Genomic DNA, 72089 nt, shown 5'->3' with positions numbered 1-72089 from the left:
AAAAAATCTATACAGTACACATGCATCTTTTGACTTTTTGTTAATTTTATATTAGGCTTTAAGGCAACGAAATCTTGTTCCATGAAACATTCAAAACCAATAGATCATGGTATCCATATGTTAGTGGTGTGCATTAATGCACATTCTTATTCCTTAGCCAGACTATGCTGGTTGAAAGCATCTGTGCAATGTGTATTTTGCATCCTATCATCCATGATGAAGAGCAAGTGACACTGGTAGTGACCTCAAGTGTTTGACCATAATATTTGTCAAATTTTCTTATAAGAAAGTGTGTTGTGACAATTTCCTTTTAAGAAACTAATGAGCCTCTTAAGTGTCTCGTATAGTTTTACTATATCCACAGTCCTAAAAGAAGATTTTAACTTATCAATGTTTTTGCATTGCTTCTCATTTTACATGCAAACAATCAATGATTGAAGAGCACTTAGCATTATTTTAAAGTGCATACTGATGAATAATGTGGTCTCTATCTAGGTGGTGGCTAACTTATCAAAAATCTATCCAAAAGATACAGAAGCACCAGCTGCAGGGGTGGATGATATGACAAAACTTGCCTACTTGCATGAGCCAGGGGTTCTACAAAATTTGTATACTAGATTTAGTCTTAATGAAATTTATGTGAGTTACTTTATTTTCCATGCTTAACAGTAATATATAGAGCTAAATCCTAATTGCAAGCAACTTAATAAATAACCATGCTGCTTTTGGTCAGCAAGTTTAATATCCTCTTTATTTCATGAATTGTTGCTTTTTCCACTTTACAAAGTTATCATTTTTGAATTGTGTAACAAAACAAAAGAGTGTGAATCTTATCTATAGCAATTTCTGTCTGATGTATCATGCCTCTTGTTAACAGACATACACTGGGAATATATGTATTGCTGTCAATCCTTTCAGAAGATTGCCACACTTGTATGATATCCATATGATGGAGCAATATAAAGGGGCAGCATTTGGAGAGCTAAGCCCTCATCTTTTTGCTGTGGCAGATGATTGCTACAGGTACCCACAAATTTTCAATTGATGAATTTGTCATCATGTTGGGGAGATTTTGAGATGGAGAGCAGCTTTTCAGAATGCAATCCTTCTTTTGTCTGCACATACAGTAAAATAAAACTGACCTATTCCATAGAGGGTTAATATTAGGTACTAATTTGAGTCTATCTATTTGCAAAAGGGCAATGATCAATGAAGGAAAAAGTCAGTCAATCCTAGTCAGTGGAGAAAGTGGAGCAGGTAAAACAGAAACAACAAAAATGCTTATGCGTTACCTTGCATTTATGGGTGGTAGATCTGGAACTGAGGGAAGGACAGTGGAGCAACAAGTTCTAGAAGTAAGAAACAATTTCCTTCATTCTGCTACATCTGTTAGCATGGAACACACCCCAGAAGCTTATGATGCACTTGTATTACTAAAATAATGTGTTATTGTTATGATTTCAGTCAAACCCTGTTCTAGAAGCTTTTGGTAACTCTAAAACTGTCAAAAACAACAATTCCAGGTGGAGTATATAACTTTTATCATGTCTTAGTCAATTCTTGTCTAGCTTATACAAGTATATAGATTATCAGATTATTGTTAAAGACTCAATGTGTAAGTACCGTTCACGATATTACTGTAAAATGCTTGGCTGATGTGAGCAAATCTGCATGCAGTCGTTTTGGTAAATTTGTAGAACTCCAATTTGACAAGAATGGTAAGATATCAGGAGCTGCCGTGAGGACCTATCTACTGGAAAGGTCTCGTGTTTGTCAGATATCTGATCCAGAAAGGAATTATCATTGTTTCTACATGCTTTGTGCTGCACCACCAGAGGTACATCTATTTACTTATGCCTAGTACTGGCATCACAAGTCATTATTATCTGTGATATTGACAATGGCCTTTCTTCTGACATGATATATATATATATATATATAGATAGATAGATGGATAGATAGATAGATACACACACACACACTCTACAATATGTCTGGTCAATAATAAGCTTGCAGCAGTGTTTTGCCTGCAATCTCAAAGTTTTGAATCTGATCAAAGTCCCTGTATTCTTAGGAAGTTGCAAGATACAAGTTAGGAGATCCTAGAACATTTCACTATCTCAATCAAAGCAATTGTTATGATGTGAGTACGATAAATGATGCTAGAGAGTATCTTGAGACTAGAAATGCAATGGATGTGGTGGGAATCAGTCCAGAAGAACAGGTATTCTTCATAGAAGCCCTTATTAGACCCTGTTCAAATTTATGTTTTTCTCTATAACAGTAGTTTCTTCCTTCAATGGATTGGGAAAATTTATCCTGTGCACACAAATTATATGGCAACTAATTAAGGGATTCTGAATCCTACAGGAGGCAATATTCCGGGTTGTTGCGGCTATTCTTCATCTTGGTAATATTGAGTTTATCAAAGGGAAGGAAGCAGACTCTTCCCAGCCAAAAGATGAGAAATCACATTTCCATATTCAAACAGCAGCTGAACTTCTCATGTAAGCTATGCTATTGAGGTGGACATATTTTATAGTTATTGATCATCTGGGTACATGTTTAGATAGGTACACATATTATTCTATGTTAAAGACAACTGATTCATTTTTGTAAAACAACATACAACTTGGTTCAGGTGTGATGCACAAGGCCTTCTGGATTCTCTCTGTAAACGAGTTATTGTAACACGTGATGGAAATATAATCAAAACACTTGATCCATCTGCTGCAACTTTAAACCGAGATGCCTTAGCTAAAACAGTATATTCCCGGTTATTTGACTGGTAAAAGTTTTTCCTCCCAAAAGAATAAAGTTACTGAACTGGCAATTGCATGTATATTTCTGTTCTCCAGTCAAGGTTAAACTCAGTAACATCTCTTCATGCAATTACAGGCTGGTAGATAAAATCAATGTTTCCATTGGGCAGGACCCAGATTCAGTATATTTGATTGGAGTTCTTGATATTTATGGATTTGAATGTTTCAAGGTCAACAGGTATGAAACAGTTTGAGCAAACATTAGTCAATTTTGTTTGCAAGAATTCAATCCTTTCTTTTAAGTCTTGTAAGAAATTGGGACTATATGAGAGCTCTACAAGAATTTATTGAAATACTTAACCTTTCTTTTTCTGCAACTACGGGTTTTGAATTCTGATACTCCTTGCCTCTAGGAGAAACGGATGAATATAGGGTAAACTATAATTTTTTCAGAATTGCTACATTAAAGTAATCAGCTATACATCAGCCATTATGAAAAATTAGTTTTTTGTAAATTGTCAGATGTTCCAGTCTGTATATGACTGTCTATAAGGAAAAATTTTCTTTTAATCAAATAGAATTAAACATTTTGGTGTGGTTGATATCCACATGCCTAATATTTGTTTCATTTACTTTTTCACCAACTCCTTATTTTGTTATGACAGTTTTGAGCAAATGTGTATCAATCTAACAAACGAGAAGCTGCAAAACCATTTCAATCAGGTTAGGAAGCCATCTTATATGTTTAAGTTCTTTTGTTTCCTGCAGCATAGTCTCCAGCAACTCTATGCTGCTCTCTGCAATTAGAATTTTCATTTCTGATATTATATTTGGTACTCTGATGCAGCATGTGTTTAAGATGGAGCAGGAAGAATACATCAGGGAAGAAATCAACTGGAGTAGTGTAGAATTTGTGGATAATCAAGATGTGTTGGATCTTATTGAGAAGGTTATTACTTTTTCCCCATTTCTATGATGTTAATCTAGTTTTTGACTTACCATATGACTTTTCTGCATATTGTGAATTGTTAGAGACGATGAATATTGTATATTAACTGACAAATGGGGTCATTTTTCGTTTAGATATATTAGTCAAGTTTCTATAGGAAGGCCAGCCCATTAAATACAAATTTTACAAAGCTATCTATCAGCATAGGAACTGCAGATAAAAACAGATACCAAGAGCTACATACAACGAGGCTAAAACTAACAAGACCATGATCAGCATACTGCTACAGTCATCAACTGCCAAACCCCAAAACAGAGCGCTAGCTATAAAATTTTTTTGCAAATCTACAACCACCCAGGAGAAAAAGACAATACCATGAATGCATAACACCTGTCACTGTACAACACTCCACTACTCCTTTCCTCCATGCATTGATTTTATAGTTTCCACCGCTTCCTCCACCCAAGGAGCATCATCATTTGTAACTTGATTCCTTCAATTATCAGCTAGCATGGGAATGCATGTACCATAACAAATTTATTGTCAACACTAAGATATATGTATAGAAAAACAACAAAAAGGGATATTGTAATAGTCCTTAACCTCCAAGTGATCATGGAATTGATAAACATACAGCCTGAATAACACTGTGGCATGTTACCCCATTAGGCTTGCAAAACCTACATCTCTTCATGTAAATTGTCCACCACATTTAGCAAAGCTCCCTTTTGTGAAGGGGATGATGCCAAACCAACTCCCTTAGCCTTGACCACTTACACCTCCTTCTCAACCCCTTCATTAATAACTGGCATCATCATCCCCATGCATTGACAGAGAGGGAAAATTATGAGAAGCTAGAGGTGAACTTCAACATTGGGGATATAGAGTGCTAAGTTGGCATGAAATCTTCTCTATCCAACTCGTAAAGACAGATTTGAAAAGCCCTAGCATAGCAAAGCCCCTACATGAAACATTGCATCGAACTATATTGTTTGAGATGCTTTCTCATGATAAAACCACCCCATCTTGATGTGTCGATCACAAACCTTCCTTGCATCTACAAGATTCCAAAAGATAGCAGCTATTTAAATACTACACTAAAGCCCTACAAACATCATCCTTCACGTTTTCAAATAACAACACCTCTACCACTTCATAATTTTGAGCCTAGGTGGTGCACCTTATTGCAAGACACAAAAGGCCTGCAAAAAGATCAATCATGACCAAACTTTCTGAGCATCACTTGTACTGAACTCAACCCTTCGCATTTCTTCAAGAGTGACCACTTTCTACTAATGATGGAAACTGGTAGGTATGTTAAATGAGGAAAGACAGCTTCTAGGTTTCTCACAAAGCATAAACCAATAAATATACTCCAACTGATTGTTAGAATGATGCACTGTAATTGCCATTACATTCCAACATCACCCTTCACCACCCATTCACTTAAAACAATATCTAACTATATTTACCCAACTACCATTGTAGCCCTTAGTATACTCAATAGAACTGCATAACTATCTATATAAATACTCTCCAAAAGCTACACTAGAACTCCTACACACAAGCCCTTCCTTTACCCTTAAAAGATAGGTTTGAATCTGGTCCAGGCTATGTATTTAAGCTGTGACTTTAAATTGTTTTTGTGTTTTCTGCACTTCTCCTCCACTATATAGTGAGCCACCATTCCACAATGAATAAAATTGACTGTGTCAAAGGATTGCCTTAAAAATAACACTCTCCAAAAGCTACACTAGCACTCTTCCCATACACACAGCACCTCCTTTACTCTTAAATGACAGATTTGAATCTGGTCCAGACCAATTTTTCAAGCTGACCTAAATTGTCATTACTGGTGTATTCTGTACTCCATCCACTAAATGGTCAGCCACAATGTTGAAATTCCTTTCACAATGAATAAACTGACTTTGCAAAGTATTGGCTTAGAAATACAGCCTCAACGTTTCAATCTAGCTTCCAGCTCAGCCTCTTTTACTTTACCCGTGCATTAATCACAATCACTGAATCCCATTCCACTGTCAAGTGCTTCCTATTTTGCAAATTCCCTGGTCCTAGCCCTGCTATAAATGCTTCCCATTCTGCCTCATTATTAATGCATATACCCAGAAATAGAGAGCGTCCGTAGACTAACTCTCCTTTCCAGTTATGTAGCACAGCCTCCTGCCAGCCCAGAACTTTCTCACTATGCCATCAAACTCAACTTGGAACCCCCTTCCAAGGGTAAGGACCAAGAGATAGTTTGCAGCTCTCTTAAATCATCTTCGTGTTACTAACCCATTATCCCTGACCCAATGGGATGATTAAGAGATGATGCCTATTATATTTGTTGTATGTTGAGAAAATTAATCTATTTTCTTATCGTGTTTAAGAATTTACTCTGTTTTATCTAGAAAAAGTAAAAGAATAGTAATATCTGAGGGATTATTTATGGGACTTGGGCACTATTTTGATGATTGATTATCTTGCTTGCTTGTTGCAGAAACCTTCAGGGATCATTGCACTTCTGGATGAAGCTTGGTATGTTTGTATTTTACATGTCTTCAAACTCTTTAATGGATTTTATTTTGTTATTGCTTTGGTAAAATTGCAGCTGTTATTCTAGCCATTTGGACCTGAGTCTATACCATTATTTCTGTTTGATTTTCCATATAAATCATTGGGAAATCTTATTAACAATCACATTAGAACTATCAGCATATTTGTGCTAATATTATATACAGAATATTGAAGACTATATTCTGTATTTCTATTACTAGGGAGGCTAGAGGTTAACATGTCCCAAAATTATCTGTTTTACTTGATCTTGCAGTATGTTTCCAAAGTCAACACATGAAACATTTGCCCAAAAGATGTATCAAACATACAAAAATCACAAGCGCTTTTCCAAGCCAAAACTCGCTCGCACTGAATTCACCATTAATCACTATGCTGGCGATGTAAGAATTTACTCTCCCTGGCCCAACAATGTAGCTTAAGTAGCAATTTTACTATCAACTAATTGTTTATATTCTTCATTTTACCTATTCTGTAGGTCACTTACCAGGCAGATCTTTTTCTTGAAAAGAACAAGGACTTTGTTGTTGCAGAGCATCAAGCTCTGTTGAATGCTTCCAAATGTTCCTTTGTTGCAGGTCTCTTTCCTCCTTTGCCTGAGGAGTCTTCAAAATCATCCAAGTTCTCTTCTATTGGAACACGTTTTAAGGTATATTAACACTGGAAACCATTTTGTATGCTGATGGTGTGATGTTCTATGTTTGTGCTATTCCATAGACTTTTACTGTGTATTTCTCTGCATATTCTATGTATTCAAAATATATATTGTGTGCTCCAATGCTTTTGAACTGTTTAATGCCATGAATTTCATCGTCATTTATTTTTCCTTTTAGGAAGTACAAACCCTACCTTTTAACATTACTGCATTGCATTTCATGTGGGCACACATGTTCATATTGAATACTGTTTTGTTTTTTGTTTATGACAGCAACAACTGCAATCTCTAATGGAAACTTTGAACTCAACGGAGCCCCACTATATCAGGTGTTTAAAACCCAATGGTGTCCTCAAGCCAGGCATTTTTGAGAATTTCAATGTCCTGCAACAGCTGCGTTGTGGTGTAAGTATTTTAAAGATAATTTTTGTCCAGGTTGAGCTAAAATGCACTTTGCATATTGGAAGAAAAATCAGACCCTAGTTCATGAAGTACATTTCATGAGATTCATATTTGCTGTAAGAAATTAATATTGACTTTGGCTACAATTTTTTTGGGGAAATTCAGGGTGTTCTGGAGACAATTAGGATAAGTTGTGCTGGATATCCTACTAAACGGACATTTGATGAATTCCTTGATCGTTTTGGCATGCTTGCTCCAGAAGTTTTGGAGGGGTAAGTTTTTATCTGTTTCACTATTTCATTAAAAATTATTCATAGGATCTCCTCCTTAGACATTTTCAGAGTGTTTGATTAGCTTTTAGCGCATGGCAGAAACAAATGAATTTCCTCTTTTGACATATCTATTTCATGTGCTGCAGCTATGATGAGAAAACGGCATGTGACAAGATTTGTGAAAAAATGGGTCTAAAAGGTTATCAGGTCTGTATGAAACATTTTCCATGTTCAAGACTGGCCACTATCATTAGCAGCTTGATTATATTACATTGGATGATTTGAAACTAATTTCTCTAGTAAAATCTGAAAGATTGGTGTTCAAGTCTCAACATCAAATTTGATAAGTGATTTTGCAGATAGGCAAAACAAAAGTTTTCCTTAGAGCTGGACAGATGGCTGAGTTAGATGCACGAAGAATTGAGGTATTGGGACAAGCTGCAAAACTCATCCAACGCCAAGTTCGAACACATCTTGCTCAAAAAGAATTTATTGCTATGCGCAAGGCTGCAATCCATTTGCAAGCATTATGGAGAGGTATCTTTTGTATTCCGAACTAATTGTTTGCTTTGGTGTTCGCAAGTGAAATGAGTTATCCACTTCCTTTTGTCAATATCTCTCTATTAGAAAAATATTATGTTTTATTTTCCTTTTACTCCTAGTCTATTCATTTTTTACTACTAATCTAGCATGAATTAGAAATCATTCCATCTAGTTTCTGCGAATCAACATTGCAGGCAAACTTGCTCGTAAACTTTATGAGCATTTGAGAAGAGAGTATGCAGCAGTGCAAATACAAAAACAGATGCGCAGATATCAGTCCAGAACAGTCTATGTTAAGCTCCGTCTGTCAGCTATACTTATTCAAACAGGATTTCGAGCAATGGCTGCTCGAAATGAGTTTCGATTTAGGCAACAAACTAAGGCTGCAATTATTATTCAGGTATGGAGGACATTGTTTAATAGGCAAGATGGTTCCAGTTGCAAAATGGTGTTGGTGCTTCAAATTAATCTAAGGCATTTGACCTGCAGAGAGGATATAGGATATACTGATAATGTCATGAATGCTTAAGTAAAGAGCCAGATTCTTTACGATCTTTCATAGCTTGAATTTTATGGACAAGCTTTTTGAATTTTGCTGGATTTGCATGGCTATGTTTTAACCAAAGGTTTTAAGGAACAATATAACTAGGGTAGCTAACTACTGAATAAATAGTCTGATTTTCTGGTTTGTCAAGCCTTAGCATCAGAGAAATGAACTAATGGTAATATTTTGCAGGCTAAATGGCGTGCACATAGAGCCCTTGAGTCATACAAGAAGATGAAGAGAGCAGCAATTGACTTGCAATGTGCCTGGAGGTCAAGGATTGCAAGAAAGGAGCTTAAAAAGCTCAAGATGGTGAGCTTCTAATTATATCTTTCTGTCTATTCTCTTATAAACTTATTCATGATTATTTCTAATCTGAAATTGTAGACACCGCATAGTTGTTGGGAATGGTTTGCTTCAATAGATTATTCATTTTATCTTCTTTTTCTTCATTTTTCATTAATAATCATTATTCAATAAGAGTATTCTAGGGTCATCATTGTTTTTCTAGGTCTTATGATATTTTAACTTTTCTCTTTCACATTCAGAATTTGTCCCACCTTGGACATTTTTCTCCATTATGCTTCTAAAATAATAAATATGCCGCAGTTACATTTCATTTCCCTAAGCATCAAAATTCTCTAAATGCAGGCTGCAAGGGAAACAGGGGCATTGAAAGAAGCAAAGGACAAATTGGAGAAGCGTGTTGAGGAGCTTACATGGCGCTTGGACTTGGAAAAACACATGAGGGTAATGTTAATTGATTTTTTGTCAGAAGCTCATTCTATTTTTTCTTTGTAAACACCATGAGAACAAAATTGGTTGAGGAAAGGCAAAAACTGTGTCACCATAATGATGTAGCTTGTATATAGTGCTTTCAGCTCAAGGAATTTTGCATAGAAATTTGAATAAGATAAAATAAAAATATCTCATGTGTAAAAGGAAGATCACTACATTTCTCTTGAACTCAGTCTAGAAAGTCTATCATATGTTATTTCTGGGCACTGTTCTAAATTGTAGATTAATTAATACTCATTTAAAATAAGTTGAATGTAACACCATAATCTGCCAGAAAACATTCTTGTTGCAATATCTCCAGTAAAGAATAACTATATTTAAATCATTCTTATACAGACTGACTTGGAAGAATCTAAAGCACAAGAGATTGCAAAACTTCAATCAACAATAGAGAAGATGCAAGCTCAAGTAGATGAAGCCAATGTCATGTTGGTGAAGGAACGTGAAGCAGCCAAAATAGCCATACAAGAGGCACTGCCTGTAATTAAGGAGGTAGCTGTTGTGGACACGGCTAAAGTCGAAAAGCTTACAAATGAAATTGAGGAACTCAAGGTGGGAACACTGGAATATTCATTTCATTTTTTCTTGGAAATTGTATCTGAATTTTGATGTTGTGTGAAGGATGTATGAAATTTGATACCCTTCAATGTTATCAAGAATGCAATATGACAAGGAAGATTTTACAGGCTTTAGTAGAATCATTAGAGATGAAGGCAGAGGAAGCTGAAAGAAAATATTTGGAAGTCCAACGAGAAAGTGAGGAAAGGTTTAAATTAATAGAAGATCAGAAGTCAAATATAGATCAACTTCAGGACTCCTTACAAAGGTTTATAAAAACCATCCATCCTGTACTCAGTTTGATCACATATGTATAGTTTTGATTTTGATGCTCTTAGATGAATGTAACATAGTGTAAGTTCACTTCATTTGTATTTGTGTATCCATGTTCTTTCTGATTAGACTAATGATTATTTACTAGTCTTCTTACCATTGTGTCAACTGTCATAAATGTTGTTTCTTTATCTCAGCCTCAAAGAAAATCTGTCAAACATGGAAGCAGAGAATCAAGTTCTTCGTCAGCAGGCCTTGAACATCTCAACGGCCCAAGATTTTTCAGAAGAGTTTAAAGTGTATGTTGTTACAATTCCTTTCATCTTAACACACTGATTTAGTTAGGTTGATTTCTCAATTCTTGAGTTTTTGGGATATGCTGCTTTGGTTCATTTTTATCTTTGTTGTTGACAGGTTGCACATATAGTCTATTCTTAAACCATGTCGCTCTATTTCCATTGACATTTCTTGATTTGTTTTTAATGTTTAGGCTTGAAGAAAAGGTGGCAAACTTAGAATCTGAGAATCAAGCTCTTCGTCAGCAGCAGACTGTAGTTTTGACAGTGGCTGAAGACCTTCCGGGACAGACAAAACCATCAATCATAGAGGTAATTCGTCCTTCTCTAAGAAACCTACAAATGATAACAGTTGAAAATTTAGATGTAATTTCTCTATTATACTTACTTTGTTTCTATGAAATACTTTTCTTGCAGAAGATTCCAGAGAATGCATCCCTAGTAAACGGGGAACCTATGGCTGTGGAAGTAAGTTTCTGGAACTAGTTTTAATCTCATAAATATTAGATTTTCTCTATCAGATTTTTGCAAGCTTTTCTTAATCCTCGGATTCTACCATCTTGTGACCTATGAAGTGATATATTTACAAGTACGATGTGCAGATTCTGCAGAATGTGCCATGTGTTGCTTCTGCTGTGAAGAAACCAGTTGAAAACGAGTTGACACGACAGAGATCTATTACCAATAAACAACAAGTATGTTACTCAGCTCTCATGGATGTCTGATCAGCATTGATAGCATATTCTAGAGACCATATCCATCAGACATAATGTTATGTAAGACTTTTACAAATAGTTTTAACACTTCGTATGCTTCTATTGTTTTTAGGAAAATCATGATGCACTTATCAAGTCTGTCTCCCAAGATGTTGGCTTTAGCCAGGGCAGACCTGTTGCAGCATGCATTATCTACAAATCTCTTCTTCAATGGAGATCCTTTGAAGCTGACAAAACCAGTGTGTTTGACCGAATCATCCATGTGATTAGTTGCACAATTGAGGTAATAAGAAATTTATTTTTGAAATGTAAAAAAATGTTAAAATTCTTTTTTTTGAATCTGTGAAATGGGACAGGTGCTCAACTCCTAAGACTTCTGCATCTACTTACTACTCGATTGTATGCAAAATAATCTAAAGCCAGTACTCAAATTTTATTGAAGCTTTAACTGGAAAGATGATAAAGGCATCCTCTTGAGATTGAAATTTATGTTTGCATTCCAGAAACAGAATAGTAAGGATGTATTGGCCTATTGGCTGTCAAATACATCCACTTTACTATTCCTCTTGCAGAGCACACTGAAAGCAAATGTTGCAGCTGGCATAGCTTCTCAACGTGGCAGATTATCATCTGTTTCTTTGTTTGGGAGGATGGCTCAAGTAAGTTGCAACTATTCCACACAAGCTTTTATCTGATATCCACGTAGTTAGTCTCTTGCATTTGATACATTATTTTAAGCAAATAGATGATTGATATCTAATATATTGTGCCCAGGGATTCCGATCATCCCAATCTGGCATGGGTATTTCCAGTGGAAATGGTGGGATAATAAGCAGGCTGGATGTTTTACGTCAAGTAGAAGCCAAGTACCCAGCACTGCTTTTCAAGCAACAGCTGACAGCTTATGTAGAAAAGATTTATGGCACGATTCGTGATAATCTGAAGAAGGAAATATCTCCCTTACTTAGCTTGTGCATACAGGTATACTGTCTGGTACACTAGCTTATCGTATTACCTTCTCAATCAGAATTGTGATTATATCCCAGCATGATGCAATGAACATCTTTTTATGTACTAGGCACCAAGAACTGCCAGAGCACGTCTTGTTAGAGGCTCTTCTCGATCTCTGAAAGCAAACGCAACAGTAAAACAAGCACTAAGCAGTCACTGGCAAAGCATTTTCAAAAGCCTAAGCGATGTCCTCCAAACTTTAAGACTAAATTATGTGAGTGCAAATTTAATTTAATTTTCAACTGCAAGCACAACTTGGGATTTTAAGCAAGCAACAGTTTTTTAACCTGTCTCTTTGCCTCTTCTCTTAGCTATTTGTTAGCAGTGCGGTGTTTTACCTTTTCTTAACTCTTATGTACTTTTTCGTGGGCAGATTCTAGGGTTTTCTTTTCCAAGAACTTTCCTTTGTTAATTGCTGCAACCCCTTGTCCCATTAACTCACTTTTGGTCATCAGTGGACAATAATACGAGTTTTTTTCCCTTCTTCTGTTGCAGGTACCTCCTGTTCTGGTTCGTAGCATCTTTACACAAGTATATGCTTTCATAAATGTGCAGCTTTTTAACAGGTAGAGCACTGTTTGCCTTTTTTTCACGGAGAACTTTGCAGCTCGATGCAGTGTTTATTATAATTTGGAGTGCTAATTTAGTACTCTGGTTCAATCCATGCAGTATTTAGAGATTGCCCTTTTCAAGTTGTCGACTACTTCTCCCAGACAGAATTTTCTTTACACGCAGAAAATATGAGAAGAAATTTAACTCTCATTGCCTCTTGGGGCTCCATCTAATAGTATTTTCCTTTTGAAATATAGTAGTAAGAACTGCAGTGCATGATGTATTGTTTTTTGGCAGCCTTCTGTTACGTCGTGAATGCTGCTCCTTCAGCAATGGTGAGTATGTTAAGGCAGGGTTGACAGAACTAGAACGCTGGTGCCGTGAAGCAACAGAAGAGGTTGGCTTATTGACGTTCCATTATGTAAAGTTGTATTTATTGTGGCCGCTTGGCAGTTGTGAAAGTTCATTGTGTTTATTTTTCAAACTTCCTCATAAATTTTGCTGATTGCAGTATGCTGGCTCAGCTTGGAATGAACTCAGACATATCAGGCAAGCTGTGGGGTTTCTTGTAAGTACACAGTGCTGTGTAACGCAGAAATAACGTAGAAACATTTTTCGTTGCTCTTTCAACTTTTGAAACTTGGATTACTCAAGTTATGTTTCATAAATTTGAGTAATATCAAATATTTTCCTGAATCTTCCAATTGATATTTGAAGGTTCTACAAAAGAAGTCACAAAATTCCTTGGAAGAAATTACCAATGATATTTGTCCGGTGAGAGAATTTTCATGTTTGACAATGATTACTAGTTCAGAGTCAGTATTTCTGCCATGTATCTGAAATATTATTTTCCCTGAATTATCCGAGTGGTTTGCAGGTTTTAAGCTTACAACAAATTTATCGTATCAGCACCATGTTCTGGGATGATAAATATGGCACACACAGTGTGTCTCCAGATGTAAGTCTCAAATTCACTTATTTTCTCTGGGTATAGACTTGATATATATCTGCCCACAAGGAAACTAGACTTCAAATGGCTTTCGCAACATAACAAGAGGCAATTCATTTTTCTCAGGTTCTTGCCAAGTTGAAGGTTATGATGACAGAAGATTCAAACAATATGCAAAGCAATTCTTTCTTGTTGGACGACGATTCCAGGTAAACTTTATTGTCTAACTCAAATTTAAATGATGATTTTGATCACTGATATATACAATTTTAGATGGATGACGATTAGAATAGTGGTGTATTTGATAAAAAGTTGCATATTGAATGAGACGGAAATCGCTATAACTTAATTTACCATTATGGTTGCAGCATTCCCTTTTCGGTGGATGATATATCAAAATCTGTGAAAGATATTGCCCTCTCGGATGTTGAACCACCTTCTCTACTCCGTCAGAATTCAGCATTTCACTTCTTGTTACCTCGTCCAGAGTGATTTCGATGAGTGCCACTTACGGATTACAACCTCTACTATTTATGACATGACTATTTTTTTCTCAACACAGACTGTCTAACATATTACAAAGAGTGCTTACCACCCACAATTTTTTTACACCGGAAGGAGATGTAATTCTATTGTTTTCTAGAACAATTATTTACATGCAATTGATGTTTGTTTGGCTGTGTCCTGCAAGTCAGGCCCGTGGAAGTTGTGTACATATGGAAGAGTAGCTTCTTTTGAAAAACCAAGTTTTTCGTGCCGTTAAGAGATACCTTACAAAATGGCGACATTCTTGTAGCAAAGCTAAAGAATGTTTTGCCAAGTGCGACTTGTTCTGCCATATGTCAGTGACCTGTTAATTCTTTGCTAGCTTGCAGTTCATGCTATATATTTGTTCTAATGCGCTTTGAGATTTATATGTGTGTATAATTTCTGCAGTTCAAGTTACTGGCTATGGGCATGGAAATCCCCAGCTTGAACAATTTTTTATGTATGTAGCATCTGAGGAAGACAATCCATTCTTGCCTGAAGGAAAGGAAGAAATGATATATGAGTGTTTTCATTTATAATTGTGTAATATTTGATCGAATCTTGGATTTCTATCTTATCACATCACTTGTTTTAAAGTTAGTTTCCTTTAAGTTATTATGTATTATAATTTATAAGTGATTCAAGTTTCCCAAAGGAAACACGATTAAGGTGAGAAATTGTAGTATAGTTTCTGGTGTAACTAAACAAATAATGTCCAAATGTAATATCCCTGACATAAAATAAATGTATTTAATTAAACTTTGTTAATGGGTTGATTGGACCCATTTCTAATTTAATTGTTTTCATAGATAAGTTTGACTTTTGGCTATCTTTATACACTCTCGAAAAGTTTTCCCGAAGGGTATATAAACATGACATTTAGGTAGTTGTAGGTATGTGATTTAGATTATTTCTTTGTACAGCGAATTCCTGTTGGGATTCTCTATTATTCATCATTTTGGAAAGAAAGATATTCCCTATTTGGCTTTCCGATTTCAATGGGATTCAACCCTCACCCTATTCCACTGTATTACTTTGCATGGAACTAGCAATTTCACGCACTATCTTTGTTGGCAAATACTTATATCTACATCAATCTATGATTTGGTTTTTCATATTTGTATTGGCATTATTTGGTGTCTCTAGCGAATGCAATCACTTGTACTGATAACTCTAAGCATGACCCAAATCATTGGCCAAGCAACCTGTAATACCTTTCATCCTTCACGATACTGTACCATCCCTACACACTCATGGAATACCATAGTTTTGGTATTTCAGATCATTGCTCAAACCAAGGTGAAGCATTCGTCAATCATCCTTGCATTTCAAATGGTCCTCCAACACACATCACACACCGTGTGACCCACTTAACTTCTGAATACATTCCATGTGTAAACTTGCATCATTGTTGCTTTCGTACGGCCTACCATAGGGCCTACCTATTTGATCTCTGCACTGTATGGACTGTCCACCATTGCTCCCACACAAACTATTGTATGGCACACACTCCTATCTACCCATCACCATCTTACATCACCCTCCCCTTCATCTTACAGTTGCCCCTTTAACCATATGACCTCCCTCCTTCCACTACCATACGACCTCCTGGCTGTCCCTCCCATATTCCCCAAACATCGTGCAACTCTATCCCTGATACCGTACGACCACTATTGAAGCCTCTTGCTACATGCCATCATCATCGATTAACATCCATCTAGTTCATTGTTGTTAGACACCAACATACCATTATTCTATTGTTGTTTCTAGTAAATGATTGGTAGTCATTCCTTGTAAAAGCATGTCAGTAATAAATGGAACATCACACCAAACAGATAGTGAAAATGGAAGGCAACGCAAGCATCAGAGGATACAAATCATACAAATGTTATACACCATGAGATTGATCCTAACTAGTCATGATACATGATGATTTCTATAAGAAAGCATTTGTAGTGGTATAGTTGGAGAAGTTTGTTGGAAGGAATATATCTATTGCAATTTCTTAATTTCACCATTGTCGTATGCTGAGGTAAATTTCATAATATCAACTTCCACTAATTACAACGAATGTAGAAAGATATGAAGTAGATTCTATGTATAATGCTCAAGTTGCTCCTTCAAACTTGTAAATTTCACAACATGATAGTGGGAAATCAAAAAATTGTTTATGTGTGCATTTCAACATCATGACAAAAGTAAATCTCAATTGTACATGAAATAATTAGGACTCTGGCCTCAGGCCTTCAATAGGAAACTTGGTTGTACTACTACTAAACTAGGCTACTTATCAAAGAATAAAGCTTCTATCTTATGTTAAAAGTGTTAAATAGTCAAAGCTAACTTCTATTTTTCAAGCTTGATTTTTTGCTTAGTGTGTGATGTTTAAGGTGGCCCTACTAAATGACTATAATGTGGATATTTTCAATAAGCCTTTTGTGTCTCACAATTAGTCATCTTTTAATTTGAAATTTCATTTAGTCCATTTTTTCCAATAAGATACGAATTAGAGTGATTGTCATCAACCTAATAATAGTCTGGGGCAATTGAAGTATTCTGAGACCTCTAGATATAGGTCTCACAATTAGTCATCTTCTAATTTGAAATTTCATTTAGTCCATTTTTTCCAATAAGATACGAATTAGAGTGATTGTCATCAACCTAATAATAGTATAGGGCAATTGACGTATTCTGAGACCTCTAGATATAGTGATGACTTTTCACTGATATGTCCCAAAAAGATCTTGAAATACTCATCGACTTGGGCAAGAAATCCTTTCTACTAGAGTTAAAATGTGACATTTTTATGATTTTATATATATATATATATATATATATATATATATATATATATATATATATATATATATATATATATATACACACACACATATGTATACACACACACACACACACACACACACACACACACATATATATATATATATTTCTTAATAGTTGTATAAGTGTAAAATGCACACACTAACATTTTTTTGTCTAGTTTTATACCACTTTGAACACACGTTTATGATCTAATTAAACGGGTTCTTCTAGATTTAGTTAGTTGAGGCACATGTTCATGATCTTACAATCTTTGTAGAATTATCTAAATTGGATGCATGTTCATTTATTTTTACAAGTTGTTCAACAATTAATTAATGTGCATACATGTTTATATTCTTAGATGAGTTTGTTATCTGCTAAAATTGCACCCTATTAAGTTTGCAGAAAACTTAACCTTTTGGAGAAACATGGAAACATTCCAAGGTTGTCAGTAAATTGTGGCTGGAATGAATCTCTGGATTCTAGGTCGGCTTCCTATCTAGTAAATCACTCTAAACTACCTGAAACTAATCCTTTTATGGAGGAAAAGGGAAGAAGGATAACAGGAAATAAAGATCTAAATCCTAAGGGTGATGCACTAGAAAAAGTATCTTTAAGATCTAACAGATAACCAGCACATCATAAAACAGTAACAGCAAAAACTCCTTTGCACAACTTAATAATTAGGATCCTTGAATCAATAACTGATATGAAGGCTAAAATAACAATTTCTAGAAGGAGAATAACTTACCCACAATCTAAAACTACCCTATAACACAACTTTCATTCTATAAAAGACTGAAACAATCCTGTGGAAGGCATCAACATGACACACAAACACAGAAAAAGAGAACACACAAGCTGAAATTCCTATCCAAAAGTGTTGCCAATCTATATATCTCTCTGAATAATGGGTTACAAAAGGTCTTTGTTCCTGTCAAGAAGTCTGAAAAACTTTCAAAACAAAAAGCTAGGCAGAGAAAAGAAGAACCTCCTACAAAATGAGCCTTCAACTCATACTTATGCACTCTCCATCCAACTACATTGTGAAAGCCATAAATGCTAGGTCAGATTCAACCTTTAAGGCCAAACTTGAGCCTTTGAAAAGACTTCAAAAGGTGATCAAAGAGCCTAAAAGTCCTGCCTCCTCAAATATCATCATAACTGCCCTTCATTAATGCAGTCATATCTCCTGGCAGACTCCCAAAAGTCTCCAAAAAGCAATAACTCTTTGCCCTTCAAGTCTTACCAACACATGACTCATGCTACTTTGCAAAAGATATCCCAAGATCCTTCTAATTATTTTTAAAAATAAAATAAATATCTTATTCTTACAATTAATATTAAATATTTTGTGATTTAATTATCTAGTCAATATTGATTAATATCAATTAGATAAATAAATCATAAATTGTTTAATATTTAAATCAATAATATTTATTGTAACATTTATAATTTATATTGCAATAAGTATTAATTGTGTTAATAATGTTATTGACTAATACGTTAAATCACTTAACATTATTACTCTAGTTAATAATTATTGAATTATAAGTTATAAACTTTATAATAAATATTAACAATAAAATTAAAGTAAAATATTTATTTTACCTAAAAAGAAATTAGGGAAGACACTTGGGGCTACTTTGACAAAAGCTTAGCAAAACTATATAAAAAAACAAGAAGGCTCACGCATAAAAAGACCACCCCTTGGAAAATGATAAGAAAAACAAATCCCCACAAATACGATGTGAATGAGAAAATCAAAGACATCATATGAATGCCCTAAAAGACATAATTCGCTTCATTCCATATTTTGCAACATGCGAGAGAGGAGCTCTCACCACCATGGAGGAAAAATGAGGGTTTTGGAAGAAACCAGAACCCCTCTGTGCATCTCTTCCCCCCTTCTATCTGCACCTTTGCTAGGCACATCCTTATGCATTCGATTTGCTGGGTCTTCTTATCGTGGCTGCTATTACTGAATCTGGAAGGTACTCTGAAATGCTGATATACGAGTTTTGCCTTTTTGTTGTGGAAGTCATGAGACATTATATGAAACTGCCATGCTCGCTGTTAGAAAGAGTTTTAACTTCAACAGTTCTAGCTTACATGGGTTTACATATTAAAACCTAAACATGGGTTTTGCTATAGATAATAGCATTTCACTTCTTCTTCTTTGTTGAACCTCTATACTATTGTATGAATACACTCCAGTTACAGAACTAGTAAGTTGTTTTGCCGCCATGAGACTTTTTGGGTACTCTGCTTGAATTCACCATGGGTTTTTTGCTAGATCTTATTTGCTAGAACCGTTGCATTCGGAAGCCTCTCATAGGTTTACTATGAGAGCTATGTTCAAAACTCGTATAGGGGTTCACTGGTTCATGCCCATATAACTATGCAATTTGACTTGATACATTTGATGTCTTTGAAGTTTGAGACAACAACTTGCATATTTGAACAACAATTATATGTGGGTATCGGCCTTTGTTGATACTTTTTTTGTTGAAGCTAGAACTTGTGTTTTGGGCTTTCACTATTAAGATCATTTATCCAAATAATCCTTCATCTTCTGAAGCTTTATCATTTGCTGGCATTTTTGATGTTGAGGATTTTATTCACTATTTTCCTGATGATTTTATGGCATTGAAGGTTGCAGTTGATGCTTGTTACAGAACTCAAAAATTTTGTTCCAATTGTTGTTTGACAAAATGTAGAAGAACTAAAATTGAAATCTTCATGAGTTTCTTAAACTAATTTGGTAGAGGTCATCACATCATTGATAGGATCCTTGTGCAATTGAAGCATGATACCTATTGTTGTATACCTTTGATATAAATGAAACTTGTGAGTCACCTGCACAAGAAAATCTCATAAAAACCATCGAGTCCTGAGTTTCACAAGAAATTTGATCTCCATCCCTTTTATAACTAATATTTTGTATATACCAAGTCATACAATCAGGATCAACACATTTTAACTGCTCAAATGTGCTTGCAATAGTTATATCAGCTTCCATGGGTTTATAAGAGATTGACCGCATTTTGCAATCTTTAGATTATTTATTACTTTTTGTTGTTATGAAACATATGATAGAAGCTTTTGTTGGATTGCACATGCCATTTTATTCCCGTGTAACCTCCTTGTGTACTTGATGTCACCACCATACAAATTTTTTGAAAGTGTGCTAGTGCTATTTGAAGCATTAGCTTTCTGACAATACCATTGATACTGTAGCCGATAAGAAGCCATATCTCCTGCAAAATACTGAATGTCCTTTAAAAGATGAGTTATTTCACATTGATATTTCAGTATCTCTTTGTGTATTTCATTGTTATGGCACCAATATCAAAGTAGGTTATCCTCTTGTTTCCTTTTAAAGTTTTAGTACAGACTAATGTAAATCTTGACAGACCAGAATAGAATTTTTTAAATTTTTTTTGCTTGCAAATCTTGAGAGTATCCTGCTACCTTCAAAGTATGAGATGAACATTTAAAAACCACTCTTTCTTGTCCCAATTTATGTTGTAGCAGTTCATCCTACATCTGCATTTTGAAATTTTGTCAGCATATTTTCCAGTAGCATGTTTTACATTTGCAATGAAAATTCTTAGTATAGCTTGAAGTATAGCTTGAAATATTTTTCATGGACTATCTCTCATGCTTTCTTGCAGTAGTACACATGTTTGCAATCTATGATGGAAATCATTATTTATTTGTTGTAATCTTGTAGCATAATATTCTGTGGGGTTCGAGCATGGGCTCGTGACACTCATAAATTATCTTTCTGTGATCTGCATCCATTCTTGATTATAATGAAAGGTTTCATACCAGAGTTAATATGTCTCTTTAACATTATATTTTTTGCTTTTTGTATTAAAGCACTTGGAATTCATTCTTTTTTTTTTACATGTATTCATAATAGGAAATATATAGCACGTGTGGGTACATAGTTGGTAATAGTCGGTCATTGCTTAGATCTTTAAAAGATCTAACCCCACTTTTTCTCATGCAGGGGAAAGAAGACTTAGAGCCGTCAGATCAAGGGTTGGACAAGGAGTGACAACAAGGAACAACTAACCAGTCAAAGGCTAAAAGGCAATGATTGGTTACCTCTAACTCTACCTCCATGTGCTATGTTTTTCTTATTTTCAATATGTATAGAAGCAGTAGTCAGACTCACGGCTTGTGTGAGTTTTTTCATTTCCAACACTTTATATTCATTTCATTCTATGTAAATATCAGTTGTATTTCAAGGAATGAAAAATACAAGGACATTTATATCTTTTTTGGTACATAATGAATAACACCTATGCATTTTTTATTACTTGTCCTCATACTAAAATTTTACAAGTGTGCAAAAATTTTAGTAACAATTTTGGTGACATCTGCTATATGTCTGCCTGCTAGACATCAAAACCAGTAACCTTACTAATTAGTCCATTGGGCTATAGAGTCAATTCGAGTATATGAGAATAAGTGATTGTTGTTTTTAGCTCAGTGTTATTGGTATTGCTTGCAGTGGTGAGGAAGAAATTCTTCATCATGAGTTATGTTCATGACACTGAGCTGAAAGGAATTATTGCATATTCTCATATGGCTAAACCATAAAACACAACATAGGTAGGAAAATTAGAGTGATGTTGGGTGTATGTAGGTTTTATAGCTAGGTATCCATGTTTAGATGTGTGCATTTGGATTTGTACATGGACTACCTAATGACCATCAGATTCGAGGATATTATTGCATGTGCATATATGTAAGCATGGGTATGTGGTTATGGTATCTACGTGCATGCAACATTATTCTTCTTTTCCTATTAGTGCAGCAACTTAGAAACTCTTTATTGAAAGCAGGGAAACACTAGGAACACCTACAAAAACTATGCATAATAGCATTTAGGGAAACAAAACTGCAAGAAATTAAATGTGTTGTAGCACTTAGTTGCTAGTTGCAAACAACTCTAGTATATACAAGGATAGATCCTACCTCAGAAAAAATGCTTGAGGTGAATCCCATTCACTAGGATTCACTCCATGTTGCCATCCAACCTTGACAGTCGAAAAGCATTATGATGTTTACATTCTGAGATAATATAACCTGCCCGCTCCAGAAGTTGTCAAACTTTGAATGTTTGCCTAGCCTACTTTTCAACACATCCCACTTTAGCACAACATCTCCTTCATTGAAAACCTTAGGAGTAGACCTCTTATCAAATGTTCTTTTAGTTTGTGGTTGTTGATACTCCAAAGTTTGCATAGCTTTTCTTCTAACTTCATCCAGCTCCATTAATTCAGCATACCTAACTACCATAGGGTCCTCTTCTTCAAACATTTGTAACTGATGCATAATATCAAGAGCTAGAAGCTCATCTGATAAAGGTAACCTTGCTTCTTTCCCATATACCAACATATATAGAGAATTACCAATTGACTGCTTAGGAGTTACATGGTCTACCCATAATGTAGTCTTTAAACAAGAATGCCAAACTCTCTGATTTTCTTCCATTGTCCTCTTAAGGATCCTTATGAAGTTCTTATTTGTACTTTCGGCCAAACCATTCCCTTGGGGGTAGTAGTTTGAAGATGTACTCAAGTAGATACCATGCTTGACAGCCCAATCAGTTATTTTAAAACCAACAAATGCAAGTGCATTGTTAGATACTATAGATTATGGGACACCAAATCTGGTAACTATATCCTCATAAAAACTTAGAACAACAAATTCATTTCAGTCCCTTAAAGCAACTGCCTCTGTCCACTTTGTAAAGTAATCTGTTGCTATAAGAACCCACCTATGACCAGCACTAAATGGTGGATTAATAGGTCCTATGAAATCAAGGCCCCACTTCATGAAAGGCTGGCTTATTTGAACTAGTTGTAAAGGCATAGCTGAGAGTTTCTCCTTGCCCACAAAGAGCGCACGCTTCACACACTTTTTAGACTAGGCATAACAGTCTTTAAACAATTCTTGCCAATAATAACTAGCACGCATGATTTTCCATGCAGTTGTTTGTGGGGCAAAATGACCTCCTAAATCTCCATCTTGAAACTCTTTTAAGATTCTTTCCACTTGATCAGAGTGAATACATTGCAATAATATCCCATTGGCATTCTTTCTAAATAAAACACCATTCAATAAAACATAAGGAGTAGCCTGCAAACAGAAATACCTTCTCTTAGCTTTGTCTAAATCCCATGGACATTCACCAGTTTGTAGAAAATGTGCCATTCGCTGCACCCAATTAGTGGCAAAATCTGAAACAGCTTGCTCACCATTTTGACTAACTAGAACAGTGACATGTTCATCTCCTTCTTTGTTGCTTACACCATTAGCCAACTACTCACATAACCCTTTTCCCCTAATCAGCTTAGTGACCTTAATCTCCACATCATATTCCATCAGCTTAGTCACCCAACCATCTCTCTTATCACTTAAATCCTTACTTAAAAGGAACTCTTTGACACTTAGATGAGTGACCATTAGGACGAGCTTATTATTTGACAACATGTGCTTAAACTTTTTAAAACTTCTTATTATAGTGAGCACATGCTTTTCCACAAATGAATACTTGAGCTCATAGTCCTTAAGACCTTGACTGAAGAATGCCACCGACTGCTCTAGGCCTTCATCATTGTGTTGCACTAACATTGCTGACATAGATTCAATATCCCCATAGGCGTATAAGACAAAATCCTTAGAAAAATCAAGATTTACAAGTGTAGGCACTGCTGCAAGTGCCTCCTTGATAAGCTCAAAACTCCGTTTCCCATCTTTAGTCCAGCTAAAAGGTGTATTTTTCCGTAACATGGTTGTTAGTGAGCTCAACAAGTCTGCAATATCTGGAATAACCCTTCTAAAAAAGTTTATTCAGCCAATAAAACTTTGTAATCCTTTCTTGTGTGCTAGCAAAGGAAGAGCCAAGATTGTTGTTATCCTTTCAGGATCTATGGTTATACCCTATTTAGACACCACATAACCAAGCAATCTACCTTCATGAACTACAAAAACACATTTCTTGGGATTAAGGGATATCCCAAACTCTCTACACCTTTCAAAAATATGCCTTAGGTGCTTTAGATGATCCTTTGCTTCCCTAAAAAAAATAGTGATGTTGTCTAGGTAAACCAAAACAATCCTATACATTAGCTTATCAAAAGCCATATCCATGGCTTTCTGAAAGGTTGCCCTAGCATTGGACAAACCAAAGGGCATCTTTTTGTATGCCATGGTACCCCACTTGGTGGTAAAAGTTGTCTTAAACTGGTCCTCTTCCTTTACTAAAATTTGATTATAACCTAAATATCCATCTAGCAAGGAAAACCTTTCTAATCTTGAGACTACTTGAAGGATCTGCTCCATAGAAGGCAAAGGATGTCGATCTTTCAACGAAGCTCTATTCAAGTCTTGAAAATTGACACATAGCCTTATTTCACCACTTTTTTTCCTTACGAGACCCAAGAAGTATGCTTACTAGGGAAAATAATACTACTTTCAATCAGTTTATTCAGTTCCTTTTGCATAAGCGGCTCCAACTTTGGATTCAAAGGCCTTCGTTTTTACCTTACTGGTTCAACATTTGGTTCAAGCTCGATAGTGTGTTGAGCAAGTTGGGGATTAAACCCCTTCAAATCCCCATATTCCCACGCAAAGACATCATTGAATTTTTGAAAAAGTTGGATAAATGAATGTTGCTCCTCTGCTACGCACACCTTACCCAGCTTTAACAACTTTTCTTTGAATACCTCAACTTCTTCATAATGTTCCTACTGAACCTACATGTTGGCCTTTGATTTTATAGTCTCATCATCAATGTTAAAAATGGATTCAAAGGTGACAAAACCCTTTGGCATCTTATTATTTTTTAGCTGAATAATCTTACTAGCATACTGATGCTGAAAATTCTTCTGGTTAGCTTGAGAAAACTTGGCTTCCTCTCTTAAAAAATTGACTATTTGCTGGTCACTTTCAAAAACTTGCCAGTCTGTATTATTATCAGGTATAGCAGGTATGATAACAACCTTGACATGCTGGCTGGTTCTTTCATTGCTAATTTCTTTTGGAATATCAAATTCGACACCAATAGTAGACAGTTTATCAGCATGCTTATTCTGATTTCTAGATATGGAAATTAGATTGAAAGCATCAAATCCCTCAAGAAGATCCCATACTCTGTGCTTGTAAGATTTAAGTAGCTCGTTCTTGGTAACATTTTGGTTTCTCACTTGATTAACGATCAACACATTGTCCCCATACACCTTTAAACAGCTAACCCCAATCCTTCTTGCCCATTCTAATCCATGGATCAAAGCCTCATACTCAGTCGTGTTATTTGAACAACTAAAATAGAAATGAAATGCTGAAAAGTACCTTTCATTTCTTGGGGAGATCAACATGCAACCTTCACCAGCTCCAACCTTGTTCCTTGCACCATCAAAAAATAGCTCCCAAACTTCATTATCTTGCTGTCCAAACTGCTTTTCTACACTTTTTTCTAGATTGGGAATGAAGGAATCAACTTCCTGTATTAAATACATGCCCAAACCAGCATGTCCTAGATTTTCACATGGACTTTCAGTTTGATTTCAAAAGGCCCATTCATCCAAAAGAATATCTGGTATTTCCTTAAATTGAGTGTTACCCTCTCAAACTTTAGGTTGTTCCTCTTACTCGCTCATGAGCAAGTTGGCATTTATGGGGCTTTGAGTATAAGGCTCAATATGAGCTTCGGCTATAGGCTCTGATCTTATAGTAACTTTGGTGCCATACCTTGTTCTAAACAACATTTGAGACCAATTGGATGACAAATAACCTCCAATTTTGGCAGTGAAATCCCTTGATAAACATATAGCAAAATAAGGAGGTAGCTCTATGACAAAAATATCTTGTGGGATAGATAAAATTTGGACAAGCTTGCAAGGTTAAATTGAGATTCTTAATGACCCCTATGGTATTAACAATAGTCCCATCTAGCTGTACAACTCCCTTTTCAAGCAGCTCATATTTGATATGCAACTTGTCTGCAATTTGTTTGGGCATCACCAAGCTACTTGCACCTAAATCAATCATACAATTTTGGACTAGGTGCTCTCCTATAACCAAAGATATGTAAAAGGGTGGGGGTTTGATTGCTAGGGGTTGTTGCTCATTTCCTTTTGCAATAGCATTAGTCATTACAAATTTAGCTTCTTCGCTTTTAGGTTTACTAGAAAGACTTAAACCTGATAAAGCTAATTGCAGAAGGTCCTTTTGACCTGGAACACCCAAAAAATCCAACATGGAAATAGATACATTTTCCTTCTTCATATGATCCAAAATATTAAAAGAAGTCATACCAACCTTAGATTGGGCTTTTGTAGCAGCAACATCAATGTTAACACTAGCTAGTTGTATCAAAATTGTAGGGTGTTCGTTACTAGTTGGAGCTGAACCCTTGGAAAAAATCTGCATACTCTCAGCACTAGATGAGCGTGCAGCTTGCTAACCACCTTCTATTGCTCTCTTTTTGCTTCTACTATTGTCTGCAACAGAGAGAACAACCTGATTCGTGCCACAAAAATCATAATCCTGCCAATTCATCAAAGTTGTCTTTGGGGGTCTGCCATCATGCTGCTGCAAAGTGGCTTCATTAGGGCCATTATCTTGTGAATTTGGAATATTTTGAACCATCAAGGCTTGATTTATGACCCCATTCGTGCAAGTGTTTTGATTATGCTATTGGTTACACAGAAAACACCACTCATAATCCTGAACTAGGTTGTTTTGAGTAGGAACCAACTCATTTGAGGTGCTAGTGACATTGGGGTTATAAGGTTGATAAGGTCTCATGTTAAGATTTGGTCTTTGGCCTTGGTTATTTGGCTGATAAGGTGGTCTATTGCCCTGATTTTGCTAATATTGGGATTGATAAGAGGGCTGGTAAGGCCTATATCCTTGACTTTACTGCTTTTTCATGTTCACAATTTCATTACTAAAAGTCTGCAAAATACCATTAATCTCTTGTAAATCTGCAAATTGAGCTAGAAGGGCACTGCTTTGCAACTTGGGTTATGTATTGGGTGCTGGCAATGTTGGCGCTGCTAGAATAATAGCTAAGGGGGTTGCTTTCAAAGGTATCATTGACTAAACTATAGGTGCTATTGGAAAAATTGGCATAGGTGGACTTGGGGCAATTTTTCCAGCCTGTATAAGGCTGTTTTTTGCTCTCACAGCTACGTCATAAGCATTCAAAAGTGTAACAACATGCATGGATTGTATCATAACTACTATATCACTATTAAAAGCCCTTAAATAATATAAAAAAACATGTTCAGCTGAGGGTCTTACCGTTTGTGGAATTCTATCCCACGTCCTTTGGAAACAAAAATTAAAATTTGTTACTTGCTCATGAGGGGCCCTTTTGATCATTGACAGTTGCTCTACCAAGGATAGATGGTCGGATTTGTCTTAAAAAAACTTGCAAAGTTCAATACCTAGTTGATCCCAATCAGCAATAGAATCCACCTGTAGCCTTCTAAACCAATGTAATGCTTTACCTTTAAATGACACAGCCAACAACCTAATAGCAACATTATCTTCTGTAACATGGTGTAGGGCACAAAGATTAGCCACATCTTTTATATGCTAAACTGGGGTGGTTTGATCCTCACCTGTAAAATATGGTAAACTTTTTAATGCAGCCACAGGAATGACATCATGTTGAGTTAGATTCAAAGGGCTACCCTGATTGAATGAGACGAAGGGCTGGTTCCTTTGTAATGCCATGGAAACCTACAAAAAATGGCTTCTTGGTGTAGTGAAAACTGGAATGACAGGACACACTCTAACTGCAGCAAGAGTAGACTTAGCTCTTCTTGTATAAACCACTATCCTTTTGGGCTTTTCAGTTACTCTTCCTCTTCTCCTAGGTGGAGATAGTTGTAAATATTCAAAATCTAAAGAGCTACCTCTTGTTTGCACTCTACTCATATGTTGCAATACATTGGTTCTACCTTCCCAAAGCTCAGAGTCACCAAGTGTGTAATTTTGAAACCTCCTCCAGGTTGAAAATACTACTGTACACACTAACAATAGAAAAAATATTGCACAAGATGACTAGAAAACTTGGTCACTGTTCCCACTAGGCATGCCAAAAACTGTTATCTACCAAAATTGCACCCTGTTAAGTTTGTAGAAAACTTAACCTTTTGGAGAAACATGGAAACATTTCAAGGTTGTGGGTAAATTGTGGCTGGAATGAATCTTTGGATTCTAGGTCAACTTCCTATCTGGTAAATCACTCTAAACTACCTGAAACTGATCCTTTTATGAAGGAAAAGGGAAGAGGACATATGCACCGAGTTGTGGTGCCAAAAAGGTGACAAGTATTTTTTTTTCCTATTTTAACCCAAGCCATAGCGCATGCGTGATATAGTGTGTACACGCTATTACCAAAACATAAAAAGTATATATGATGGGCTGCAAACCCGCAACCCATCATTTTCATCAGTATTTTGTTCTACTCCTACAGTGAGCAACGTGTATGCGAATTGAAAACTTAACATTTTCACCACCATTTGCCAAAATGCCTCCTCGTCGATGAAATCCAAGACCACAAACGCACCCACGATGACATTGTAAGTGATATAAACCTAAATTTGCATTGTTTGATATGTTTTTCATATTTTTTTGTAGGTTTTTATATTGTTTTGTAGGGTTTTTACAAATTTCATTTAGATTTGTTTATTTATTTGGATTTCAATTGATTTTTTATCAAGAAATGTCCATAATCAACCGAAAAATCCACAAGAACATCAAAACCCTCAAGAACCTCAAAACCAAAACCCTCCTCAAGAAGAACAACAAATTCCACAACCTGAACCAATTGCAAGACCTTTGCCAAGCACACAAGAAAATATAATAAATGAAATAGTGAAAGGAAAAATTGAATTAGAAAGACTCATTGCTCGGTTGAAAGAATCTGAAAAAACCAATCCAATGAGGGCTCAATTGGCATCATCCCTTGAATCCATTAACACCCAGATAGCCCCAGTTAGTGGTTAGTTAGATACTTGGCAGGTTAAGAGGGATGAACAAAAAATATTTTATGCAAATAAATTGTCGTATGAAGATGTTAAAAAAAAAGAAATACCAAAAGGTAGTATATGTGCATTATTTAGAAAACTCGGTGAGCAAAATACTGTTAGAGAGGGTACTAAACGATTCCCCATCCATTGGTGCATACACAATGCCATTAGAAATAATTTTTAGGATAGATGGTGGATGGTTTTTTGATGCCCCTCCTTGCAACAATCACGAGGTCCCCATGTATTTTTTGAAGAGATTATATTGTGAGTTTGTCCTTGGGGAGATCCCCAATTATTTTGATATATTAGACTCCCAGGGTAGAGGTGGGGGGTCATCATTTGAGAGGCTGGGAACACGTCATGACCCTAATGTAGTTAGGGCACCTATGGTCAAGCCACAACATGAGCATGTGACTATTCCTTCAGTTGTGTAGGAAAATGTAGAGGCCAGCACTCTAGGGACCATTAATGCTTTGATGCAGACCCTCATCCATTCCACGAGCCCATTAGTTGAGGGGGGGCCTTGTGTGCATCATGGTCACATGTGCACTTCATGTGGATCCCTATGCATATTTGGCACTCATGTTGGAGATGGTGCAAATGATGGGCTTGTCACCGATCAGTTCCTGAATGACACATTTGGCATTGACACGCAGGTAAATTACAATTATAATTTACTAATTTGATCACATTTCATATGTATAGTGAATGATTAATTAATTAGCATCTATTGACATTGTTCAAAATTCAGGGTCAGAGTGTTGCTAGGCCTAGCAGCGATCCTCCAAGCCCATTTTTTATCCCTTCCACGAGTCTTGAGGTATGTATCGATTTAATCATTTTAATTAATACATATATTTATTATGTAATCATATTAAGGATTGACAAAAAAAATTATGCATGTGCATCAGTTCTCCACAGGGACCTCAACCTTTACCATAGACTCGGAGCATAGACAACATACGAGCTTCACACAAGTACAGTTGTTTCATGTTAATTTAATTCATTTGATTATATTTATTTTATGTTTCATGTTAGATGTAACGTGTATTGTATGACATGTAGCTCATGATGTCGGACACACCTCCTCATCTACGACAGTCTATTGATAGTGGAGTGGGCGCAGTTGTGGCTAGCTCACAGCCACTGACGGAGGTATGAAAGAATTTTCTTCGTTTTAGTTGTTGTTTATAATAGTTAATCTCAAAATTTCTAATGTTAACCTTTGTTTATATATTACTATAGCTTGTATGGTTTTTACACAAGCAGTATGTATGTTAGGCCTACTGTTTTAATTATGGATTGAAATCTTGTTTTTGTTTTACTAAGTGGTAAAGGGTAGTTTTGTTTAATGGTTATCTGCTGATAGTAGGTCAGTTTGTTGTTAAAGGGTCAGCCCCCTAGTTTTGGCTACTTTTAATTCAAAAACTAGGAGTGAAGGTAGAAGTGGTAGTGAAAGAATTAGATAAAGAAGAACTAGGAGCACATATTGAAGTTAGAAGTAGAGAAGAAGTAGGAAAATCAAATAAAGGTATGAGGACTAAGAGTAGGAGATAATGAAATTAAAAGTAAAGATAGGAATAGAAGATTAGTTGTATTCCAAGTTGATTCCAACTAGGAGTAGGACCTACAAGATGGAAGTGATATGTTTTCTATGAATAATAGTCAAGTTTAAAGATATAATTGGTGATTAGATATACTCACCTTGGTCTAGTAGAGTCATAAGTGCAGGAGAATTTGTGTTTTAAATTAATATTATTCATAGGCCAAAGTCAAATGTTGAACTTGATAATAGAACTAGGCATATCCTTAGGATTCAAAGAAACTATAGTTTTTGGAATCAACACCATCAACTCTCCTTCACTATTTCTTTGGGATGAATGGAACTAGCATAACAAAATTCTACATTCTTTCATTCTCGTTCTCCTCCTCCTCTCATACAAAATAAACTTGGATAAGATAACTTACTAGACTTTTGGATTCATGGCCCTTCTCTCTTCTTTCCATACTCTTATAGCTATGCTAGTGGGATAAATCATTGAGTATTTTCTTATCTTTTATTTTTTCTCTTTCTTTTCTCAAGTGACCACTTGAGCTTTTGCTATAGCTTTTTGAACATGATGCTTGAGATTGAGACATTTTCTTGAGTGAGGTCTCTTCAACTAGTTGACTTGGAATCTTAGTAAGCTTTAGGATTTTGTTGTTCTTTTATGTATCCTTGCAAATGAATGTAATAGTTAATATTCTTGGTTTGGGAGCTTTTGTCCTTCAGCTTGCTGATATTTAATCTCCTTGTAGTTTTTTCTACTTTATTGTGTGCATGAGGTGGACACATGCTTCCAATAAAGTGGGGACTACATGTATCATTTGAAAAAGTAAGAACACTTATTTGGTATTAATTTTAGCCCCATTTTAATATACATTATGGGTTCCTACATTGATTTCACACTCTCCTAACACTCATTGGACCTTCAAATTATTATTTAAGTCCTATATTGATTCATTTTCTTTAAAAACTCAAGGTTACCCTTATCTATAAGTGTGCTTCTCTATTTCAACTTCAATCAAATAATTCCTTTCATTTATTGGACCTTATCTTACCATTTATGACATGTATTTTCTCTCTAAACCCAAAAATAAGTTGTTAGATCAAATTTCACACGCTCTAAATATCTTGGACCCACAATCAAAACTTGGGTTGGAATTGGTGGGTATAAGAAGACTTTGGTGATATTTACTTGGGTACAATATTTTTGTTGGTGATATGTGTATTTATAAGTGATTATATTTATTGAATTGTTGTAGGGTCTCGTCGCACCTGATCATCCACAAGCATTTGAGGTGAACTTACAAAGTGACTATTTGTTGGCGGTAAGAAAATAATTAATTTTGTGTGTACATATATTTGATTTCAACGTATAATAAACATTGATTCATATCTACTTTCTTTGTATCAGTTGGAGCTGGAGAAGAGCCTCAACAAGAGGTCGAGTGAGTGTGTCAGGAGGGCCCCGTCATCTCCATTGTCTCCCTCCATACAATGGAAAGGGACGTCAAGAGACTTGTTTCCTTCCCCTCATGGGAAGGAAAAGTTGTAGTTGATCTAGACATGTCTATATATATATATATATATATATATATATATATGTATACATATATATATATACATATATGTATACATATATATATATATACATATATGTATACATATATATATATATACATATATGTATACATATATATATATATACATATATGTATACATATATATATATATACATATATGTATACATATATATATATATACATATATGTATACATATATGTATATATATATATATGTATACATATATGTATATATATATATATATGTATACATATATGTATATATACATATATGTATATATATATATATGTATACATATATGTATATATATATATGTATACATATATGTATATATATATATGTATACATATATGTATATATATATATGTATATATATATATGTATATGTATATATATATATATATGTATATATATTTATGTATATGTATATGTATATGTATATATATATATATATATATGTATATGTATATATATATATATATATATATATGTATGTATACATATACATATATATATATATCTATATATATATATATATATGTATATGTATACATATACATATATATATATATATATATATATATATACATATACATATATATATATATATGTATATGTATACATATACATATATATATATATATATAGATATATATATATGTATATGTATACATATACATATATATATATATATAGATATATATATATATATATGTATACATATACATATGTATACATATACATATACATATATATATATATATATATATATATATATATATATATATATATATATAGGCATCAGTGGACATATTCGATACACATTTGATGTATGACATTTATTTGATGTATGACATTATTGGTTAACATATGATATGTTTGTTCATATACGACATATGATATGATATGTTTGTTCATGTTGTTCATGTATGACATTAAATTAGATATGTTCGTGTATGACATTAAATTAGATATGTGCATGTATGAAATTAAATTCAATACCTAATCTATTCAAAACTTTGATAGAATATTGATTAACAATAAACTTTATCATTGTTTAAGCATAAGTTAATCATTTGCAATATGTCATTGTCATATGATTTATGATCTTGTTCATGTTTAAAGCTTTCCTTCTCTATCATTTGTTTATCAAGTTTAATTCAATACCTAATTAGTTTGAATTTTTGATACAATATTGATTGGCAATAGACTTTATCAGGCAATATTCATGGACCTCTTGGAAATTGGTCACCTAAATGAGAACCTTGATATTTATTAGGAACTCCATTAAAGAAATTAGTAGTTTGAAATTACTCTATCCAACAAAATAGTGGTCTACAAATATTAGAGAGATAGACTTAATATTTACCAAGTGGCCATCCAATGCCAAGTGTTGTGGATGTATCTCCATTCAAAGTTCAATAACATGCTAAATAATAGACATTTTAGGAGTAAGAATAAGTTATCTAACCTTATTAACATTCTTTTGTATGAGTTCCAAGTAAGGTATCAAGAGTGCTTGAAATTCAAGACTTTGTCTTCTCATCTTGTCCATGTCTTTACTTAAATCAACCTAGATTAACTAAGGTACCTCAGTTAACTTAGAAACACTATTCTTTAAATCCTCATCAATATTTTTCAACTTTCTTTAAAATATATTGTGTCAAATGCAGTACATCACATAACTATTGGAGTAGGTGGATTATCTCCTTAAGAATATTTTCTAGCTCGGTTGTAATACCACCAAGTTCAACTTGTTGAGCAGTAATGGACTCATTTAGTTTCTCCCTAATCTTCTTCTCTATTATTTTCTCTTCTAATTGTATCAAATTTTCATTAAAATCAACATCAGGTGCATTTACCTATTTTACAAGTAAACTTAATTGATCAATCATTGGAGGTTTGTCATTGGCTGGTGCATCTAGAACAATTTGTAATAAGATGTCCTTTACATCTTATAATACTTGTTTGTACTTCACTTCCTATCTTTCTCTTTTGCATCTTTCCCCTTCACAATTCTCCATAATTTATTATAGCATCAGAATCCAATTTTGTATGATCATAGATTGAAAGTATGATAGCTTCATCTAATATTACCTGATCTCTTCTACTCTTTTTAATCTTTTTCTTGTCTTGTAATGTGATTGATCTTGTACTTGGTGATATAATTGGTTGCACTAAAGCCATCTCCTCCTTAGATTTCTTATTTTTCTCATCAATTAAAGGTTTGTCTTACTTTACCCACTTTTTGTTGTGCAAATATTAGGCTATTTAGCTAGTGTCCATATAACAACATTTGAAACAACAATTTTTTTTAGTTTTGGTTATGCGTATACAACAATGTTCATTATTATTTAAGGGAATAGTGATAGTTAGTAATCCATGTAACCCCAATAATGTTTCCTTTTATTCATTACGGTCCTATAATAGTTGATGATTTCTATAAGGATTTAACTAATTTTGACTTGGTTGTGCATAAGGTACCTATTAGTAAGTCATATTTTGCGAATAAGGACTCTAAGAAGAATTTTGATCCTTTGCAAAGCTATTCTCCACATCAAACTCCCATGCCTGATTCAATTCAAGTGTCTACTTGTAAGAGACAACAAAGAAAACCTAATGCTTAAAAGATTAAGGAGAAAACTGACCTTGGTATTCAAGCTACTCTGGATAAAAATTTGATAGATAGCAAAAGGAAAAGGAGTGCAAAAGGTACTCCTTAGAAGAATGAGGGACCTTTCATGAAATGACAAACAAAAGATATGCTCTCTAATCCAACTTGATGCGGATGGTGCTGATGGAATTTTGCTTAAAAAAACCAAATTGTCTCAATAATCATATTCTTCTATAATTGCAAAGTTGACTAAGTGGAACTCATTTCATGTTCATGTTGCAAGTGCTTCGGGTGGTTCATGTATTCTTTGGAACCATAAATCTTGCACTGTTATATATTCAGTCTTTTCCTAACTAGTGGCAAGTAGTTGTTACTAATTTTGGTATGTCATTCATAGTTAGGATTCTTCATAGGATATCGTCTAAGCGATGTGCCTGTTACAACCACCGCACCGACATGGTACTCTAAACCTTGACCATCTATAACCGAGTGATCCAATTTTTTTTTGGCTTCAACACAATGACACAAATAATAATTTGTCCCTTCTTCATTGTCTTCAGGTGTAATAATAGCAAAAACATGACCTGTAGTGACAAATGTACAATATGCGGTCATTAATTCAGAAAATACTCGGGCAAAAGTTATAAAGTTACATATTGAAATTACAAAGATATATATATATATATATACATACATATATATACATATATATATATATATACAGATACATATATATATATATATATATACATACATATATATATATACATATATATATATATACATACATATATATATATACATACATATATATATATATACATACATATATATATATATATACATACATACATATATATATATATACATACATATATATATATACATACACATATATATATATACATACATATATATATATATACATACATATATATATATACATACATATATATATATATATATATATATATATATATATATATATATATATATATATATATATATATATATATTACTAGGTTGCACTAGATCTGACAAGTGGTCAAAGTCAATAGATGAATCCATCTCTACCATTTCCAATGCTTGTGGGGGACGATAGGTGTCAATTAGGTCCAACACCCGTATATCCCATTTGTCCACCCATTTAGTTGACTCAAAGTCATCCCAAGTTTCCTCTGCACATGATGGACAATAGCATGTCATTTTTTGTGTGTGGATACTCCATGAACCTGCATCAGAGCTTCTAAAAGAGTGTAACTCACTAGATCCTGTTAGTGCGCAATAATCCTGATATAGTGCAATGTTAGTATTATCTATCAACCAAAAAAATATACAAATTGTAGACTCACCTTCCTTACCTAGACCCATTGTAGTGTTACACCATTGGACGATGGATTTTGCATCTATCAATATTGCTCCATCTTTGTACTTTATTTCTTGACGAGCCAAGGCTCTTTTAATGCATACGCCTACACCATCATACTCTCCCTTACCATGACCAGCCTCTGTGAAATTTCACATATATTGAATTCTACACAACCTGTGCATCTTGCTCAACCAATAGAACATTTGTGCATTCTTGAATTGAGATGCACAATTGTTTGACCAAATAATGTGTTGACGATATGATATGCCCCTGTTAGCCAAATCTCCATAAAATAGTTGAAAACAACCATGTATGAACTCCATAGAATGTGATCGATCATCACTGATGTAAAAATGGTACTCCCTCGAAATCTTCCTATCATCCTCTGTACTTGTAGGTGAATGCATGAATGTTATGTGAACAAATATGGAAACCTGTTGAGATGTATAATACTTTGCTTGCACCTCATTTTGTAGTTGTAGTGTGTAGTTCTCTACAAAATCTACAACCCAAACAATGGTATCCAATGGAAACGTATCCTTGCACAACTTGAATTGCAAATCCAACCATTGAGCTCTATGGGTATGCCTTGCATACTTGTAAATAATCTTTTCACGAAAAATCTTCATGAACTCATACACTGGAATCTTTTCAATGACTAGATCACATCTTTTACCATATTTCCCATGTTTTAGAGCATATGTCACTGTCTTGAATTTTTCGTAATCTACTATTTCATTTCCAATTGCATGCGTACTATCCATATGTTGACAAGTTGATAAAAGTTGCAAAGAACCACAAAATAAGCACGTACCATCCAAGTATGATGTCTTGTAAAAATTTTGGCTATCCCCTATTTCACATAAAATGTTGGATATGAATTCCCTTGAAGATCTTGGTGGCTCTTTTATGTCACAATCCTGCAAAACAAACTGAGAATGCAAAACTACGCATATATGCCTAAAAAATCAAAATGGTTGGAAAATTCAATATGTATCCTACAAGAGCAAGTTGTGTGTGTGTGATTTATCTTCACATAAAAAGGTTTACCCATCTCAAAAAATCTTTGACTTATTCAAATTTGAGGATACATACCAATAAATTTTGCAAAAAATTGTGTCTAAGTTGAGTCCAAAAAATGTTTCACATGTGGCTCACAATTTCGGCTACCAATCCTCCTTCTTACAACATCTCTTTGATTAGGAGAAACACGTGTATTATTTTTCCAAAAATCTTCGATCAATGACTTCAAGGCTTCACTAATTTCTTTATCCTTTCGCAGTAGTCTACTGCTAAATCTCCATAACTCATTTTTTGTTGGATCTTCTAATCTCTCACGCCTTAGCATGGCTCTCCTTAGGGTACCTCTACCAATTTTTAATGTTTTGCTCGTCTTTCTCATGAGTCAAGCTTTTTTCATTTGGCTACTTACTATTGTTGATGTGAGTACTCGTCTTGTGATATTACTATCTTTGGTGCGTGATTCAAAACCCACTTTGTCATAAGCACTCATTAGATTCTTTACAATATTTCTTTCATTTGAATCGTCCATCATTCTTAGCCCAAGAATCTTCATGATAGGCCTAAATTTCAAATTTCTCATCATTTCAACAAATAATTGGCATTGACCTGTAATAATTAATTTTTCAAAAAATAATCTCCAGATACTATTAACTTTTCTTTGACAAGTACGCTTGCTAATCTTGTCAAGCATTGACTTCAAAATGTTAGTATCAATATCAATCAAATATTTTGGTCTTCTAAAATGAATTCTAGAAGGTGTTCTAATCTCTTCAATTCTCTCAACATTTTGAACATCAATATAAGGTTGAGTGTATTGCATACCTTGAACCGAAGATGATGTGCCTTGGCAATAAGATGTAAAAGATGGAATATTACCTACTTGATGTGTTGATGTTGTGCTTTCAACATGACATGATGGAGTGTGTATATCGTCGTATCTACAAATCAATGTCTCTTCTACATGAGATGATGATATGCCTTCAACATTGGAAGATGGTACTCCAACATTGGAAGATGGTGTAGCAGACAATATGACTCCAACATTGGAGGATGGTGTAGCTTCACAATTCAATTGTCTTCTTGAGCGTAACAATCTCATTCGTTCTCTTTGTCTTTCTAATTCTTCCTTTTTTGTTTCTTTGTATTGGTGGTTCTTGATCCTCTTCAAAAGTCAATTCTTCATTATTGCTTTGTAATTTTTTTTGTTCATGTAGTAATTTCATTTTATCTCTTGTAATTGCCAAATCGCTCTCCCTATCTTCATTTGTTTTAATCTTTGGTTTCTTCCTTGGCATGATGATGATTTCTACATCTCAAATTATTCAAACATCCGAATTACTTAAAATTTGTAAATTACAAATTATTCAATTACATATAAAAATTATAATTATTTGAATGAATACACAATATATATCAAACGACTTGTCAAATTTCTAACCATTTCGAAATAACATTTCATTCAAACATACAATTTTCAATGAATTCATTATATATTAAATAATGTGTCAAATTATAATCAAATTTGTATCTATATATTGACAAACAATATTTAAAATGGATTGCACTAACCTTTTCTATACAAGGAATATTCAAAAAGTCTTCAAATCACGTATCCAATGATTGAATTTGGTGTTTGCTAACTTCCAAAAGTGTTGAAATAGTGTTTGCTATGTTGAAACCCGTGATTTTTGTCAGAATAACAGAGTGCATAACAGACCAAAAGCAAGAAATGGATGAAATGGGCCCCAAGGTTGGCTTTTTTACCATTTTTAGGTGATTTGAGATAGTGCGTACGCACTATAAAGCACGTACACACTATGTGTGAAATCACATCACTCCCTATCCTCCCTACACCCCATCCTCCCTACTATGTATCCTTCCTACTCTCTCTCCCATCCCCTCCCTCTCTCTCTTCCTACTCTCTCTCCCCTCTCCCATCCTTTACTCTCTCTCACTCTCCCTCTCCCACCACCTACTCTCTCCACCTCTCTCACCCTCTCTCCTCTCCCATCCCCAACTCTTTAGATCTCTCACACACACTCTTATCCCTCCTATCTCTCTCCCTCTCCCTCTCCTACTGCCTACTCTCTCTCTCCTCTCCCATCCCCTACTTTGTCTCTCTTACACACATTCCCATTCCCCCTATCTCTCCCCCTCTCCTACTACCTACTATCTCTCTCTCTCTCAAGTTCTCTCTCTCCCATCTTGTGCGAGCTCTCTCTACCACCACCTACTCACTCTCACACTCTCTCCCATTCCCTACTCTGTCTCTCTTACACACACACTCCTATTCCCCCTCTCTCTCTCCCTCTCCTACTCCCTCTCCCACCACCTACTTTCTCTCCCCCATCCCCTGCTCTCTCTCTCCTCTCCCATCCCCTACTCTCTCACACTCACACTCTCTTCCATCCCCTACTTTGTCTCTTTCACACACACACACTCCCATCCCCCCTCTCTCTCTCCCTCTCCCACCGCCTACTTTCTCTCCCCCATCCCCTACTCTCTCACACTCACACTCTCTTCCATCCCCTACTCTATCTCTCTCACACACACACTCCCATCCCCCTCCTCTCCCATCCCCTACTCTCTCACACTCACACTCTCTTCCATCCCCTACTCTATCTCTCTCTCAGACACTCACATCCCCCCCCTCTCTCTCCCTCTCCCACCACCTACTTTCTCTCCCCCATCCCCTGCTCTCTCTCTCCTCTCCCATCCCGTACTCTCTCACACTCACACTCTCTCCCATACCCTACTCTATCTCTCTCTCTCACACACTCCCATCCCCCCTCTCTCTTTCCCTCTCCCACCGCCTACTTTCTCTCCCCCATTGTTGTACTCTCTCTCTGCCACCCCCTACTCTCACACTCTCTACCATCCCCTACTCTCTCTCTTTCAGAGATAAAGACACTCTTATCCCCCCACTCTTCTTCTCTCCCATCCGCTACTCTCTACATTTGTCACACACACTCCCATCCCCCCTATCTCTCTCCCTCTCCCTCTCCCACTCCCTCTCCTACCGCCTACTATCTCTCTCTCTCTCAAGTTCTCTTTCTTCCTCTCTACTCCCTCTCTCTCTCTCTCTCTCTCATCCCTTACTATCACTCTCTCTCTCCCATTCCCTACTCTCTCTCACACTCTCCCATCCTGTAATCTCACTCTCTCTCTCTCTCTCTCTCATCATGTATGAGCTCTCTTTGCCACCACCTACTCTCTCTCACACTCTCACACTCTCTCCTATCCCTTACTCTATCTCTCTTACATGCACACTCCCATCCTCCCTCTCTCTCTCCTCTCCCATTCCCTACTCTCTAGATTTGTCACACATGCCCATCCCCCCTCTCTCTCCCTCTCCCACTCCCTCTTGCACCGCCTACTATTTCTCTCTCTCTCCCTCTCTACTTTCTCTCTCCCATCCCCTACTCTCACTCTCTCTCTTCCATCCCCTACTCTCTCTCACACTCTCTCCTATCCCCTATCTCTCTCTCTCTCTCTCTCTCTCTCTCTCTCTCTCTCTCTCTCTCTCTCTCTCTCTCTCTCTCTCTCTTGCCCCCATCCCATACAAGCTCTCTTTGCCACCTCCTACTTTCTCTCAAACTCTCACACTCTCTCCCATCCCTTACTCTATATCTCTTATAAATAAATACACATTCCCATTCCTCTCTCTCTCTCTCTCTCTCTCTCTCGCAGTCCCTGTCCCACTACCTACTCTCTCCCATCCCCTACTCTATATCTCTTACATGCTTCCATTCCACCTCTCTATCCCTCCCACTCCCTCTCCCACCGCCTTCTCTCTCTCTCTCTCTCTCTCTCTCTCTCTCTCTCTCTCTCCCTTCTCTCATTCTCTACTCTCTCTCTCTCTCTCTTTCACACACACACACACACCCATCCCCCCTCTCTCCTCTTCCATCCCCTACTTTTTCTCTCACTCGCTCTCCCTCTCCCACTTCCTTCTCTCTCTCTCTCTCTCTCTCTCTCTCTCTCTCTCTCTCTCTCTCTCTCTCTTACATTTTCACACTCTGTCCTATCCCCTACTCTCTCTCTCTTTCTCTCTTACACACATTTATATCCCCCCTTTCTCTCCCTCTCCCACTCCCTCTCCCATCACCTACTCTCTCTTCCATCCCCTACTCTCTCTCGAGCTACTTTGTCTTCCCCCTTTCCCATTCCATACTCTCTCTCTTTCAACACATGCACTCCCATCCTCCTCTCTCTCACTCTTCCTCTCCCACTCTGTCTCCCATTGCCTACTCTCTCTCTCCCCCATCCCCTACTCTTAATCTCTCTCTCCCAACCTGTACTCTCTCTCACACTTCCTCTCTCTTGCATCTTGTACTCTCTCTGCCACCCCTACTCTCTCTCCCATCCTATACTCTCTTTGCCACCCCTACTCTTTCTCACTTTCTCTCTCCCCTCTCCCATCCCCTACTTTCTCTCTATCTCTCTCACACACACACATGGCCATTCCCTTATCCCCCCCCCCCCAACCTAGTTCTCTTATGCAATTTAGGTCTTAATAGTGCGTGCGCACTATAGCATGTGCACGCTATAGGGTGCATGCGCTATTGAAAACTTATTTAAACCCAAGCCTAAGGCTTGGTTTTGCCTTGGAGATCCAACCCAAAGGTTTGGAGTTTATGAACAGGTATGAGACGTGTTTTCCAACAAACATACCAAAAATGATTATTTTTTCTTATGTGCTCCCCTTCAAGATTCCTCGTGGTTGGGTATCGATAAGATCAGGTTACATAGCATTATAGGTCTTTGTGTTAGCTATCTAACCATATAATTTATTTTTAATTTGAACTATTTCAAACCTTTCATCTATAATTTCTTTTGAATGTATGTTCATTTTTTGTCAAAAACCACCATGTACTAATTGGGCTATAGATTTTAGCTCATTCATTGAATTTTGCAACAACTTAGGTTTTTAGAAACTAGACTCCATTCTACACACTTTGAAAAAAAAAAGTTTTGATTTTAGATTAGTTTTCAATTATTTCTAGGGGGAGCACACAAATATTTCACGTTTTTGGGATGTGTCTAGTTAAAAAATTCATTAAAAAAAAAAACACATTATAAAATTACCCGAAAAATTTGGGATAAACTAAATAGTGTTAAGTAACTTTTGAACAGAGCAATTAAAGAATTTCAAAAGAAAAGTTAAAATTTTAGGGGGGCCACACTTTGTACTGTGTTATGTTTTTTTGGAATAAACAGTACCACTTTTTGTGGCCCCCTTTTTTGAGGACCTAAAACAAAACCATTTTGAAAAAAAGTTAGTAGTTTAGAAACTAGATTCAAAGGACTACGAATTTTGTTTTTTTCATATCTTAAAATTTTGAGCGTAACTATCTTCAAATTCTTGTTGAAGTTCAAAATTTGTAGATTTTAGGAAAAAGGTGTCCACTTATACCCCACTTTTGGCACCACAACTTTGTGCACTTACCCAAGGAGGATAATAGGAAATAAAGATCTAAATCCAAAGGGTGATGCACCAGAAAAAGTATCTTTAAGATCTAATAGATAACCAGCACATCATAAAATAGTAATAGCAAAAACTCCTTTGCACGACTTAATAATCAGGATCCTTGCATCAATAACTAATAAGAAGGCTAAAATAACAATTTCTAAAAGGAGAATAACTTACTCACAATCCAAAACTGCCCTATAACACAACTTTCATTCTACAAAAGACTGAAACAATCCTGTAGAAGGCATCAACATGACACACAAACACAGAAAAAGAGAAGACACAAGCTAAAATTCCTATCCAAAAGTGCTGCTAATCCGTATATCTCTCTGAATAATGGGTTACAAAATGTCTCTGTTCATATCAAGAAGTCTGAAAAACTTTCAAAACAAAAAGCCAGGTAGAGAAAAGAAGAACCTCCTACAAAATTAGCCTTCAACTCATACTTATGCACTCTCCATCCAACTACATTTTCAAATCCATAAATGTTGGGTCGGATTCAGCCCTTAAGGCCAAACTTGAGCCTTTGAAAAGACTTCAAAATGTGATCAAAGAGCCTAAAAGTCCTGCCTCCTCAAATATCATCATAACTGCCCTTCATTAATGTAATCATATCTCCTGGTAGACTCCCAAAAGTCTCCAAAAAGCAATAACTCTCTACCCTTCAAGTCTTACCAACACATGACTCATGCTACTTTGCAAAAGATATCCCAAGATCCTTCTAATTATTTTTAAAAATAAAATAAATATCTTATTCTTATCATTAATATTAAATATTTAGTGATTTAATTATCTAGTCAATATTGATTAATAACAATTAGATAAATAAATCATAAATTATTTAATATTTAAATTAATAATATTTAATGTAACATTTATAATTTATATTGTAATAAGTATTAATTGTGTTAATAATGTTATTGACTAATACATTAAATCACTTAACATTATTAATCTAGTTAATATTTATTGAATTATAAGTTATAAATTTTATAATAAATATTAAAAATAAAATAAAAATAAAATATTTATTTTACCTAAAAAGAAATTAGAGAAGACACTTGGGGCTACTTTGACAAAATCTTAGCAAAGCTATATAAAAAAAACAAGAAGGCTCACGCATAAAAAGACCACCCCTTGGAAAATGATAAGAAAAACAAATCCCCACAAATACGATGAGAATTAGAAAATCAAAGGCATCATATGAATGCCCTAAAATACATAATTTTCTTCATTCCATATTTTGCAACATGCGAGAGAGGAGCTCTCACCACCATGGAGGAAAAATGAGGGTTTTAGAAGAAACCAGAACCCCTATGTGCGTCTCTTCCCCCCTTGTATCTACACCTTTGTTGGGTACGTCCTTATGCATTCGATTTGTTGGGTCTTCTAATCATGGCTGCTGTTACCGAATCTGGAAGGTACGTTGCCCCTATACATTTCAATTTTGAAATGTTGATATACAGGTTTTGCCTTTTTTTGTGGAAGTCATGAGACATTATATGAAACCGCCATGCTCGCTGTTGGAAAGAGTTTTAACTTCAGCATTTCTAGCTTACATGGGTTTACATATTAAAACTCGAACATGGGTTTTGCTGTAGATAATAGCATTTCACTTCTTCTTCTTTGCTAAACCTCTATACTATTGTATGAATACACTCCAGTTACAGAACTAGTAAGTTGTTTTGCCACCATGAGAATTTTTGAGTACTTTGCTTGAATTCACCATGGGTTTTTTGTTAGATCTTATTTGCTGGAACCATTGCATTGAGAAGCGTCTCATAGGTTTACTATGAGAGCTATGTTCAAAACCCATATAGGGTTTCACTGGTTCATGCCCATATAACTATGCAATTTGACTTGATACATTTGATGTCTTTGAAGTTTGAGACAACAACTTGCATATATGAACAACAAGTATATGTGGGTGTTGGCTTTTGTTGATACTTGTTTTGTTGAAGCTGGAACTTGTGTTTTGGGCTTTCACTATTAAGATTATTTGTCCAAATAATCCTTCATCTGCTGAAGCTTTATCATTCATTGGCATTTTTTATGTTGAGGGTTTTATTCACTGTTTGATTTTATGGCATTAAAGGCTACAACTGATGCTTGTTACACAACTCAGAAATTTTGTTCCAATTGTTGTTTGACAAAATGTAGAAGAACTAAAATTGAAATCTTCACAAGTTTCTTAAACTAATTTGGTAGAGGCCATCACATCATTGGTAGGATCCTTGAGCAATTGAAGCATGATACCTGTTGCTATATACCTTTGATATAAATGAAACTTGTGAGTCACCTGCACAAGAAAATCTCACAAAAACCATTGAGTGCTGAGTTTCACAAGAAAGTTGATCTCCATCCCTTTTATAACTAATCTTTTGTATATACCAAGTCATACAATTAGGATCAACATGTTTTAACTGCTCAGATGTGCCTGCAACAATTATATTAGTTTTCATGGGTTTATAAGAGATTGACCGCATTTTGCAATCTTTATATTATTTATTACTTTCTGTAGTTATGAAAGGGTGATTCCACAATAATGGGTTCCACTTTTTGACCAATTTTGACACTGAAATCAATTTTTTTGAAACAAACCTTAGATTCGAGTGACTATATCTCTAAAACTATGAATAATTTCAAGATGATGTAAACTAGTGATTTCTAGTGCTCTGTTCCTACTTTCTAATCATATATTTTATTTTATTTTTTAAAAATATTTAAGTCAATTTTTTCTTCTCCTCCAAAAAGTGGTACATATTAAAATTCAATATTTTTAAAGAGTGACAGTCCATTTGACACACATAAATTTTTTTTCTAGAAAAGATAATGAGGTAATTCTTTCGGCGTTGGATTTGTAACATTAATATCTAGAGGATGCATTTGGTTTGATTCAATTTGGTTGAATATTGTATAGTTTATGAAGTTTTGAAGTGACACCAATCGTAATTCAGACATACGTTCCTTTTGATACAGATAACTTGAACTCAATTTATCATAAATATTTTTTTTTTTTGAATAGAAAGTTATCTCAATTACCCTTTTCGTAGATATTTTTCAAAAAAAATTTGACCTAATTTACTAATTTTCTCGAAGTGTCAAAGTCAGTTGATGTTCAATCGGTAATGAACCTATAATGAGTTAAACTCATATTTGAAAGTCTTAATGAATATAATATGTATTACAATTATAGTCATTGGAAAGCTTGCTTCGAGTAGCACAAATTGGTATTATTTATTTTGCAGTAGGAGATCATTAATTTTTAATTTTTGGCATCAAAAGAGCCCTTTTTTTTTTTTTTCAAAAAAGAGGGTGAAAATTTTCTAAAATCACATGTTCGCACGAACACTGTGTTCGCGTGAACATATTAAAGGTGTTCACACGAACATATGTTTGTGCAAAGATATTAAAGGTGTTCGCACGAACATATGCTCACGCGAACATGTGGGGCTAAGTTTACCATGCAAACAAATAGTAAAATGGAGAAAATGGTGTACATATTAAACATGCCCTATATATATCAAATGTGTTCATGTGAACATATATTATAATTGTGTTCGCACGAACATAACTTGAATGTTTGCGCGAACATATGGTAAATCTGATATGTAGATTTTGCCATTTTTTTAAATTTCCTTTGTCCCACAAAAGTGGAACCCATTATTGTGGGTTCACTCGAAACATATGTTAGAAGCTTTTGTTAGATTGCACATGCCATTTTATTCCCGTGTAACCTCCTTGTGTACTTGATGTCACCACCATACAAATTTTTTGAAAGTGTGTTGGTGCTGTTTGAAGCAGTAGCTTTTTGACAATACCATTGATACTGTAGCCAATAAGAAGCCATATCTCCTGCAAAATACTGAATGTCCTTTAAAAGATGAGTTATTTCATGCTGATATTTTAGTATCTCTTTGTGTATTTCATTGTTATGGCACCAATATCAAAGCGAGTTATCCTCTTGTTTCCTTTTACAGTTTAAGTATAGACTGATGTAAATCTTTATAGACCTAAATAGAAATTTTTTTATTTTTATTTTTTATTGCAAATCTTTAGAGTATCCTGTTGCCTTCAAAGTATGAGATGAAAATTTAAAAACCACTCTTTCTTGTCCCAATTTATGCTGTAGTAGTTCATCCTACATCTGCATTTTGAGATTTTGTCAACATATTTTCCAGTAGCATGTTTTACATTTGCAATGAAAGTTCTTAGTATAGCTTGAAGTATAGCTTGAAATATTTTTCCTGGGCTATTTGTCATGCTTTCTTGCAGTAGTACACATGTTTGCAATCTGCGATGGCAATCATTATTTATTTGCTATAATCCCGTAGCATAATATTCTGTGGGGTTCGAGCATGAGCTCGTGACACTCATAAATTATCTTTCTGTGATCTGCATCCATTCTTGATTATAATGAAAGGTTTCATACCAGAGTTAACATGTCCCTTTAACATTATATTTTCTGCTTTTTGTATTAAAGCACTTGGAATTCATTCTTTTGTTTTTACATGTATTCAGAATAGGAAATATATAGCATGTGTGGGTACATAGTTGGTAATGGCCGATCATTGCTTAGATCTTTAAAAGATCTAACACCACTTTTTCTCATGCAAGGTAAAGAAGACTCAGAGCCATCAGATCGAGGGTTGGACAAGGAGCGACAACAAGGAACAACTAACTAGTCAAAGGCTAAAAGGCAATGATTGGTTACCTCTGACTCTACCTCCCTGTGCTATGTTTTTCTTATTTTCAATATGTATAGAAGCAGTAGTCAGACTCACGGCTTGTGTAAGGTTTTTCATTTCCAACACTTTATATTCATTTCATTCTATGTAAATATCAGTTGTATTTCAAGGAATGAAAAATACAAGGAAATTTATATCTTTTATGGTACATAATGAATAACACCTATGCATTTTTTATTACTTGTCCTCATACTAAAATTTTACAAGTGTGCAAAATTTTTAGTGACAGAGTCATAAAAAGGTTGGGCTATTTTCTTAAGGTACATATTTTCCTAAATCATTAGACATTGCATCACATGCATTGAGGACATGTTGGCATATATATGTAACAATTTACAAGTTTAGAGAAAGATACTTCAATTACATCAACACTTGACATCAAATCCAAAATTTATTTTGTACTTATCATCTATCTTTCCAAACCCTAGCTAAGCAATCTTCACATTATATCTAAGCATCATTCTTTTTCCATTCCACTAATGATAGGTACATCAAATAGAAAGGGAGAAATAACTATTTCATTGAAAAGTACTAACTATACACATCAATCAAATAAATGAATTTAAAATATTTGAATAACAAACTAAATAAATATTTGAACTATACGTAATTAGAATAAGAGTTAAAATGACATATACTACTCACTATTTCAACCATAGAAGTTAACAACATTATGAAAAATAGGTTTTAATGATTACAAAGGGAGGTGGCCCTTAATCTATAGGGGACAGGTCGCTCTATATCCAAGTTGTGTCAAATGTACTAATGTTTGGTTTGAGTGTCAAGTTCTATGTTTCCTTATATATTTCTTCGTGTCTCTTTTCTACTTTCAGTTGAAGGTAAAGTGGATTTTGAAGGGACTCAAAACCATGTTTACAAAATGCTACTTAACAAACAAACATAGCTAACCAATAACTAGAAAAGATCAAGCAACAACTAAAAGTAAACAACTAGAAAAACCTATTACATCTTCTTAAGTATCTCATTAGTGTCCAACTCCTACTAATAGAAGCTCATGTCGATATCAATGAAAACTTGCAAATATCACTTTTCTTCTTTAAAAGACTTCAAGTTGCTACATGTTTGCAAACTAGGCCTCTTCTTAATTAAGAGACTAACCTATTTACCCTTACTCTTCTTCACATCAACATTCTTGTCACCAAAACTAGAAGATCCTTTTTTGTTTATATTTGCAATTATCACTTCAGTGGTCTTCTATCTATGTAGATGTTAATATTTATCTATTCCAATGATTATTGTGATGTTGTAGATTGAACTAATAGTATCTATAGAGATTAGTATGTGAATTATGTTTCAAGATGAGATCGATATTACTAAGGTGTTGTATGAAGCTTTAGACTGAACATTATAATGTGATACTTCTAAGCTTTAAATATGTATGAGCTATGTGTTTTAATTGATAAATGAAATAGTGAATTATTATGCCTTAATAATATAAAAGTACTGTGTTACGATACTATAGTTCTAGGTTGAGATGAGTTCACTGATTGTGTGGGAATGTGATCTAATCATAATGTTGCATGTGTTCTCTAGGATACATCTGCATACCCAGGTTGTAGAAAATTAATGGAATTAGATGATTATGATGATGGAAATGAAGTGCAGTTTTATAGCTTAGGTGTTTTAATGGAAACTAATATCAGATGATATGTTCATATTTTGATGCCTTGTGATTCGAGACTTGATACATTATTTGATTGTTTAAACATTGATTTATACTATTGATGTTATGTAGTATTTTACCTTATGACGATGTTATTTATGATACATTGATGATCATGTTTATATACATTAAGCTATTTTATTGTGGTAATATTAAATTGATTAGATTCAAAATGATTTGATGAATCATGTTTAAAAAGTTTAAGATTGAAATCAATGGATTATATCATGACGTTTGAATTACACAAGTGTTTTATATGAATATTGCTCAGAAAAGATAAGTTCATTGAAGTGACATTATGGATGTTAAATGGTTAATTCAATTAGGCAATTTTAATTTGATGTGTGTGTGTGTGATTTTTCATCGGATTAATGATATTCTAGTTGAGTGTGTAGGAAAACTAGCCATAGTACTAATTAGAGAACCAAGATCCAAACCTATGTGCAGATCATAAGCTAAGGTTGAATCTAATGAAGAGATTTGAACTTCATTGTTATGTAATTTAATTCATAATCATAATGTGAATATATGATTAGGCCAATTCATTCTATAATTAGTGACATGTCACTTGTATTATGTAATGTGATTTGACAGTGTCACTTGACACTTGTAATGTATATGTGTAAATGACATGTCAACTAGTGCTTGACAATGAGAGCCTTATCCTTAAACTGAACTTAATTAGGAGCCTTAGATAATCACATTTGTTTAGAGGTATCATGAGAAGTCTTGCAAAATCAATAATTGAATTCAAAGTTTTAGGTCACTTTTACAGGTGGAAAAGTGGTCCTAACAGCTTAATTTAGTGGAATTTAAGTGGTCATGTGGCAAGGGTATGAGTTAGGGACCTAGTTATCACCACTAGAAGGCTCAGGCAACTTTAAAGACCCTCCAAACAACTCATTGGAGTAGTCCTATGTCCTTACCCTTACCCATACTCTTGTCTAAATTGGCATTAATGACAGGAGACACACGTGATGGCCAAGAACTTAGGGACTGTTGGTTCCCAAAATTACAAATTGGAAATTCAAGAGCTTGCCACTCCTTTGATAGGATTCTACAATTAGTTCTGGCCAACGAATGAGAATCACCTTGATTCCCTTGTTCTTTAGGCTCCACTACACCTAGGCAGGTAGACCTCCTCCTCAAACCTGATCACTTGGTTCAGAGCTTTTCTAAAATGAATTTAAGCTTTGTGAGTTCTTTGGTTGGCAAAGTCATCAAACTCAATCAAAATAAAACTCAATGTTGAGTGTTTGAACTGAATGAATTGTATAAGGTTTTTTTTTTAAATTTAATAATAGATTTGAGGTTCTAAGAAGGAAGTTATAGATTTTTTGACTTCAAATATAAATCCAATAAACCAGTGATTTAACTTATTTGGGCAACAGAGTCCACTACAATGAAGATTATAACGTACAACTTTATATTGTTCTACGCACATAAACTATAAACAGTTTAATAATCAAGATGCAACAAATTAAATGTGTGTGTGTGTGTGTGTGTGTGTGTGTGTGTGTGTGTGCAATTCTAAACTACTCTAGATTGTGCTTTAACTTCTAAGGTTGGGGAGACAGATTGGACACAAATTTAGAAACAATAAAATATTTCACAATCTCTATGATGATCAAGTTTAAAATGTCATAGATGACCACATCCACTTATTAGACATAAATTGTCTATGGAATTTTATAAACAAAATTATAAAGGATGAATCAACTACAATTTAAATCTTCATACCTTTACTAACTAGCAGTCACGTGCTTTTGTACATGTAATGAGTGCGCCAATAGGAGATGAGATTTAAGAGAAAAATGTAGAAAGAACATTAAATAATGTAAATATAAGTTTTTTTAAAACAAAAATAAAAAAATAAAAAAGTTAAAAATTAAAACATAGATATAAAATTTACAATATTTAGGAAATTTGAATATTGTTTTAAAAACATGTTCAATAATTTCAATATTTTACAATTAAATTTAATTTATCAAATATGAAAAAAAAATCATTTAAAAAAAAACCATAAAAAATTTTATTACAAAAAATTAATAAGAGAAATAATATGAAAAATAGCGACATCTCTAACAAATATTCTATTAACTAAATAAATTATAGAAACTTAAAAAATAATATTTAAAGGAAAAACTAAACTAATATAATAAAATAATTTAAAGTAATTTAAAAACTAAAACCTAAATCAATTTAAAAAAACCATAAGTTTAATAAATAGAGATCACAACATAATTGGAGATCACAAGTAATTATTTTTTAAATAAATAAGAAAAGAAAAACAATAGTTAAAAGTGGATATATAAATTATAATCTTATGTAAATAAATTAGATTATTAATAATTTTTAATTTAAATAACATAATATTTACTAAAATCTTTTAAATAGATTAATAAATATTATTTATTTAAATTAAATTTATCAAATATGAAAAAAAAAAAATCATTTTAAAAAATCATAAAAAATTCTATTATGAAAAATTAATAAGAGAAATACAAAAAAAAATGTCTAATACTAAATAAATTATAGAAATGAAAAATTAAACTAATATAAAAAATAAATTAAAATAATTAAAATACTAAAATCTAAATCAATTTTAAAAATCAAAAGGTAATTGAATAGATCACAACATGAGCTAATGTGAAGATCACAACTCATAAATAGAAAAAAAAAAACAATAGTTAAAAGTGGAGATAGCAACTAATGAATACCAAAACAAGAGTTTAAAATGGAAGGAGGTAAAAAATGGCCACTAAGTAATTAACAGACTTGTAGGATTTTCAATTTTCTGACCAAACTCTTGCAATTTTTGGTCTTAATTTTGACAAAAATAAACAATTTTTTTTTTATCAAATAAAATATATGAATTTATATTATAAAATCATATTTAAAAACTCCTTATCCCTCCATACAAATGAATATATGAATATTTACTCGTTTTCAAATGTGTCCTTTTGCTCAACACTTGGACTTTATTTATATATCAACATTTAAAAAGAATGTGACCTTTAAAATTAAAAAAGTTATACTCCCTCAAATATTAACTACATATTTTCAATTGAATTGCAACAATAACAATTATAATCCCACCCATTGGTAATATAATTTTGATTATATGTTTGCAGTGTTTAATTGTCTTTAGACTTAGTTGCAAAAGCGTAAATATTTGTTTGCCTCAACTAATCTTTTGTAAATATTTTATCAAATTCCTCGACTGGTAAGCGATAGTTTTTAGTTGAGTTTCTCCAATATAAATTTGTGCCAAATGTTGTCATCTCTCAAAGCAAGCATCGAGTTGATTGTCATTAACATGGATGAGAGATAGCAAATAGATTCAGGCTCCAATGGATCACCGTGTTACCAAAATTGCTCCTGACACCGTAGGAAGATTTACAGATACATTTGATGGGTGCAATCTTATTGAATAAGCGGCTATGTACCCTCTTCCTTCATACATTTTCACTATTCTTTTGATTTTTATTTGTGACAAAATCTGCACATATAGCCATCTGTTCGTTAGTTGTGGTAACTGTGCTAAACATTTTGGTTGCCCTTTATATTGCAATTTCAAAATAGCGAAGTCCCTATCATTAATTGGTGTACGTATAAAACTCTTGAGAAATCAAAAACTGACAAAAAAGCAGTGACACATATGAGTACAGATTAAATATTCTATGATTCGCAGGTGTGTGTAAATCAAGAGCCATGTAGTTTAGCTTAGGGTCTGTTTGGTTGTAAGCATAGGAATAGAAAATTAGAATGCGTATGTGGAATAGGAATGGAAAATTAGAATAGGAATGGAAAAGAGTAATCCCATTCTTGTTTGGTTCATCTAATATTTGACTGGGAATATGTTACTCTCCTGTTTGGTTGAGAGAAATTGGAATATGTTCATCAGAATCATCATCTGTGCAATTCTCAACAAAGCCGTAATCTTAATCTTCCTGCTCTAAATAATCTTCTTCATCGTCTTCATCCATTGCAAAACTTTCGCTATCATACACTTCAGAGCCATCATTTGCATCGTGCATATTGTCCTCAGAATCCATCTCTTAATCCTAACAAGAAAATTTAACGAGGCTTATTTCCCCTTGTTCCTAACGAACAAATTTCGCAGAATGAAAACGCTAACAAACAAATTTGTTGTTTTTCTTCTCACATATTCTCCGATCGTCACACAAAACTATACCAATGTGAAGCCAAAAATCCTCAGAAAGCAACTCGAAATCAAAAAGTTACAGTATGTACAGCACCAATCTAATAGGCGTAAGAAAAAATGATTAGTCTTTATCAATTTGAGACTTATATGAGATGGCCATGAGGATTTTGAGGCCGATCGACAACAACTTTTTGTTTTTTTTAATCCTCTGACCAGGGTTTGAAGAGCAAAATTTTACAGCCTAATAAAATCTCGTCAAAATGCCTTTATGTCCTCATGCGCTCACCCACAGACCCGAAAATTTCATAAAATTGGCATAGTAGGATTGAGAATAGGAATGGCCTATTCTAATAACAGGTGTTTTTTTGGCATAGACTTATGCTCATTTTAGGGGTCAAATTGGAATACGAAACCCTATTCTCTATTCCAATTTGGTCAACCAAACAGAGAAAACCAAACATATTCTGGAATGTCTATTCCTATTCCAGCAACCAAACGGGCCTGACCCACACTCATAAGCTGTTCCCTCGGTCAACTTTGCTTTCTCACACTCTGTCTCACTTTGAGCAACATCTTCAATAGGGGAGAGGACCCAGTAGTTGTGCACCCTAACTTCCGACCTCTCAAAAATTATCATAACGATGATAAAATTTGCTATTTAAAAATAAAAAAAATTCTTCCCCTAGTTAACAACTTATAACTAAGGTTTGGACAATTCTCATATTTCTAATGTCCTACCTATCATAATCAATTACAACCCCCCATCTTTAGTTTATCACGCCCCAATAGTTGAACATTATAACATGTTAAATTTTAATGTATGTGATTTATATGAACAGACAATATTTATTAATTACACAAATGACGTTATATAGTAAATATCTAAAAACTTATTGAGTAACCATTAAAATCAAAACATGGAACACATTTTGCCCTAACCCTAAATCTGTTTCTAATTGATAAGCAAACATTTGTCGCTTCCTGTGCCATAACAATGCATTGTTGCATCTGTTCTTGCCGCCACTAGTCTACTAGTGGTCTTCTGAAACCCATCTGGAGCGCTGGTGTTGTTTATATGGAGAAACAGGGGAGTTGAGGGAAGGAGGAGGAAAGTGAAGAAGAAGGGAGGGCCCTGTGATTGTGCGAGCGGGTCCTGCGGAGCTGGCAACAAGGAAGAGGGCGTTGGGAGCGTGATATTGGAGCAGCGCATATCATATGACTGGTTCAAGCTCCATCTCCCAAGCAGTTGAATGTCATGTAAATTTCTGTAGCTGTTGAAGTATTTTACAAATTTTCCACATTGTGGGTGTTTGGGTTGCCGTTGTATTCTCTATTTGGCTTCTCAAGGCAACTTCTTCTGTGCCTCAAGATGTTGATAGAGAGGCTCACTGGAAGCATTTTGATGCATTAGTCAATACAATGTCTTTTGGTTTTGTAGCCACTGCCATCCTGGTTTCAATGTTTCTGGTCATGGCAATATTTTAAGGTTTTTTAAGACCAAGACCCTCTTTTTCATCAGTTGAAAGCACCGATGACAGAGCTTTACTTCGAGCCTAGATGCAGTTACTTCGAGCCCAGATGCATCCCCAATTCCCTTTGTGAAAATAGAATTTGAAAAACGTGGAAAGCAATAAGCACTGAAATTAGCACAAAGTAGCGAAAAATTCAACCCTTTGGAAAATTATTATGCCAGAAAGTAGCAGAAAAGTTATGTCGTAGATGCAACAATGAAGTAAATTCCACTTCATTTTGCGATCCTGATTTGATATGAAATGACGAAATGTTTTTTCCTGAAAAAAGAGAACCCAATTCATAATTGATATTCCTCGTGAGCTGATTCATCAAAGTAACCAGATGCCTCTAAATTTAACAGAGACGATTAATCAATACCAATGAGATCTTACCTCGATTCACTGCAAGGAATAACCATTTGGGCCTCAATGCACAAGAATATGACACGAAATAAACTTTAGAAAGTAAATGTTGCTTTAGGGGAGTCGTTCCTCTGCTGTAGTTCATCCTTCTCCGCCAAATGGATCTGCAATCACAAAATAAAAATATCGATTAAGGCATCACCGAATACATAACGATTAAGTGATGGAAATTACTGGCACGCCAAAAAAACTATCATCAACAATCATAGATGTATAATATCCTGCCACCATTTTGTATATTCCCACCAAACTGTTTCGTACGAGAAGAGAAACAAAATAGGGATGGAAGTAAAGTCAAACTACATACAGTGATGAGAATAAGCACAAACCAAAAGCAGAACAAAAAGAATAAAACTCAAAACCCTGATAACAATGTATCTGTGCTTACAAATCGAAATAAACACAGATTAAAAAGAGGAAAAAAGCCTAAGCTTAAAACCCTACTAAAAATTAAAGACATGGCCAATTCCAAATAACCAAACTGGGAGGCATTTTGTAAAGCTAAGCAAAGCACTGGACTTAAAAACTGCTTCATACGAGCCATTGCAAAGAGATATTCTTATGCTCGCTATCAAAGCCAAAATACCCTACCAAAGCCTTAAAAAACGAAATACCTCAGATTTTTAGATGCACAATTAGTACATGATTTTTAGATCTGCAATGTGTTCCACAAGAGAAGCAGCTAAAGAAAATTTTAAGTCAGACTGAATCATCTTTAATTGCTCATCCTTGTCCTTCTTCAACACAAGATCTGCTTTAAGAAGTTGGTCTTCTTTGGCTTTCATGAGGCCCTTGAGCTGTGAAATTTCTTGATGCAATCCCTCCAGATTCTCTTTTGCAACTGCAAGACATGTCTATTTATTTCACATATATATTGATTCTCTTTTGCAACTACAAGACATGTCTATTTATTTCACATATATATTCATTCATATAGTAACTTGAAAAACACATAAAATATGCACAAGTGCTATTACAAATTACAGATCTTATTTCACTAACATGGTATCAGAGCAGGTTCGATTCCCTGAGATACAAAATATCTTTGACACCATTAACAAAGGGGTATGAGCAGTATTTTTCAGATGATATTCTCATTTCAGTGTGCGGAAGCCATGGCTCATTATCAATTTTCTACACTGCATCTGAACTTTGAATACACCAGTAATATCCTCTAAATGTGTACGTTTTCAAAAAATCTGGGAGTCAATTTGAAGATTCTCTATTGAATGAATTTGTCAGACACAAACATTTCTTTGTTTTGTGTTATAACCTTCTCTCTATTTGACACTTTTATGTTTGATTTGTGGTCTAAGCATGCATTTGAGATTATGGTAACCTTGGCTCAATTTTTTTTTTTTTTTTTTTAAACATATGAAATTTGTAAGGGTGATGCGTATATATGGAAATATCTTGTGCGACTTTGCTACTTAAAGCTCCTTACAGATATAAACCATGTGTGTGAGCTTGCTGTGTTTGTGAAGAGGAGGGAGCTGAAGTTTAAAATTCTGATAATTGTATTTTAGAAATTGGTTCCAAATTGCCGATAAATTTGTCTAAGGCACAAGTTTTACACTCGCATTCTTTCATCTTCCCGAGTACATAAGAAACACACGGCGCAACACTTCATATTTTCTTTGCGACTGTAGTTTGATGGATGGACATATAATGGTTGGAATAGATGAAGTTGCAGAGATTTTGAGAGGCATTTATTTTTATCCTTATCGGGTGGAGGAAAAATGATACTAAGTCAGTTGGAGTCATGTTATCACAATACCCAGATTGAAATAGAACTGTCTACTGTGCCTTAAGTTTAATCAACTAGGAAGATCATAAAACTTGGTCATGATAAGTGTACAAATGTGTACAAGTGTATCAGTTGAAAAAGTTTTAGCACTGCTAGGGTAGATGTTTATGACTGGAAAGAAAACATCCATAAGCAGACATCCATTTGCAGTGAAAAGTATTAAAGATAGTGATCCACCACAAAGACGAGTATATGTTGCAGAAAATAGGTGGGCAGGTGTCGTAAACACAAGGAAATGATGCATCACACACTAAGGAAGAAATTAAGCCTGGAAAAGTAAGTCAAATTTTGAGGAAATGATGCATCACACAGTAAGGAAGAAATTAAGCCCGGAAAAGTAAGTCAAATTTTGACTATTTAACACTTTTGCACTAGGAATCAAGCTTTAGTGTGTGATGTTTAAGCCGTTCGGAAAATGATGGACATGGGATTCATGTACAGATAAAACCTTATCCATTTATTATAGAAACAAAATCGAACCCATTTCTAGCAGAAATTTATGTAATGGTATAAAAAGTAGATAAGTAGCTAGAGGAAGCGGACTCTGAGCCCATCATAGTCCCCATCAAATGTTGATTTTTATAAAAGAAAAATCAAAGTTTGGGATATGCATCGAATGTTGATTTTTATAAAAGAAAAATCAAAGTTTGGGATATGTCAGAGTCTATAATGTATTTGACTTCCAAGCTAGATGAGGAGTTAGATGGAGGGCATGCATTGATCATTATTACACCTTGCGAACGATGCTCTATTTCTAAGATATAATAAATATTTCCTAAGTTCAAAGACTATATGTTATATGGTCCATCTTCAATGATCACACAAGAGCTTACAAGGAGAGCTTAATTTCCTGAAACCGAGAACCACATTCTAAAGAATGAGGTATACACAATAACATTGGATTGGATGAAAGTAAATATAGAAATAAAGGTCAAGAGAGAAAGAGATATCTCTAGGTTTCCTTCTTGTTTAAGAGCCCTAAGTACCCCCTATAGCATAGCTAGTTTATTAAGTCATACTTGGGAAATGTCCAAATTGGAAGAATAAAAGCGAATGCAAATCAATTTTAAATTGTCAAGGTGTTATGACCTGCACTAGATCAGCTTATAATAGAACGAACGTTGATATTTTTATTTATTATAATAATCTCTCATATATTTTAATATGTTCTATAAGAACGATTTTGCTTTGATCTTTCTTTTCTTTTCTTTTTCTTGAGAATGATTTTTCGAGTATGTTGAATAATATAAGAGTGGGAATTTAACATTGTAAGGGGGAATGATAACCAATGTTCTATTCACATTTGAATTGTCCTTATATGGGAGCAGAAAAGACGTACTCAAATTATTTGACAAATTCTTATATGGAGACATTTCCTGATTTGATGCATATGGACCTTCATTGGAACAACTTATATTATTATTGCAAATAAGTATTTATTATCCTCGAGTATTGCATGTATCTACTCATTGTAGTCTCTCTCTTATTTCGAATTTCTATAATTACTATAAAGAGCTATTTTCCTTGGTCTTTTCCTTTGTCTCTGAGGATGTTCTTGTAGGAAAAGAAGATTGGTACATTAGGCATGCTACCAAATATTGTGCATACTCAATCTTATGATAGTAGGTTCAAAGAAGCTATGATTTAGGATTCACGAATCATTTGATGATTAGATAATGTGAGTTTCTTGAAGCAAATATCCTTGATTAAAATTATGAGAGGGAGTCTGACCTTGGAGAGGGAGAAGAAAAAAAAATGTTTAAATCAAACTTTTGATGATCTTGGTTTAGAAGGAGTAGACCTTGATTGATGGATTCTCCACTAGTCAGAAACTACAATAGCTAGACTATGATTCATGGGATAAAATCTCATGTATGTAGGTTGGAAAGCCTTATGCTATTAGGATAACCATTGAACTAAGGAAGCATGACATGGCTTGCTACCAAGAGGTTAGAAGGATGATAACAGATTCAGAGGAAGTCTAATACTTCATCGGAGAGAACCTTGTGCTAAGAGGTCAAAAAAGTTAATATCAAACTAAGAGGGAGAAACCTTATTCTTTGATATGTTTTTATGGTGAATGTTGTGACAACATCACATGATAGTATTCGTGGAGACTTCATGTGAACTTTTTTATGTCATACATGTATGAGCCTATCCCTTGTGTACATCATGAAGAAGTGACGACTCTTAAATGATTGTCACTTGTATTAGGAGAAGTTGTTGTAAAGTGATGTCCTTCCAACAACTTGTAGCATGATTCATTTTTGCAAGAAAAATTCATCTAAAGGCTTTATCTTATAAATCAACAACTAGGCGGTTGATATCATTAATTTGATTATCTACAAGTTGCTTGTATAGATATATTTTTGGTACTTGGTGTATATCTTGCCTTGATATTCTGATAGGTCATTACCACATTGAGTACTTGGTGGATATCATTTAGTTGATGTTTTGATAGGCCACTACTCAGAGTATTTGGTGAATATCATTTGATTGATATTCTAATAGGCCAATGCTCATGTTACCAAATATGATATCAAATAGTAATTGGTGAATATCATATGTTCATATTATGATAGACCAATACTTACATGATATCATATTCTAGAAATCTTCGGATCAAAGATTTCCTATATGTATTATTTTTGAAATATTACCTATGGTGTAATATCTATGTGTTTTATCCTTCTTCATTAAGAAGGAGTGTTAATGTTATAATTATGTCGGATAAATTATATTATATATATGAGATATATAATATGACAAATATTATATATGGAATAATTAATTTATATTAAGAGTGATATATATATATATAACAATTATAATATATTGAGGGTATATTACTTGTGTTATAACTATAACTAATGTAAGTTAATATGTTAAAGAGACACGTCTCTTCAAAAGACATACCTCTTTATTTCACATATATATTCATTCATATAGTAATTTGAAAAACACATAAAATATCCACAAGTGCTATTATAAGTTACAGATCTTATTTCACCAACACTTATCAATCAGATTCTTTTGAACAAATGTTACATCAGACTTCAGATGCTATATTTCAAACCTGATTGCAACAAGTTCTAATTCTTTGAACTGCAATAAAGTTTGAGCATCATTAAAAGATGCATCCTTTTTCTCCAATTCTTTCTTAAGAGAGCTTACTACTTCCACGGATTGATTTAGATAGGATTTCTCTTGCTACAACTCTTTTTGCAATTTATCCATTTTCTCTCTCTCATTAGCCAGATGTTGTTCCAACTCCTAGCAATGAGCCTCTGCAAGCTGTAACTTCTCTCTTTCATTTTGTATTTCCAAGTGGGCATGCCTCAAAAATGTCTCATATGATTGAATTCTATTCTTCTGTTTGGAAAAATCCACTCGCTGCAATTCAAGTTCTGCACCTTGGTCTATACTGATATGATTCAATTGATTTCTGTGAAATTCTAAACTCTTCCTTTACTTGTGCAAGAATGTTTCTCATTCTTTCTAGTTCTTCCTCAGTGGCTACAGAACTACCTTTGTACTTCATTACCTCCTTTGCCAATTTTTTCAGTTCCTACTGAGCCAAAAACCATGCCATTACACACTCTTCCAGATTGACCTTGGAAATCTTTAGCTTCTCTTGTTCCTCTCTCTTTCCATTCCCAGATTTCATTAATTCAGACTCTCTCTCATTCAGTAGTCTATGAAGCTCCCCAATCTCAGAACGTTGTCCAGACTCTCCTGGAGAACTTGGGAAACAATCATTTCCTTTTCATGAAGATCTAAACCCTTTCTCACACTTTCCACTCTGTGCCAGTCAACTGCAACAGTCCTCTCCATAGCTTGAAGATATTCTTCTTTCTTCAACGTTGTCAATGTAGGTTGAAGGTCTAATTCTAGGCCTTCAAGATTAAGGTCATACCTACCTTTGCTATCTTTTAGGCCAGGAAGTTGCCATTATCTTCTTCTCAAGCTTTTGTGTATGTAAATAACCTTTCCATTCTCTTTCACCAGATGTCATATTAATTGATTTTTGTTTCCCTCCAAGAATTTGAATTTCAATTTTGCAAAGTGCTTTCATCGATGTCTTTTTTCTAAAAATCTACATTATTATTTGGATTTTGGAAATTGGTTGATCCATGGCATTCTCACTTTGCATTTTGATTGGTTGTCAATTGATGTAGTGGTTTCAATGAATTAAATATGAATTTGTTGTATTAGTGGTTTGATGTGACTTAAATTTTTTTAAAATGTGTTGCATTCATTGTTTGATTTCCTCACACCACTCTATATTTTTAATGCAAGTACTCCAAATAGCTTGTCATAGACTCCAAGTTTAGTTGTGGAAGACTATAAGTTGAACATTGATTTATATAATTATATATGTAATGGTATTGGAAGTTACAAAAGGGCACATTAATTAATACTTATAAAGCAAGTTATGAGTTCTGTCTTGTCCATATGTTTGGACTTTTTTTTTGTAAAAGTGAACACATTTAAATATAATATTTTGAACTTGCCTCTTTATATTGTGTAAAGAGTAATTTTATTTTTGAAAACTGACATTTTATATTGTTTGATGTGAAGTATATAAAGAATGTACCGTGTGGAGAACTTGTATCGAATATAGTAAATCAATGATATATGCTTTATAAATTTGTGATGATTTAATGTCCCTTAAATATTGATAAATAGATACATAAAAGTCAATATTTTTTTGCTCCATCAATAGTTTGTATTGTTACAATAATCGGATCATAACTTCAATTTTCTTTAATTCGACCAGAAAATAAAGAAAGAATCGTTCAACCGCGAATCAAACTTATTTCAAAATGGTGGATAGATAAAATTCGTATGGTCTTATTAGAAGAACAGAACAGAAGAAAATGGTTAGATGAATCTACTTTGGAGGACTTAAAGAAGAAATATGATCAAATTTATCCTAAAAATTTCTCTTCATTAGAATATGTTTTCAACACATTGGTCCCGGCGCCTTTAAAGGAAAGAATAGAAAAAGACATTGCTTCTTGTGAGAAAAAATTGTTAACAAATTATTTGTTGCATATTTTTCTTGAAACTACGGGTACCAAATGGGAATTGCAACTATCACAACAATTGATATGTGTTCAAGTATTGGGTCCTCTCCCCTAGGCAAAATTGGAAATAGCTTGCTAACAATATACTTTCTATAATTTTGTTTCCACTTCAACATTATTAGTCGCATTTGCTCAATAGTGTTTTAAATGTTGAACATGTTTGAACCTCTATTTCCATAAGCTTTTTCCATGTGTTCACTTGGATCAAAATTCCTTCTTGTTTCGTATGATCCCAATGCATAATATTCAAAATCTTTCTTTGTTGTCTTCATTGCTAGATGAGATGGACAACTTTTAGATCGAAGTTGAAATATAACTCCTTCCGTGTGCTTCTTCAATCTTATCATGTAGGAACCGAAAACTCTCAGCAATGCCACATAAGTAAAATTTACCAACAAATGCAGAAATAAAGTTGAAAAGTCAAGACAATGATATATTTTTTTAAAAATATTTCATTTAATAAATGTTGGAAACATACATGACGACATTAAGTCGAATTGAAAATTAGGATCTTATGCCATTATTACAAATAAGCACCATAATTGTTATTTAAAAGATTATTACATTGCTAACCACACACCAGTTCCAAAAATATACTAATGACATAAATTTACAAATCAAACACATGCCAAAGGTATGCTGACCTGTACATCAAACATAAAGAAACATGAGTACATCAAAAGAGATGATAACCATAAATCAACATATAAACTATAAAAGAATCATGCCACTAGACCTATGAGTCCATCTGCATGTAATCCAGTCTCTAAGCCATCATAACGATGTCCATCTGCTATCATGAGACAAAAAAGTGGCCCATGCACTTTTACGGCCCAACCATGGAGTGGTTAGCTCCCCAAGGTTCCTCATGAAAGAAGAATTTCCCAAACCTGGCACAAGAAGGCTAGCAACTCAGGATAATTGGATCGAAGGATCTAGTGCAACCATGTGACTAATCTACTATGCAACCATGTGCCTACATAACATCTAAACATAGATGTAGAAGAGAGAAATAAAATATAACCATGCATCTCAATCATATGCATTCAACTTTTAAGCTTGGCCAATCAAATAACTAGTGTATGTAAAAGAACTGACTATGAAAAATCAACTATTGCAGTTACTGATTATTAATCTCCTATCATAAACGATTATTAAACTACTGAAAATAAATTTCCAGCTAATATCGAAAAATAACACAATTGCAATTTCACTTATAAAATACGGAAAGAAATGCGCAACACAATGAACACAATATTTTCAAACAAATTGTCCCTGGAAAAACCCCTAAGGGAAAATCAGTTCTACAGATGAGGAATTATATTAAACTTCAGCAAATCAAGAGATACAAAATTCCTTGCCTCTTACTGGCAGAACTCCGACAACCTCCTCATTTCTCCCGTTGATATTTCCCACTGCTATCCCCACGCTAACACTGCGCCATTGCTAACACTGCAAGACAATTTGCCATCACTGCAAAATGCTTCTCCAAAACTTATATCTCCAAATGACCCAATGACCCCTTTTTATACTACCCTATTGGAAAAACCAACGTCCGAGATTAAATCAAACCAACGGTTGAGATTAAGACAACTCGACAGCCAATAATAGAATTGGTTGCAAGGTGTCCAAAAGGGAATCACTAAAATTAGTAAATAATTATCCTTGCAATAACCATTTACTAATTCTTAGCAAGTGGACAAACAGCTGTCCAAACTACCCATAACTAATGCTGCAATACATAGATAAGGACGAACAGCTGTCCAAGCTACCCATAAATACTACTGCTATTTTTGGGTCAGAAATAACAACTGTCCAACTGACAATAATTAACACTCCCTCTTAGTGAGGAAGCTATTCTGCATGACACCCATCTTATCTCTGAAAAAGATAAATTTGGCCTTTCCCAAAGCCTTCGTTAGAATGTCTACTACATGCTCATCTATAGGTATGTATTGTAGTCGAACAATACCTCGTTGTACACAATCCCTGATGAAGTGATATCTGATATCTATATGTTTAGACCTATCATGAAACACTGGATTCTCAGACAACTTGATGCAACTCTGATTGTCACAATGTATCACAGTAGTCTCAACCTTCTGACCAAACAAGGCTACTAACAACTTCCGAAGCCATATAGATTCACATGTCATCATGCTAGCTGCTATGTATTCTGCTTCTGCTGAACTTAGAGCCATAGACTTCTGCTTCCTGCTAAACCAAGATACAACTCCTGATCCCAAGCTGAAACAACACCCTAAAGTGCTCCTTTTGTCTGTTGCACTTCCTGCCCAATCTACATCAGTATAGCCTATCAACCTGATACCTTCACCTCGAACATATCTAATCCCATACTCGACAGTACCACGCAAGTAACGTAGCACATGCTTAGCCGCTATCCAATGCATTCTCTTTGGTTCAACCATGAACTGACTAGGAGAGTTTACTGCAAATGCTATATCTGGTCTAGTGTTGACCAAATACATAAGCAAACCAATCAACTGTCTATATAAAGTGGGATCTACATCTTTCTCCTTAGTTGTATCTACCTTCCTCCAATTCGTGATCATGGGTGTAGACATGGCTTTGCAATCCTCCATCCCAAATTTCTTCAAGATTTCAATGCAATATTTCCCTTGACCAAGGAAAATCTCTCCATCTATCTGCCATACTTCCATGCCTAGAAAGTAGTGCATAAGTCCTAAATCCTTCATCTCGAACTCTTCTGCAAGGTTCCTCTTGCAATCCACTATAAGCCCTAGTGAACCTGTAAGAAATAGGTCGTCCACATAAAGAACAAGAATGAGAATCTCACCTCCAACCATCAAGTAGTAGAGGTTAGCATCTGCTTCACTCTTCACAAAGCCCATTTTCTACAAGTATGTATCAATGTGCTCATACCACGCTCTAGGAGCCTGCTTGAGTTCGTACAATGCTTTCTTCAATCTACACACGTGGGTCTCTTTGCTGCGTGCTACAAAGCCTTCTGGTTGTTCTATGTATACCTCCTCCTTCAACTCACCATTAAGGAATGTTGTCTTGACATCCATTTGATGGATCTGCCATCCCATCTGTGCTGCAAGTGAGATTATAGCTCGTATAGAAGTATACTTGGCAACAGGAGCAAATGTCTCCTCATAGTCTATTCCCTCCTTCTAAGAGAACCCCTTTACCACGAACCTTGCCTTGTATTTATTGATGCTACCATCTGCACCATGCTTTATCTTATAGATCCAGCATGATCCAACTACAACCCTATCTGTTGGTCTAGGTAATACCTCCCACACATCATTCTGCATTATTGAAGAATATTCCTCAACCATAGCATCTCGCCATACCTGATGTTCTGCAGCTTCCTGATAGCTAGAAGGCTCACTATCTACCAACTGACTAACTAATGCCACATAGTCATTGAACTTGGTTGGTTGTCTTCGCTATCTAGTACTCTTCCTAGGAGCTCCCACAAACTCCTGAGTATCCCTTTGTGTATCTGGAACCACATGGTTCCTGCTGCCAACTGTAGAGGATGAAATGTCAACCTCTAAGTCTTCTAGATACATTTCCTGTTGCACCTGTTGCTCCATACTCTGTGAATCTTCACTAACTGAGTCTACACTCGTACTGGTAACTGTACTTGAGCTTTGCTGCCCTTGACTTGGTCTTAGAGCTTCTGTTGGCTTCTCACTCTGATCATCTGCTGGCAAATCTATGGATCTCCCGAATGCCTTGTCCTCCATGAATTTGACATCCCGTCTGACAATAATTCTTTTAGTCCCTGGAATGAAAATCCTGTATGCCTTTGAGGTCTCACTGTACCCAACAAAGTACCCCCTCTCTACAGTCTGATCTAACTTTGTACATATATCTCTAGGAATATGGCAATATGCCAACTCCCGAATATCCTGAAGTGACTAACATCTGGCTTCTTCCTTGTGAAAGCCTCCTCTGGTGTCATCTTCCCTAGTACCTTGTGTGGAACTCTATTATGAATGTAGATTGTTGTATTACACGCCTCTGCCCATAAGTAACAGGGCATGTCCTGGTCATGTAGCATAGCTCTTACTGCCTCTGATATAAAACGGTTCTTCCTCTTAGCAACTCCATTCTGTTGTGGATTGTAAGGAACAGTCCATTCTCTCTTGATTCCTTCTCTGGTGCAGAAATCCTGGAAGACATTTCCTTTGTACTTGCCTCCATTTTCTGCCCGAAGAACCTTTATCTTCTTTCCTGTCGAGTTCTCCACAAGAGCCTTGAACTCTTGGAATCGACTGAAAACCTCATCCTTGGTCTTCAAGAAGTATATCCAGGTCTTTCTAGAGAAATCATCAATAAAAGTAACATAGTACTCATATCCTCTGAGAGATTTCATCGACATCGGTCCACAAACATCTGAATGTACTAGATCAAGAACACCCGTAGATTTGGTGTCACTCCTTGGAAAAGATGCTTTCACAAACTTCTCCAACACACATCCCTTACATACATCGTCATGCTCTGTGCTCACCTCTGGAACACCTGCCACTGTCTTATGAAGAAATCTAAGTGCTCCATGATGAATATGGCTCATCCTCCTATGCCATAGCTCTCCAAGATCTCTAGGATTATTGTTGCTCATAAGTGCCTTAGGAGGATCAAACTGCAATCTATAAAGGTGACCACTCCTAACTCCAATAGTTATGGGTGATTTCCAATCCTTGTGCTTAATCAACACATGTGTCCCTCTAAAGAGTACATTATACCCCCTATCTTGAAGAACAAATACAGAAATCAAATTCATACCTAAGCCTGGCACATATAACACATCATGAAGTGGAATTATCTTTCCATTCTCCCTCTAAAACTGAACAGTCCCTTTCCCAACAGGGTTGAGTTTGGACAAGTTTCCCATAGAAATTTGGATGTTGGTGTCCTCCTCCTTGTAACTGGAGAAGTACTCTCTAACTCCTGTCATATGAAATGACGCCCCACTATCTATATACCAAACACACTGTGAGGTTGAGCTAACCATACAAGCTATGAGTGCAAACTCATCTTCCATTCTACTGGAGAGTTCTTTCGCACTTGCTGAAGCTGCCACCTACTTCTTACCCTTCTTCCTCTCTGGGCAATCACTAACATAGTGGCCAAACTTGTGACATCCAAAGCACTTGACCTTAGAAAGGTCATTCTTCTTCTTCTCACTTTGTGAATTTGATCCTTTGCTAGATCCCTTCTTTTCTTTCCCTTTACCCGCTAGGGCAACGTTCTCTTGTTCCATCTCATTTTTCTGACTCTTGTTGGCCCCATTGACAAGACTTAGTCTAAACTCCTCCTGAGTGAAATCAGTCCATAGTCGATCCCAACTCGATAAAGTATCTCATCCACTGACAACTTGAAAAAAGACACTCCATTGTTTAGTAAACCCATTTAGGGCTATTCTCACTAGCTCGTCATCACTAGGGCTATCTCCAACAGCTGCTAACTCATCCTTGACAAGTCTGAGCTTGGTGAGGTAACTTGTAACATCTTTTCCCTGATTCATTTGGGTATTCTTTAGCTTCTCTCTGAGAATCAACTTCCTATTGGTGGTAGCATTCTAGTACAGATTTAGAATGGCGTCCCACATCTTCTTCGCTGTATCTAGCTCCGAGATGTGTGGAACAATATGATCCTTGACACCATCAAGGATTATCCTCCTCACCTTGGCATCGTCCTTCCTATATGCTGCAAGCTATGTTGCATCCGTTGGTACAGGTACAACACTGGTAGCATAATCATTAATACCATTCTCTTCCAACAATAAAGAAATTATGGCCTTCTAGACACCAAAATTTGAGGCACCATCCAATCTATCCTGATCTCTCAAACCAGCTGAAGCCATCTCAAGGATTTAAAGCAATAATAAATCTAAAGAGATCAAAATTTCTTTCCAAGGGCAAAACTCTTCTACTCTTAACAATGCTCTGATACCATGTGAAAAATCAACTATTGCAGTCACTGATTATTAATCTCCTATCATAAATGATTATTAAACTGCTGAAAATAAATTTCCAGCTAATATCGAAAAATAACACAACTTCAACTTCACTTATAAAATACGAAAAGAAATGCGCAACACAATGAACACAATATTTTCAAACAAATTGTCCCTGGAAAAACCCCTAAGGGAAAACTAGTTCTACAAATGAAGAATTATATTAAACTTCAGCAAATCAAGAGATACAAAATTCCTTGCCTCTTACTGGCAGAACTGCAACAACCTCCTCATTTCTCCCGCTGATATTCCCCACTACTATCCCCACGCTAACACTGCGCCCTTGCTAACACTGCAAGACAATTTTCTATTACTGCAAAATGCTTCTCCAAAACTTGTATCTCCAAATGACCCAATGACCCCTTTTTGTACTACCCTATTGGAAAAACCAACGACTGAGATTAAATCAAACCAACGGCGAGATTAAGACAACTCGACAGCCAATAATAGAATTGGTTGCAAGGTGTCCAAAAGGGAATTACTAAAATTAGTAAATAATTATCCTTGCAATAACCATTTACTAATTCTTGGCAAGTGGACAAACAGCTATCCAAACTACCCATAACTAATGCTACTATACATAGATAAGGACGAACAGCTATCCAAGCTACCCATAAATAAAACTACTATTTTTGGGTCAAAAATAACAGCTATCCAACTGACAATAATTAACACTGACAAGTAGCAATGAAAGAATATCATATTAAGACTTCCAATTTTCTACCCTCCCCTTTTCTCCCACATTCAACACCCCTCTAAATTGATTCATAAAATAAAAACACGCAAAGATATGCTAAGAAAACAATATGTTATTAATGTTTGAAATAATAACTTCACCCTTTACCTACATTCATTGATTCATTTTGATAGACAAAAGACATATTTTATATGCTTACAAAATTTATTTCATATTATTCTAATCTATTTTCATCAAAAACTTGGAAATCATAAAAGCTCTGCTTCACTAACAGTTGACTACTCATTACTAAGAATTAAATAAAGAGTCAGGTCATAACTTATAAGCTAAATGCGACTCTTAGTCTGTAATAATTTTTCTAACTCGACAATTTGATATCTACTAAATTTCAAACAACTCTTTTCTATATTCAAGAATGACAATACTGAAATATTAACTTTAAAAAATCCCATATGAATCGAACTTCCAAATTTGAGCTATGACTCTCATATATTGACTGATATTGCTTAATGGCAAGCACATTAACATTATATTGTTCTACTCAAAACTAATCCCTAAGCTATAATTGGCCAAACCACTATAGTCTAGTATGTTTTCAAGCTTGATTGCTATTGTTGTATATTACAACACCGTATATACTCATTAGGGATTTTGGTATTTCAAAAAACCTAATGCAGTGAATTCTCTTATATCCTTGGTTGCAGTGAAAAGTTTTTAAATATATAAGACACCATTATCCAATAGAGTGTGACCCACATGTGCTTTTCTTAATTTATTTTGGGTACAAGAACCACAAGAGCATACTATCTCATAGATGCTCTTAGCTGTTTCTGTAAGTGGTTAAAGTCTCTTTCATAGATATTGATTAAATATCAGAGTATTTCCCATTCAATGATTTATTTATTCTGAGTGAGTTTGGTGTATTGTAGACTTGGGCTATTGAAAGACCCAAACCATTCAGACACGATAACACACAAAAATAAATTTGAACAAGATCATATGTTAGTTGGGAGAAAATTAATTTTCTTTAAAACAATTTATATGAAATTTAGGATTTGAAAGCCACAACTTGAGTTGGAGTGTAGTTGAGATTTTACTAATATGATAAGACCAAAAGTTGTGATTTATTTTGAGTTTAGAATAAAATATTCTATCAAATAAGAAATGTTTCCAATCTAAATATAGCATAGTCAAGTACATTAATTTTGAACTAAACAACCCATTGAAAAATTAAAATAGCTTTCCCATTTTTCCATAGTTTGGTCTGGTCAAAGTAAAACTAACATGTTTTTAATTCTATCAATGATATATCTAAACCATTTAGGCGCTCAAGACATAACAATTGCTACCAAGGTAAACATGGAAAAGTGTATAACAAATTTAAAGAGTGTTGAGCCAAATCGTTCCTAATTCAAGACATGTCTTTGGAACCAAAACTTCACATTTCTAAACAAGACTAGTATCATTGAAACCTCAAGAACCACTACCAATTTCAACACAAGATAATTGTTTTCCACTTGTGCAAATGTTGTGAAGAATTTCTTGGTCATGTCTCACTCTTCGTAGATCTGGTTAATATAACATAAAACCCTAGACATGATAGTGCCAAGTGAAAATTCTAAACCAAAAAGGACATCAATTTGAGAGAAAACTAAGTTTAAAAAATCCTAACTTATTCAACCAACAAATCTTTATTGCCACCATAAGAAACTCCAAAGTAAACAACGTATGGGACAATCTACTTAGGTTGTTAAAATAAATTGATAGAGGAATAAGAATGGGGAACCTAGATGTGCCTAAAACATTTGCAAATGCTCCAAAGAGTAAGGAAGAACAAAGTTGCCCCACTTTTTCTTTTTCTCCAACTTCATGTCTAGCTTCATACCTCTTCTTCATTTTCTCTACCATTCAAAGAAAATTGTTTCTATATGGTCTCTCTCCTCTTCGTTAAGTCCCTATTCTCTTAAAGAAAAAACTCCCCTCATTATTTTTGTTCCTTGTTTTCTACTAACCGATGTTATATGGAAAGTTAAATGAAAGTCTTGGACTTTAATTCATTTTCCACCAATTTTGGGATATGACTCTAGTTAAGTTTGTGGAACAATTTAATACTCTAAGTTATATTTAATGCATATTAAATTCCTTGACTCATAATTAGAATACGAATTGAAGCATGATTAATTATCAAAGAAAAGAAGAAGATTGAGTTTACCTTTTAAATCAAGAGTTTTAATAAATCAAGTAAATAATCTTGCATATCATTTTCATTACACAAACTTAAAAATTATTATGAACTTATCTAAATTGAAAATCAAAGAATGTAATGTATAAAAGAATAAAACATATTAAGTGTGTGTGTGCCTAAACCAAACGATCCAAACCAACCCTTCCCAGGAGCTAGCCTCCTATACCTCAACCACTCTTCCACCTTCAATACCTACACATAACTTGACATCACCCATTGAGTCAGTATTGTAATCATCCGGATAGGAATACAACATCATTAAATATGATATCTCTTATCAATATTCATGATTTCATTAGCATTTAATAACATGAATTTGAACATTCATCATTCATATATACTGAATTCGAACTTGATTAAATATAAATCATTTACATTATCCAGCAAAAGATATAAACATGTAAATACAACCAAAACATTAACCATCTTGTCGCTAACTCATAAGATCAAACATAAAATGACTAACATAATAACGACTAATAAGTTAACTTCACCCATCTAATTATATCGACAAAAATTCCATTGTGTATTCTACTCAAGTTGAGCCATATCATAGTCAAACATAGACTAAGTCAAATAGTGTCAAACATGTAACAAGTCCTGAAAGATAGAAAGTCAAAAATTGAGTCATGACATCCCTCCTGACTAGGAAGAGACATCAACCCGATGTCCATCAAAATCCAAAGATCATCATAACATGAAGTAAACTACAACAACATATAAAGGTACTAATCTATGTAAAAAGATGTGGAAAGGACTAATGCATATCATCAACATTAGCACTGTCAATAGAGAATTGGACCCATTAGACCTTATACTAT

General features: G+C 34.6%; 2 protein-coding genes and 2 long non-coding RNA genes across 6 annotated transcripts in view; 3 read left to right on the top strand and 1 right to left on the bottom strand.

Annotated features, from left to right (window-relative positions):
- The window catches only part of LOC149568101 (myosin-9-like), a 17048-nt gene extending 2127 nt beyond the window's left edge, over positions 1 to 14921 (top strand). For 2 of the 3 annotated variants that reach the window (XM_089821101.1, XM_089821100.1), the window contains 38 exons: positions 496 to 639; positions 878 to 1023; positions 1199 to 1355; positions 1465 to 1523; positions 1678 to 1837; positions 2075 to 2224; positions 2371 to 2507; positions 2642 to 2788; positions 2899 to 3000; positions 3428 to 3485; positions 3610 to 3711; positions 6212 to 6249; positions 6542 to 6668; positions 6764 to 6934; positions 7214 to 7345; positions 7508 to 7614; positions 7761 to 7821; positions 7974 to 8151; positions 8352 to 8557; positions 8894 to 9013; positions 9353 to 9451; positions 9836 to 10051; positions 10186 to 10325; positions 10528 to 10629; positions 10821 to 10938; positions 11044 to 11094; positions 11229 to 11321; positions 11455 to 11625; positions 11846 to 12001; positions 12117 to 12323; positions 12421 to 12567; positions 12849 to 12919; positions 13203 to 13302; positions 13417 to 13473; positions 13623 to 13679; positions 13783 to 13863; positions 13981 to 14063; positions 14223 to 14921. In XM_089821101.1, the coding sequence (XP_089677227.1) occupies positions 496 to 639; positions 878 to 1023; positions 1199 to 1355; positions 1465 to 1523; positions 1678 to 1837; positions 2075 to 2224; positions 2371 to 2507; positions 2642 to 2788; positions 2899 to 3000; positions 3428 to 3485; positions 3610 to 3711; positions 6212 to 6249; positions 6542 to 6668; positions 6764 to 6934; positions 7214 to 7345; positions 7508 to 7614; positions 7761 to 7821; positions 7974 to 8151; positions 8352 to 8557; positions 8894 to 9013; positions 9353 to 9451; positions 9836 to 10051; positions 10186 to 10325; positions 10528 to 10629; positions 10821 to 10938; positions 11044 to 11094; positions 11229 to 11321; positions 11455 to 11625; positions 11846 to 12001; positions 12117 to 12323; positions 12421 to 12567; positions 12849 to 12919; positions 13203 to 13302; positions 13417 to 13473; positions 13623 to 13679; positions 13783 to 13863; positions 13981 to 14063; positions 14223 to 14346 (4575 nt within the window). In that variant the 3' untranslated portion in view covers positions 14347 to 14921. The remainder of the gene's footprint in view (positions 1 to 495; positions 640 to 877; positions 1024 to 1198; positions 1356 to 1464; positions 1524 to 1677; positions 1838 to 2074; positions 2225 to 2370; positions 2508 to 2641; positions 2789 to 2898; positions 3001 to 3427; positions 3486 to 3609; positions 3712 to 6211; positions 6250 to 6541; positions 6669 to 6763; positions 6935 to 7213; positions 7346 to 7507; positions 7615 to 7760; positions 7822 to 7973; positions 8152 to 8351; positions 8558 to 8893; positions 9014 to 9352; positions 9452 to 9835; positions 10052 to 10185; positions 10326 to 10527; positions 10630 to 10820; positions 10939 to 11043; positions 11095 to 11228; positions 11322 to 11454; positions 11626 to 11845; positions 12002 to 12116; positions 12324 to 12420; positions 12568 to 12848; positions 12920 to 13202; positions 13303 to 13416; positions 13474 to 13622; positions 13680 to 13782; positions 13864 to 13980; positions 14064 to 14222) is intronic. The other variant, XM_089821102.1, reaches the window with a different exon arrangement.
- A 4026-nt stretch (positions 14922 to 18947) lies between these two features.
- On the top strand, positions 18948 to 32381 carry LOC149568099 (uncharacterized). Its single transcript, XR_016362489.1, has 7 exons — positions 18948 to 19199; positions 21224 to 21306; positions 30025 to 30093; positions 30185 to 30250; positions 30339 to 30428; positions 32079 to 32144; positions 32231 to 32381. It is a non-coding gene; the product is annotated as an uncharacterized LOC149568099 (long non-coding RNA).
- LOC149568100 (uncharacterized) lies at positions 22231 to 22716 on the bottom strand. Its single transcript, XM_089816686.1, has one exon. The coding sequence runs from the start codon at positions 22714 to 22716 to the stop codon at positions 22231 to 22233; it is 486 nt and encodes a 161-aa protein (XP_089672812.1).
- An 11598-nt stretch (positions 32382 to 43979) lies between the features above and the next one.
- On the top strand, positions 43980 to 47807 carry LOC149568098 (uncharacterized). Its single transcript, XR_016362488.1, has 2 exons — positions 43980 to 44300; positions 47497 to 47807. It is a non-coding gene; the product is annotated as an uncharacterized LOC149568098 (long non-coding RNA).
- The last annotated feature ends 24282 nt before the right edge of the window (positions 47808 to 72089 follow it).

This window comes from Cupressus sempervirens, chromosome 3 (assembly GCF_028749045.1).
Source record: "Cupressus sempervirens isolate cs-2001-9-10 chromosome 3, ASM2874904v1, whole genome shotgun sequence".
Lineage (NCBI taxonomy): Eukaryota > Viridiplantae > Streptophyta > Pinopsida > Cupressales > Cupressaceae > Cupressus > Cupressus sempervirens.
Note: the sequence above shows the minus strand (reverse complement) of the source record. Positions and strands in the feature narration are given on the sequence as shown.

Excerpts from the sequence above, each read along its gene's own strand:
- LOC149568100 (XM_089816686.1), bottom strand. The coding sequence starts at position 22,716 with ATGGAAGAAAATCAGAGAGTTTGGCATTCTTGTTTAAAGACTACATTA.